This window comes from Phyllobates terribilis, unplaced genomic scaffold (assembly GCF_046119375.1).
Source record: "Phyllobates terribilis strain yellow unplaced genomic scaffold, ASM4611937v1 Scaffold_5__5_contigs__length_657084704, whole genome shotgun sequence".
NCBI lineage: Eukaryota > Metazoa > Chordata > Amphibia > Anura > Dendrobatidae > Phyllobates > Phyllobates terribilis.
In genome coordinates this window covers 299,020,665-299,090,213 of record NW_027362765.1, presented here as the reverse complement: position 1 = coordinate 299,090,213, position 69,549 = coordinate 299,020,665, and the positions used below count along the sequence as shown (strand labels likewise).

The 69,549-nt window shown below is 53.9% G+C and overlaps 1 protein-coding gene across 1 annotated transcript; it reads left to right on the top strand.

Moving 5' to 3' along the window:
• The first annotated feature begins 31,699 nt into the window (after positions 1–31,699).
• LOC141273054 (uncharacterized) lies at positions 31,700–44,087 on the top strand. The gene is made up of 6 exons (XM_073684389.1): positions 31,700–31,853; positions 36,675–37,159; positions 39,698–39,835; positions 40,691–40,852; positions 41,004–41,073; positions 42,112–44,087. Exons 2-6 carry the CDS (start codon positions 36,695–36,697, stop codon positions 43,314–43,316), a joined length of 2,040 nt encoding a protein of 679 aa, XP_073540490.1. The 5' UTR covers positions 31,700–31,853; positions 36,675–36,694; the 3' UTR covers positions 43,317–44,087.
• Positions 44,088–69,549: the final 25,462 nt, after the last annotated feature.

Genomic DNA, 69,549 nt, shown 5'->3' with positions numbered 1-69,549 from the left:
CTGTGTGTATAGTGCAGGCGGTGCGGGGCTGTGTGTATAGTGCAGGCGGTGCGGGGCTGTGTGTATAGTGCAGGCGGTGCGGGGCTGTGTGTATAGTGCAGGAGGTGCGGGGCTGTGTGTATATTGCAGGCGGTGCGGGGCTGTGTGTATAATGCAGGCGGTGCAGGGTTGTGTGTATAGTGCAGGCGCTGCGGGGCTGTGTGTGTATAGTGCAGGCGGTACGGGGCTGTGTGTATATTGCAGGCGGTACGGGGCTGTGTGTATATTGCAGGCGATGCGGGGCTGTGTGTATATTGCAGGCGGTGCAGGGCTGTGTGTATAGTGCAGGCGGTGCAGGGCTGTTTGTATAGTGCAGGTGGTGCGGGGCTGTGTGTGTATAGTGCAGGCGGTACTGGGCTGTGTGTATATTGCAGGAGGTGCGGGGCTGTGTGTATAGTGCAGGCGGTGCGGGGCTGTGTGTATATTGCAGGCGGTGCGGGGCTGTTTGTATAGTGCAGGCGGTGCGGGGCTGTGTGTATAGTGCAGGCGGTGCGGGGCTGTGTGTATAGTGCAGGCGGTGCGGGGCTGTGTGTATAGTGCAGGCGGTGCGGGGCTGTGTGTATAGTGCAGGCGGTGCAGGGTTGTGTGTATAGTGCAGGCGGTGCGGGGCTGTGTGTTTATAGTGCAGGCAGTACAGGGCTGTGTGTATATTGCAGGCGGTACGGGGCTGTGTGTATATTGCAGGCGGTGCAGGGCTGTGTGTATAGTGCAGGCGGTGCAGGGCTGTGTGTATAGTGCAGGCGGTGCAGGGCTGTGTGTATAGTGCAGGCGGTGCGGGGCTGTGTGTGTATAGTGCAGGCAGTACGGGGCTGTGTGTATATTGCAGGAGGTGCGGGGCTGTGTGTATAGTGCAGGCGGTGCGGGGCTGTGTGTATATTGCAGGCGGTGCCGGGCTGTTTGTATAGTGCAGGCGGTGCGGGGCTGTGTGTATAGTGCAGGCGGTGCGGGGCTGTGTGTATAGTGCAGGCGGTGCGGGGCTGTGTGTATAGTGCAGGCGGTGCGGGGCTGTGTGTGTGTAGTGCAGGCGGTGCGGGGCTGTGTGTGTGTAGTGCAGGCGGTGCGGGGCTGTGTGTGTATAGTGCAGGCGGTGCGGGGCTGTGTGTGTATAGTGCAGGCGGTGCGGGGCTGTGTGTGTATAGTGCAGGCGGTGCGGGGCTGTGTGTATAGTGCAGGCGGTGCAGGGCTGTGTGTGTATAGTGCAGGCGGTGCGGGGCTGTGTGTATAGTGCAGGCGGTGCGGGGCTGTGTGTATAGTGCTGGCGGTGCGGGGCTGTGTGTATAGTGCAGGCGGTGCAGGGCTGTGTGTATAGTGCAGGCGGTGCGGGGCTGTGTGTATAGTGCAGGCCTGTGTGTATATTGCCGGCGGTGCGGGGCTGTGTGTATAGTGCAGGCGGTGCGGGGCTGTGTGTACAGTGCAGGCGGTGCGGGGCTGTGTGTACAGTGCAGGCGGTGCGGGGGTGTGTGTACAGTGCAGGCGGTGCGGGGCTGTGTGTATAGTGCAGGCGGTGCGGGGCTGTGTGTGTGTAGTGCAGGCGGTGCGGGGCTGTGTGTGTATAGTGCAGGCGGTGCGGGGCTGTGTGTATAGTGCAGGCGGTGCGGGGCTGTGTGTATATTGCAGGCGGTGCGGGGCTGTTTGTATAGTGCAGGCGGTGCGGGGCTGTGTGTATAGTGCAGGCGGTGCGGGGCTGTGTGTATAGTGCAGGCGGTGCGGGGCTGTGTGTATAGTGCAGGCGGTGCGGGGCTGTGTGTATAGTGCAGGCGGTGTGGGGCTGTGTGTATAGTGCAGGCGGTGCAGGGTTGTGTGTATAGTGCAGGCGGTGCGGGGCTGTGTGTGTATAGTGCAGGCAGTACAGGGCTGTGTGTATATTGCAGGCGGTACGGGGCTGTGTGTATATTGCAGGCGATGCGGGGCTGTGTGTATATTGCAGGCGGTGCAGGGCTGTGTGTATAGTGCAGGCGGTGCAGGGCTGTGTGTATAGTGCAGGCGGTGCGGGGCTGTGTGTGTATAGTGCAGGCAGTACGGGGCTGTGTGTATATTGCAGGAGGTGCGGGGCTGTGTGTATAGTGCAGGCGGTGCGGGGCTGTGTGTATATTGCAGGCGGTGCGGGGCTGTTTGTATAGTGCAGGCGGTGCGGGGCTGTGTGTATAGTGCAGGCGGTGCGGGGCTGTGTGTATAGTGCAGGCGGTGCGGGGCTGTGTGTATAGTGCAGGCGGTGCGGGGCTGTGTGTATAGTGCTGGCGGTGCGGGGCTGTGTGTATAGTGCAGGCGGTGCGGGGCTGTGTGTATAGTGCAGGCGGTGCGGGGCTGTGTGTATAGTGCAGGCCTGTGTGTATATTGCCGGCGGTGCGGGGCTGTGTGTATAGTGCAGGTGGTGCGGGGCTGTGTGTACAGTGCAGGCGGTGCGGGGCTGTGTGTACAGTGCAGGCGGTGCGGGGCTGTGTGTACAGTGCAGGCGGTGCGGGGCTGTGTGTGTGTAGTGCAGGCGGTGCGGGGCTGTGTGTGTATAGTGCAGGCGGTGCGGGGCTGTGTGTATAGTGCAGGCGGTGCAGGGCTGTGTGTGTATAGTGCAGGCGGTGCGGGGCTGTGTGTATAGTGCAGGCGGTGCGGGGCTGTGTGTATAGTGCTGGCGGTGCGGGGCTGTGTGTATAGTGCAGGCGGTGCGGGGCTGTGTGTATAGTGCAGGCGGTGCAGGGCTGTGTGTATAGTGCAGGCCTGTGTGTATATTGCCGGCGGTGCGGGGCTGTGTGTACAGTGCAGGCGGTGCGGGGCTGTGTGTACAGTGCAGGCGGTGCGGGGCTGTGTGTACAGTGCAGGCGGTGCGGGGCTGTGTGTACAGTGCAGGCGGTGCGGGGCTGTGTGTACAGTGCAGGCGGTGCGGGGCTGTGTGTACAGTGCAGGCGGTGCGGGGCTGTGTGTATAGTGCAGGCGGTGCGGGGCTGTGTGTGTATACTGCAGGCGGTGCGGAGCTGTGTGTATAGTGCAGGCGGTGCAGGGCTGTGTGTATAGTGCAGGTGGTGCGGGGCTGTGTGTATAGTGCAGGCGGTGCGGGGCTGTGTGGGTATAGTGCAGGCGGTGCGGGGCTGTGTGTGTATAGTGCAGGCGGTGCAGGGCTGTGTGTGTATAGTGCAGGCGGTGCGGGGCTGTGTGTGTATAGTGCAGGCGGTGCGGGGCTGTGTGTATAGTGCAGGCGGTGCGGGGCTGTGTGTATAGTGCAGGCGGTGCGGGGCTGTGTGTATAGTGCAGGCGGTGCGGGGCTGTGTGTGTATAGTGCAGGCGGTGCGGGGCTGTGTGTGTATAGTGCAGGCGGTGCGGGAGTGTGTGTGTATAGTGCAGGCGGTGCGGGGCTGTGTGTGTATAGTGCAGGCGGTGCGGGGCTGTGTGTGTATAGTGCAGGCGGTGCGGGGCTGTGTGTGTATAGTGCAGGCCTGTGTGTATAGTGCAGGCGGTGCGGGGCTGTGTGTACAGTGCAGGCGGTTCGGGGCTGTGTGTACAATGCAGGCGGTGCGGGGCTGTGTGTACAGTGCAGGCGGTGCGGGGCTGTGTGTATAGTGCAGGCGGTGCGGGGCTGTGTGTGTGTAGTGCAGGCGGTGCGGGGCTGTGTGTGTATAGTGCAGGCGGTGCGGGGCTGTGTGTGTATAGTGCAGGCGGTGCGGGGCTGTGTGTGTATAGTGCAGGCGGTGCGGGGCTGTGTGTATAGTGCAGGCGGTGCAGGGCTGTGTGTGTATAGTGCAGGCGGTGCGGGGCTGTGTGTATAGTGCAGGCGGTGCGGGGCTGTGTGTATAGTGCTGGCGGTGCGGGGCTGTGTGTATAGTGCAGGCGGTGCGGGGCTGTGTGTATAGTGCAGGCGGTGCGGGGCTGTGTGTATAGTGCATTCCTGTGTGTATATTGCCGGCGGTGCGGGGCTGTGTGTATAGTGCAGGCGGTGCGGGGCTGTGTGTACAGTGCAGGCGGTGCGGGGCTGTGTGTACAGTGCAGGCGGTGCGGGGCTGTGTGTACAGTGCAGGCGGTGCGGGGCTGTTTGTATAGTGCAGGCGGTGCGGGGCTGTGTGTGTGTAGTGCAGGCGGTGCGGGGCTGTGTGTGTATAGTGCAGGCGGTGCGGGGCTGTGTGTATAGTGCAGGCGGTGCGGGGCTGTGTGTATATTGCAGGGGGTGCGGGGCTGTTTGTATAGTGCAGGCGGTGTGGGGCTGTGTGTATAGTGCAGGCGGTGCGGGGCTGTGTGTATAGTGCAGGCGGTGCGGGGCTGTGTGTATAGTGCAGGCGGTGCGGGGCTGTGTGTATAGTGCAGGCGGTGCGGGGCTGTGTGTATAGTGCAGGCGGTGCGGGGCTGTGTGTATAGTGCAGGCGGTGCAGGGTTGTGTGTATAGTGCAGGCGGTGCGGGGCTGTGTGTGTATAGTGCAGGCAGTACAGGGCTGTGTGTATATTGCAGGCGGTACGGGGCTGTGTGTATATTGCAGGCGATGCGGGGCTGTGTGTATATTGCAGGCGGTGCAGGGCTGTGTGTATAGTGCAGGCGGTGCAGGGCTGTGTGTATAGTGCAGGCGGTGCGGGGCTGTGTGTGTATAGTGCAGGCAGTACGGGGCTGTGTGTATATTGCAGGAGGTGCGGGGCTGTGTGTATAGTGCAGGCGGTGCGGGGCTGTGTGTATATTGCAGGCGGTGCGGGGCTGTTTGTATAGTGCAGGCGGTGCGGGGCTGTGTGTATAGTGCAGGCGGTGCGGGGCTGTGTGTATAGTGCAGGCGGTGCGGGGCTGTGTGTATAGTGCAGGCGGTGCGGGGCTGTGTGTATAGTGCAGGCGGTGCGGGGCTGTGTGTATAGTGCAGGCGGTGCGGGGCTGTGTGTATAGTGCAGGCGGTGCGGGGCTGTGTGTGTGTAGTGCAGGCGGTGCGGGGCTGTGTGTGTATAGTGCAGGCGGTGCGGGGCTGTGTGTGTATAGTGCAGGCGGTGCGGGGCTGTGTGTGTATAGTGCAGGCTGTGCGGGGCTGTGTGTATAGTGCAGGCGGTGCAGGGCTGTGTGTGTATAGTGCAGGCGGTGCGGGGCTGTGTGTATAGTGCAGGCGGTGCGGGGCTGTGTGTATAGTGCTGGCGGTGCGGGGCTGTGTGTATAGTGCAGGCGGTGCGGGGCTGTGTGTATAGTGCAGGCGGTGCGGGGCTGTGTGTATAGTGCAGGCCTGTGTGTATAGTGCCGGCGGTGCGGGGCTGTGTGTATAGTGCAGGTGGTGCGGGGCTGTGTGTACAGTGCAGGCGGTGCGGGGCTGTGTGTACAGTGCAGGCGGTGCGGGGCTGTGTGTACAGTGCAGGCGGTGCGGGGCTGTGTGTACAGTGCAGGCGGTGCGGGGCTGTGTGTACAGTGCAGGCGGTGCGGGGCTGTGTGTATAGTGCAGGCGGTGCGGGGCTGTGTGTGTGTAGTGCAGGCGGTGCGGGGCTGTGTGTGTATAGTGCAGGCGGTGCGGGGCTGTGTGTGTATAGTGCAGGCGGTGCGGGGCTGTGTGTATAGTGCAGGCGGTGCAGGGCTGTGTGTGTATAGTGCAGGCGGTGCGGGGCTGTGTGTATAGTGCAGGCGGTGCGGGGCTGTGTGTATAGTGCTGGCGGTGCGGGGCTGTGTGTATAGTGCAGGCGGTGCGGGGCTGTGTGTATAGTGCAGGCGGTGCGGGGCTGTGTGTATAGTGCATTCCTGTGTGTATATTGCCGGCGGTGCGGGGCTGTGTGTATAGTGCAGGCGGTGCGGGGCTGTGTGTACAGTGCAGGCGGTGCGGGGCTGTGTGTACAGTGCAGGCGGTGCGGGGCTGTGTGTACAGTGCAGGCGGTGCGGGGCTGTTTGTATAGTGCAGGCGGTGCGGGGCTGTGTGTGTGTAGTGCAGGCGGTGCGGGGCTGTGTGTGTATAGTGCAGGCGGTGCGGGGCTGTGTGTATAGTGCAGGCGGTGCGGGGCTGTGTGTATAGTGCAGGCGGTGCAGGGTTGTGTGTATAGTGCAGGCGGTGCGGGGCTGTGTGTGTATAGTGCAGGCAGTACAGGGCTGTGTGTATATTGCAGGCGGTACGGGGCTGTGTGTATATTGCAGGCGATGCGGGGCTGTGTGTATATTGCAGGCGGTGCAGGGCTGTGTGTATAGTGCAGGCGGTGCAGGGCTGTGTGTATAGTGCAGGCGGTGCGGGGCTGTGTGTGTATAGTGCAGGCAGTACGGGGCTGTGTGTATCTTGCAGGAGGTGCGGGGCTGTGTGTATAGTGCAGGCGGTGCGGGGCTGTGTGTATATTGCAGGCGGTGCGGGGCTGTTTGTATAGTGCAGGCGGTGCGGGGCTGTGTGTATAGTGCAGGCGGTGCGGGGCTGTGTGTATAGTGCAGGCGGTGCGGGGCTGTGTGTATAGTGCAGGCGGTGCGGGGCTGTGTGTATAGTGCAGGCGGTGCGGGGCTGTGTGTATAGTGCAGGCGGTGCGGGGCTGTGTGTGTGTAGTGCAGGCGGTGCGGGGCTGTGTGTGTATAGTGCAGGCGGTGCGGGGCTGTGTGTGTATAGTGCAGGCTGTGCGGGGCTGTGTGTATAGTGCAGGCGGTGCAGGGCTGTGTGTGTATAGTGCAGGCGGTGCGGGGCTGTGTGTATAGTGCTGGCGGTGCGGGGCTGTGTGTATAGTGCAGGCGGTGCGGGGCTGTGTGTATAGTGCAGGCCTGTGTGTATATTGCCGGCGGTGCGGGGCTGTGTGTATAGTGCAGGTGGTGCGGGGCTGTGTGTACAGTGCAGGCGGTGCGGGGCTGTGTGTACAGTGCAGGCGGTGCGGGGCTGTGTGTACAGTGCAGGCGGTGCGGGGCTGTGTGTACAGTGCAGGCGGTGCGGGGCTGTGTGTATAGTGCAGGCGGTGCGGCACTGTGTGTGTGTAGTGCAGGCGGTGCGGGGCTGTGTGTGTATAGTGCAGGCGGTGCGGGGCTGTGTGTATAGTGCAGGCGGTGCAGGGCTGTGTGTGTATAGTGCAGGCGGTGCGGGGCTGTGTGTATAGTGCAGGCGGTGCGGGCTGTGTGTATAGTGCTGGCGGTGCGGGGCTGTGTGTATAGTGCAGGCGGTGCGGGGCTGTGTGTATAGTGCAGGCGGTGCAGGGCTGTGTGTATAGTGCAGGCCTGTGTGTATATTGCCGGCGGTGCGGGGCTGTGTGTACAGTGCAGGCGGTGCGGGGCTGTGTGTACAGTGCAGGCGGTGCTGGGCTGTGTGTACAGTGCAGGCGGTGCTGGGCTGTGTGTACAGTGCAGGCGGTGCGGGGCTGTGTGTATAGTGCAGGCGGTGCGGGGCTGTGTGTGTATACTGCAGGCGGTGCGGAGCTGTGTGTATAGTGCAGGCGGTGCAGGGCTGTGTGTATAGTGCAGGTGGTGCGGGGCTGTGTGTATAGTGCAGGCGGTGCGGGGCTGTGTGGGTATAGTGCAGGCGGTGCGGGGCTGTGTGTGTATAGTGCAGGCGGAGCGGGGCTGTGTGTGTATAGTGCAGGCGGTGCGGGGCTGTGTGTGTATAGTGCAGGCGGTGCGGGGCTGTGTGTGTATAGTGCAGGCGGTGCGGGGCTGTGTGTGTATAGTGCAGGCGGTGCGGGGCTGTGTGTGTATAGTGCAGGCGGTGCGGGGCTGTGTGTGTATAGTGCAGGCGGTGCGGGGCTGTGTGTATAGTGCAGGCGGTGCGGGGCTGTGTGTATAGTGCAGGCGGTGCGGGGCTGTGTGTATAGTGCAGGCGGTGCGGGGCTGTGTGTGTATAGTGCAGGCGGTGCGGGGCTGTGTGTGTATAGTGCAGGCGGTGCGGGGCTGTGTGTGTATAGTGCAGGCGGTGCGGGGCTGTGTGTGTATAGTGCAGGCGGTGCGGGGCTGTGTGTGTATAGTGCAGGCGGTGCGGGGCTGTGTGTATAGTGCAGGCGGTGCCGGGCTGTGTGTATAGTGCAGGCCTGTGTGTATAGTGCAGGCGGTGCGGGGCTGTGTGTACAGTGCAGGCGGTGCGGGGCTGTGTGTACAATGCAGGCGGTGCGGGGCTGTGTGTACAGTGCAGGCGGTGCGGGGCTGTGTGTATAGTGCAGGAGGTGCGGGGCTGTGTGTATATTGCAGGCGGTGCGGGGCTGTGTGTATAATGCAGGCGGTGCGGGGTTGTGTGTATAGTGCAGGCGGTGCGGGGCTGTGTGTGTATAGTGCAGGCGGTGCGGGGCTGTGTGTATAGTGCAGGCCTGTGTGTATAGTGCAGGCGGTGCGGGGCTGTGTGTACAGTGCAGGCGGTGCGGGGCTGTGTGTACAATGCAGGCGGTGCGGGGCTGTGTGTACAGTGCAGGCGGTGCGGGGCTGTGTGTATAGTGCAGGCGGTGCGGGGCTGTGTGTGTGTAGTGCAGGTGGTGCGGGGCTGTGTGTGTATAGTGCAGGCGGTGCGGGGCTGTGTGTGTATAGTGCAGGCGGTGCGGGGCTGTGTGTATAGTGCAGGCGGTGCAGGGCTGTGTGTGTATAGTGCAGGCGGTGCGGGGCTGTGTGTATAGTGCAGGCGGTGCGGGGCTGTGTGTATAGTGCTGGCGGTGCGGGGCTGTGTGTATAGTGCAGGCGGTGCGGGGCTGTGTGTATAGTGCAGGCGGTGCGGGGCTGTGTGTATAGTGCAGGCCTGTGTGTATATTGCCGGCGGTGCGGGGCTGTGTGTATAGTGCAGGCGGTGCGGGGCTGTGTGTGTATAGTGCAGGCGGTGCGGGGCTGTGTGTGTATAGTGCAGGCGGTGCGGGGCTGTGTGTGTATAGTGCAGGCGGTGCGGGGCTGTGTGTGTATAGTGCAGGCGGTGCGGGGCTTTGTGTATAGTGCAGGCGGTGCGGGGCTGTGTGTATAGTGCAGGCCTGTGTGTATAGTGCAGGCGGTGCGGGGCTGTGTGTACAGTGCAGGCGGTGCGGGGCTGTGTGTACAATGCAGGCGGTGCGGGGCTGTGTGTACAGTGCAGGCGGTGCGGGGCTGTGTGTACAGTGCAGGCGGTGCGGGGCTGTGTGTATAGTGCAGGAGGTGCGGGGCTGTGTGTATATTGCAGGCGGTGCGGGGCTGTGTGTATAATGCAGGCGGTGCGGGGTTGTGTGTATAGTGCAGGCGGTGCGGGGCTGTGTGTGTATAGTGCAGGCGGTACGGGGCAGTGTGTATATTGCAGGCAGTACGGGGCTGTGTGTATATTGCAGGCGATGCGGGGCTGTGTGTATATTGCAGGCGGTGCAGGGCTGTGTGTATAGTGCAGGCGGTGCAGGGCTGTGTGTATAGTGCAGGCGGTGCGGGGCTGTGTGTGTATAGTGCAGGCGGTGCGGGGCTGTGTGTATATTGCAGGCGGTGCGGGGCTGTGTGTATATTGCAGGCGGTGCGGGGCTGTGTGTATAGTTCAGGCGGTGCGGGGCTGTGTGTATATTGCAGGCGGTGCGAGGCTGTTTGTATAGTGCAGGCGGTGCGGGGCTGTGTGTATAGTGCAGGCGGTGCGGGGCTGTGTGTATAGTGCAGGCGGTGCGGGGCTGTGTGTATAGTGCAGGCGGTGCGGGGCTGTGTGTATAGTGCAGGCGGTGCGGGGCTGTGTGTGTATAGTGCAGGCGGTGCGGGGCTGTGTGTGTATAGTGCAGGCGGTGTGGGGCAGTGTGTGTATAGTGCAGGCGGTGCAGGGCTGTGTGTGTATAGTGCAGGCGGTGCGGGGCAGTGTGTATAGTGCAGGCGGTGCGGGGCAGTGTGTATAGTGCAGGCGGTGCGGGGCTGTGTGTATAGTGCAGGCGGTGCGGGGCTGTGTGTATAGTGCAGTCGGTGCGGGGCTGTGTGTATAGTGCAGGCCTGTGTATATATTGCCGGTGGTGCGGGGCTGTGTGTATAGTGCAGGCGGTGCGGGGCTGTGTGTATAGTGCAGGCGGTGCGGGGCTGTGTGTATAGTGCAGGCGGTGCGGGGCTGTGTGTATAGTGCAGGCGGTGCGGGGCTGTGTGTATAGTGCAGGCGGTGCGGGGCTGTGTGTATAGTGCAGGAGGTGCGGGGCTGTGTGTATATTGCAGGCGGTGCGGGGCTGTGTGTATAATGCAGGCGGTGCAGGGTTGTGTGTATAGTGCAGGCGCTGCGGGGCTGTGTGTGTATAGTGCAGGCGGTACGGGGCTGTGTGTATATTGCAGGCGGTACGGGGCTGTGTGTATATTGCAGGCGATGCGGGGCTGTGTGTATATTGCAGGCGATGCGGGGCTGTGTGTATATTGCAGGCGGTGCAGGGCTGTGTGTATAGTGCAGGCGGTGCAGGGCTGTTTGTATAGTGCAGGCGGTGCAGGGCTGTGTGTGTATAGTGCAGGCGGTACGGGGCTGTGTGTATATTGCAGGAGGTGCGGGGCTGTGTGTATAGTGCAGGCGGTGCGGGGCTGTGTGTATAGTGCAGGCGGTGCGGGGCTGTTTGTATAGTGCAGGCGGTGCGGGGCTCTGTGTATAGTGCAGGCGGTGCGGGGCTGTGTGTATAGTGCAGGCGGTGAGGGGCTGTGTGTATAGTGCAGGCGGTGCGGGGCTGTGTGTATAGTGCAGGCGGTGCGGGGCTGTGTGTATAGTGCAGGCGGTGCAGGGTTGTGTGTATAGTGCAGGCGGTGCGGGGCTGTGTGTGTATAGTGCAGGCAGTACAGGGCTGTGTGTATATTGCAGGCGGTACGGGGCTGTGTGTATAGTGCAGGCGGTGCGGGGCTGTGTGTATAGTGCAGGCCTGTGTGTATATTGCCGGCGGTGCGGGGCTGTGTGTATAGTGCAGGCGGTGCGGGGCTGTGTGTACAGTGCAGGCGGTGCGGGGCTGTGTGTACAGTGCAGGCGGTGCGGGGCTGTGTGTACAGTGCAGGCGGTGCGGGGCTGTGTGTGTGTAGTGCAGGCGGTGCGGGGCTGTGTGTGTATAGTGCAGGCGGTGCGGGGCTGTGTGTATAGTGCAGGCGTTGCAGGGCTGTGTGTGTATAGTGCAGGCGGTGCGGGGCTGTGTGTATAGTGCAGGCGGTGCGGGGCTGTGTGTATAGTGCTGGCGGTGCGGGGCTGTGTGTATGGTGCAGGCGGTGCGGGGCTGTGTGTATAGTGCAGGCGGTGCGGGGCTGTGTGTATAGTGCAGGCCTGTGTGTATATTGCCGGCGGTGCGGGGCTGTGTGTACAGTGCAGGCGGTGCGGGGCTGTGTGTACAGTGCAGGCGGTGCGGGGCTGTGTGTAGTGCAGGCGGTGCGGGGCTGTGTGTACAGTGCAGGCGGTGCGGGGCTGTGTGTAAAGTGCAGGCGGTGCGGGGCTGTGTGTATAGTGCAGGCGGTGCGGGGCTGTGTGTGTATACTGCAGGCGGTGCGGAGCTGTGTGTATAGTGCAGGCGGTGCAGGGCTGTGTGTATAGTGCAGGTGGTGCGGGGCTGTGTGTATAGTGCAGGCGGTGCGGGGCTGTGTGGGTATAGTGCAGGCGGTGCGGGGCTGTGAGTGTATAGTGCAGGCGGAGCGGGGCTGTGTGTGTATAGTGCAGGCGGTGCGGGGCTGTGTGTGTATAGTGCAGGTGGGGCGGGGCTGTGTGTGTATAGTGCAGGCGGTGCGGGGCTGTGTGTGTATAGTGCAGGCGGTGCGGGGCTGTGTGTGTATAGTGCAGGCGGTGCGGGGCTGTGTGTGCATAGTGCAGGCGGTACGGGGCTGTGTGTATATTGCAGGAGGTGCGGGGCTGTGTGTATAGTGCAGGCGGTGCGGGTCTGTGTGTATATTGCAGGCGGTGCGGGGCTGTTTGTATAGTGCAGGCGGTGCGGGGCTGTGTGTATAGTGCAGGCGGTGCGGGGCTGTGTGTATAGTGCAGGCGGTGCGGGGCTGTGTGTATAGTGCAGGCGGTGCGGGGCTGTGTGTATAGTGCAGGCGGTGCGGGGCTGTGTGTATAGTGCAGGCGGTGCAGGGTTGTGTGTATAGTGCAGGCGGTGCGAGGCTGTGTGTGTATAGTGCAGGCAGTACAGGGCTGTGTGTATATTGCAGGCGGTACGGGGCTGTGTGTATATTGCAGGCGATGCGGGGCTGTGTGTATATTGCAGGCGGTGCAGGGCTGTGTGTATAGTGCAGGCGGTGCAGGGCTGTGTGTATAGTGCAGGCGGTGCGGGGCTGTGTGTGTATAGTGCAGGCAGTACGGGGCTGTGTGTATATTGCAGGAGGTGCGGGGCTGTGTGTATAGTGCAGGCGGTGCGGGGCTGTGTGTATATTGCAGGCGGTGCGGGGCTGTTTGTATAGTGCAGGCGGTGCGGGGCTGTGTGTATAGTGCAGGCGGTGCGGGGCTGTGTGTATAGTGCAGGCGGTGCGGGGCTGTGTGTATAGTGCAGGCGGTGCGGGGCTGTGTGTGTGTAGTGCAGGCGGTGCAGGGTTGTGTGTGTATAGTGCAGGCGGTGCGGGGCTGTGTGTATAGTGCAGGCGGTGCGGGGCTGTGTGTATAGTGCTGGCGGTGCGGGGCTGTGTGTATAGTGCAGGCGGTGCGGGGCTGTGTGTATAGTGCAGGCGGTGCAGGGCTGTGTGTATAGTGCAGGCCTGTGTGTATATTGCCGGCGGTGCGGGGCTGTGTGTACAGTGCAGGCGGTGCGGGGCTGTGTGTACAGTGCAGGCGGTGCGGGGCTGTGTGTACAGTGCAGGCGGTGCGGGGCTGTGTGTACAGTGCAGGCGGTGCGGGGCTGTGTGTGTATACTGCAGGCGGTGCGGAGCTGTGTGTATAGTGCAGGCGGTGCAGGGCTGTATGTATAGTGCAGGTGGTGCGGGGCTGTGTGGGTATAGTGCAGGCGGTGCGGGGCTGTGTGTGTATAGTGCAGGCGGAGCGGGGCTGTGTGTGTATAGTGCAGGCGGTGCGGGGCTGTGTGTGTATAGTGCAGGTGGGGCGGGGCTGTGTGTGTATAGTGCAGGCGGTGCGGGGCTGTGTGTGTATAGTGCAGGCGGTGCGGGGCTGTGTGTGTATAGTGCAGGCGGTGCGGGGCTGTGTGTGTATAGTGCAGGCGGTGCGGGGCTGTGTGTATAGTGCAGGCGGTGCGGGGCTGTGTGTATAGTGCAGGCGTTGCGGGGCTGTGTGTGTATAGTGCAGGCGTTGCGGGGCTGTGTGTGTATAGTGCAGGCGGTGCGGGGCTGTGTGTGTATAGTGCAGGCGGTGCGGGGCTGTGTGTGTATAGTGCAGGCGGTGCGGGGCTGTGTGTGTATAGTGCAGGCGGTGCGGGGCTGTGTGTGTATAGTGCAGGCGGTGCGGGGCTGTGTGTATAGTGCAGGCCTGTGTGTATAGTGCAGGCGGTGCGGGGCTGTGTGTACAGTGCAGGCGGTGCGGGGCTGTGTGTACAATGCAGGCGGTGCGGGGCTGTGTGTACAGTGCAGGCGGTGCGGGGCTGTGTGTACAGTGCAGGCGGTGCGGGGCTGTGTGTACAGTGCAGGCGGTGCGGGGCTGTGTGTACAGTGCAGGCGGTGCGGGGCTGTGTGTACAGTGCAGGCGGTGCGGGGCTGTGTGTACAGTGCAGGCGGTGCGGGGCTGTGTGTATAGTGCAGGCGGTGCGGGGCTGTGTGTGTATACTGCAGGCGGTGCGGAGCTGTGTGTATAGTGCAGGCGGTGCGGGGCTGTGTGTGTATACTGCAGGCGGTGCGGAGCTGTGTGTATAGTGCAGGCGGTGCAGGGCTGTGTGTGTATAGTGCAGGCGGTGCGGGGCTGTGTGTATAGTGCAGGCGGTGCGGGGCTGTGTGTATAGTGCTGGCGGTGCGGGGCTGTGTGTATAGTGCAGGCAGTGCGGGGCTGTGTGTATAGTGCAGGCGGTGCGGGGCTGTGTGTATAGTGCAGGCCTGTGTGTATATTGCCGGCGGTGCGGGGCTGTGTGTATAGTGCCAGCGGTGCGGGGCTGTGTGTACAGTGCAGGCGGTGCGGGGCTGTGTGTACAGTGCAGGCGGTGCGGGGCTGTGTGTATAGTGCAGGCGGTGCGGGGCTGTGTGTATAGTGCAGGCGGTGCGGGGCTGTGTGTGTGTAGTGCAGGCGGTGCGGGGCTGTGTGTGTATAGTGCAGGCGGTGCGGGGCTGTGTGTATACTGCAGGCGGTGCGGGGCTGTGTGTGTATAGTGCAGGCGGTGCGGGGCTGTGTGTATAGTGCAGGCGGTGCGGGGCTGTGTGTATAGTGCTGGCGGTGCGGGGCTGTGTGTATAGTGCAGGCGGTGCGGGGCTGTGTGTATAGTGCAGGCGGTGCGGGGCTGTGTGTATAGTGCAGGGCTGTGTGTACAGTGCAGGCGGTGCGGGGCTGTGTGTACAGTGCAGGCGGTGCGGGGCTGTGTGTACAGTGCAGGCGGTGCGGGGCTGTGTGTACAGTGCAGGCGGTGCGGGGCTGTTTGTGTATACTGCAGGCGGTGCGGAGCTGTGTGTATAGTGCAGGCGGTGCAGGGCTGTGTGTATAGTGCAGGCGGTGCGGGGCTGTGTGTATAGTGCAGGCGGTGCGGGGCTGTGTGGGTATAGTGCAGGCGGTGCGGGGCTGTGTGTGTATAGTGCAGGCGGTGCGGGGCTGTGTGTATAGTGCAGGCGGTGCGGGGCTGTGTGTATAGTGCAGGCGGTGCGGGGCTGTGTGTATAGTGCAGGCGGTGCGGGGCTGTGTGTGTATAGTGCAGGCGGTGCGGGGCTGTGTGTGTATAGTGCAGGCGGTGCGGGGCTGTGTGTGTATAGTGCAGGCGGTGCGGGGCTGTGTGTGTATAGTGCAGGCGGTGCGGGGCTGTGTGCGTATAGTGCAGGCGGTGCGGGGCTGTGTGTGTATAGTGCAGGCGGTGCGGGGCTGTGTGTATAGTGCAGGCGGTGCGGGGCTGTGTGTATAGTGCAGGCGGTGCGGGGCTGTGTGTATAGTGCAGGCGGTGCAGGGTTGTGTGTATAGTGCAGGCGGTGCGGGGATGTGTGTGTATAGTGCAGGCAGTACAGGGCTGTGTGTATATTGCAGGCGGTACGGGGCTGTGTGTATAGTGCAGGCGGTGCGGGGCTGTGTGTATAGTGCAGGCCTGTGTGTATATTGCCGGCGGTGCGGGGCTGTGTGTATAGTGCAGGCGGTGCGGGGCTGTGTGTACAGTGCAGGCGGTGCGGGGCTGTGTGTACAGTGCAGGCGGTGCGGGGCTGTGTGTACAGTGCAGGCGGTGCGGGGCTGTGTGTGTGTAGTGCAGGCGGTGCGGGGCTGTGTGTGTATAGTGCAGGCGGTGCGGGGCTGTGTGTATAGTGCAGGCGTTGCAGGGCTGTGTGTGTATAGTGCAGGCGGTGCGGGGCTGTGTGTATAGTGCAGGCGGTGCGGGGCTGTGTGTATACTGCTGGCGGTGCGGGGCTGTGTGTATGGTGCAGGCGGTGCGGGGCTGTGTGTATAGTGCAGGCGGTGCGGGGCTGTGTGTATAGTGCAGGCCTGTGTGTATATTGCCGGCGGTGCGGGGCTGTGTGTACAGTGCAGGCGGTGCGGGGCTGTGTGTACAGTGCAGGCGGTGCGGGGCTGTGTGTAGTGCAGGCGGTGCGGGGCTGTGTGTACAGTGCAGGCGGTGCGGGGCTGTGTGTAAAGTGCAGGCGGTGCGGGGCTGTGTGTATAGTGCAGGCGGTGCGGGGCTGTGTGTGTATACTGCAGGCGGTGCGGAGCTGTGTGTATAGTGCAGGCGGTGCAGGGCTCTGTGTATAGTGCAGGTGGTGCGGGGCTGTGTGTATAGTGCAGGCGGTGCGGGGCTGTGTGGGTATAGTGCAGGCGGTGCGGGGCTGTAAGTGTATAGTGCAGGCGGAGCGGGGCTGTGTGTGTGTATAGTGCAGGTGGGGCGGGGCTGTGTGTGTATAGTGCAGGCGGTGCGGGGCTGTGTGTGTATAGTGCAGGCGGTGCGGGGCTGTGTGTGTATAGTGCAGGCGGTGCGGGGCTGTGTGTGTATAGTGCAGGCGGTACGGGGCTGTGTGTATATTGCAGGAGGTGCGGGGCTGTGTGTATAGTGCAGGCGGTGCGGGGCTGTGTGTATATTGCAGGCGGTGCGGGGCTGTTTGTATAGTGCAGGCGGTGCGGGGCTGTGTGTATAGTGCAGGCGGTGCGGGGCTGTGTGTATAGTGCAGGCGGTGCGGGGCTGTGTGTATAGTGCAGGCGGTGCGGGGCTGTGTGTATAGTGCAGGCGGTGCGGGGCTGTGTGTATAGTGCAGGCGGTGCGGGGTTGTGTGTATAGTGCAGGCGGTGCGGGGCTGTGTGTGTATAGTGCAGGCAGTACAGGGCTGTGTGTATATTGCAGGCGGTACGGGGCTGTGTGTATATTGCAGGCGATGCGGGGCTGTGTGTATATTGCAGGCGGTGCAGGGCTGTGTGTATAGTGCAGGCGGTGCAGGGCTGTGTGTATAGTGCAGGCGGTGCGGGGCTGTGTGTGTATAGTGCAGGCAGTACGGGGCTGTGTGTATATTGCAGGAGGTGCGGGGCTGTGTGTATAGTGCAGGCGGTGCGGGGCTGTGTGTATATTGCAGGCGGTGCGGGGCTGTTTGTATAGTGCAGGCGGTGCGGGGCTGTGTGTATAGTGCAGGCGGTGCGGGGCTGTGTGTATAGTGCAGGCGGTGCGGGGCTGTGTGTATAGTGCAGGCGGTGCGGGGCTGTGTGTGTGTAGTGCAGGCGGTGCAGGGTTGTGTGTGTGTAGTGCAGGCGGTGCAGGGTTGTGTGTGTATAGTGCAGGCGGTGCGGGGCTGTGTGTATAGTGCTGGCGGTGCGGGGCTGTGTGTATAGTGCAGGCGGTGCGGGGCTGTGTGTATAGTGCAGGCGGTGCAGGGCTGTGTGTATAGTGCAGGCCTGTGTGTATATTGCCGGCGGTGCGGGGCTGTGTGTACAGTGCTGGCGGTGCGGGGCTGTGTGTACAGTGCAGGCGGTGCGGGGCTGTGTACAGTGCAGGCGGTGCGGGGCTGTGTGTACAGTGCAGGCGGTGCGGGGCTGTGTGTATAGTGCAGGCGGTGCGGGGCTGTGTGTGTATACTGCAGGCGGTGCGGAGCTGTGTGTATAGTGCAGGCGGTGCAGGGCTGTGTGTATAGTGCAGGCGGTGCGGGACTGTGTGTATAGTGCAGGCGGTGCGGGGCTGTGTGGGTATAGTGCAGGCGGTGCGGGGCTGTGTGTGTATAGTGCAGGCGGAGCGGGGCTGTGTGTGTATAGTGCAGGCGGTGCGGGGCTGTGTGTGTATAGTGCAGGTGGGGCGGGGCTGTGTGTGTATAGTGCAGGCGGTGCGGGGCTGTGTGTGTATAGTGCAGGCGGTGCGGGGCTGTGTGTGTATAGTGCAGGCGGTGCGGGGCTGTGTGTGTATAGTGCAGGCGGTGCGGGGCTGTGTGTATAGTGCAGGCGGTGCGGGGCTGTGTGTATAGTGCAGGCGGTGCGGGGCTGTGTGTGTATAGTGCAGGCGTTGCGGGGCTGTGTGTGTATAGTGCAGGCGGTGCGGGGCTGTGTGTGTATAGTGCAGGCGGTGCGGGGCTGTGTGTGTATAGTGCAGGCGGTGCGGGGCTGTGTGTGTATAGTGCAGGCGGTGCGGGGCTGTGTGTGTATAGTGCAGGCGGTGCGGGGCTGTGTGTGTATAGTGCAGGCGGTGCGGGGCTGTGTGTGTATAGTGCAGGCGGTGCGGGGCTGTGTGTGTATAGTGCAGGCGGTGCGGGGCTGTGTGTGTATAGTGCAGGCGGTGCGGGGCTGTGTGTGTATAGTGCAGGCGGTGCGGGGCTGTGTGTATAGTGCAGGCCTGTGTGTATAGTGCAGGCGGTGCGGGGCTGTGTGTACAGTGCAGGCGGTGCGGGGCTGTGTGTACAATGCAGGCGGTGCGGGGCTGTGTGTACAGTGCAGGGGGTGCGGGGCTGTGTGTACAGTGCAGGCGGTGCGGGGCTGTGTGTACAGTGCAGGCGGTGCGGGGCTGTGTGTACAGTGCAGGCGGTGCGGGGCTGTGTGTACAGTGCAGGCGGTGCGGGGCTGTGTGTATAGTGCAGGCGGTGCGGGGCTGTGTGTGTATACTGCAGGCGGTGCGGAGCTGTGTGTATAGTGCAGGCGGTGCAGGGCTGTGTGTGTATAGTGCAGGCGGTGCGGGGCTGTGTGTATAGTGCAGGCGGTGCGGGGCTGTGTGTATAGTGCTGGCGGTGCGGGGCTGTGTGTATAGTGCAGGCAGTGCGGGGCTGTGTGTATAGTGCAGGCGGTGCGGGGCTGTGTGTATAGTGCAGGCCTGTGTGTATATTGCCGGCGGTGCGGGGCTGTGTGTATAGTGCCAGCGGTGCGGGGCTGTGTGTACAGTGCAGGCGGTGCGGGGCTGTGTGTACAGTGCAGGCGGTGCGGGGCTGTGTGTATAGTGCAGGCGGTGCGGGGCTGTGTGTATAGTGCAGGCGGTGCGGGGCTGTGTGTGTGTAGTGCAGGCGGTGCGGGGCTGTGTGTGTATAGTGCAGGCGGTGCGGGGCTGTGTGTATAGTGCAGGCGGTGCGGGGCTGTGTGTGTATAGTGCAGGCGGTGCGGGGCTGTGTGTATAGTGCAGGCGGTGCGGGGCTGTGTGTATAGTGCTGGCGGTGCGGGGCTGTGTGTATAGTGCAGGCGGTGCGGGGCTGTGTGTATAGTGCAGGCGGTGCGGGGCTGTGTGTATAGTGCAGGGCTGTGTGTACAGTGCAGGCGGTGCGGGGCTGTGTGTACAGTGCAGGCGGTGCGGGGCTGTGTGTACAGTGCAGGCGGTGCGGGGCTGTGTGTACAGTGCAGGCGGTGCGGGGCTGTGTGTGTATACTGCAGGCGGTGCGGAGCTGTGTGTATAGTGCAGGCGGTGCAGGGCTGTGTGTATAGTGCAGGCGGTGCGGGGCTGTGTGTATAGTGCAGGCGGTGCGGGGCTGTGTGGGTATAGTGCAGGCGGTGCGGGGCTGTGTGTGTATAGTGCAGGCGGTGCGGGGCTGTGTGTATAGTGCAGGCGGTGCGGGGCTGTGTGTATAGTGCAGGCGGTGCGGGGCTGTGTGTATAGTGCAGGCGGTGCGGGGCTGTGTGTGTATAGTGCAGGCGGTGCGGGGCTGTGTGTGTATAGTGCAGGCGGTGCGGGGCTGTGTGTGTATAGTGCAGGCGGTGCGGGGCTGTGTGCGTATAGTGCAGGCGGTGCGGGGCTGTGTGCGTATAGTGCAGGCGGTGCGGGGCTGTGTGCGTATAGTGCAGGCGGTGCGGGGCTGTGTGTGTATAGTGCAGGCGGTGCGGGGCTGTGTGTATAGTGCAGGCGGTGCGGGGCTGTGTGTATAGTGCAGGCGGTGCGGGGCTGTGTGTATAGTGCAGGCGGTGCGGGGCTGTGTGTATAGTGCAGGCGGTAGAGGGCTGTGTGTATTGTGCAGGCGGTAGAGGACTGTGTGTATAGTGCAGGCAGTGCAGGGCTGTGTGTGTATAGTGCAGGCGGTACGGGGCTGTGTGTATAGTGCAGGCGGTGCGGGGCTGTGTGTCTATACTGCAGGCGGTGCGGGGCTGTGTGTATAGTGCAGGCGGTGTAGGGCTGTGTGTATAGTGCAGGCGGTGTAGGGCTGTGTGTATAGTGCAGGCGGTGCAGGGCTGTGTGTATAGTGCAGGCGGTACAGGACTGTGTGGGTATAGTGCAGGCTGTACACGGCTGTGTGGGTATAGTGCAGGCTGTACAGGGCTGTGTGTATAGTGCAGGCGGTGCAGGGCTGTGTGTATAATGCAGGCGGTGCAGGGCTGTGTGTGTAGTGCAGGCGGTGCAGGGCTGTGTGTATAGTGCAGGCGGTGCAGGGCTGTGTGTATAGTGCAGGCGGTGCGGGGCTGTGTGTATAGTGCAGGCGGTGCGGGGCTGTGTGTATAGTGCAGGCGGTGCGGGGCTGTGTGTATAGTGCAGGCGGTGCGGGGCTGTGTGTATAGTGCAGGCGGTGCGGGGCTGTGTGTATAGTGCAGGCGGTGCGGGGCTGTGTGTATAGTGCAGGCGGTGCGGGGCTGTGTGTATATTGCCGGCGGTGCGGGGCTGTGTGTGTATACTGCAGGCGGTGCGGGGCTGTGTGTGTATAGTGCAGGCAGTACAGGGCTGTGTGTATATTGCAGGCGGTGCGGGGCTGTGTGTATAGTGCAGGCGGTGCGGGGCTGTGTGTATAGTGCAGGCGGTGAGGGGCTGTGTGTATAGTGCAGGCGGTGCAGGGCTGTGTGTATACTGCAGGCGGTGCGGGGCTGTGTGTATAGTGCAGGCGGTGCGGGGCTGTGTGTATAATGTAGGCGGTGCAGGGCTGTGTGTATAGTGCAGGGCTGTGTGTACAGTGCAGGCGGTGCGGGGCTGTGTGTATATTGCAGGCGGTGCGGGGCTGTGTGTGTATAGTGCAGGCGGTGCGGGGCTGTGTGTGTATAGTGCAGGCGGTGCAGGGCTGTGTGTATATTGCAGGCGGTGCCGGGTTGTGTGTGTATATTGCAGGCGGTGCGGGGCTGTGTGTGTATAGTGCAGGCAGTACAGGGCTGTGTGTATAGTGCAGGCGGTGCGGGCCTGTGTGTATAGTGCAGGCGGTGCGGGGCTGTGTGTTTAGTGCAGGCAGTACGGGGCTGTGTGTATAGTGCAGGCAGCGCAGAGCTGTGTGTGTTTAGTGCAGGTGGTACAGGACTGTGTGTATAGTGCAGGCTGTACAGGGCTGTGTGTATAGTGCAGGCGGTGCAGGGCTGTTTGTGTATATTGCAGGAGGTGCAGGGCTGTGTGTGTATAGTGCAGGCGGTGCGGGGCTGTGTGTGTATAGTGCAGGCAGTACAGGGCTGTGTGTATATTGCAGGCGGTGCCGGGCTGTGTGTATATTGCAGGCGGTGCCGGGCTGTGTGTATATTGCAGGCGGTGCGGGGCTGTGTGTGTATAGTGCAGGCAGTACAGGGCTGTGTGTATATTGCAGGCGGTGCCGGGCTGTGTGTATATTGCAGGCGGTGCGGGGCTTTGTGTGTATAGTGCAGGCGGTGCGGGGCTGTGTGTATATTGCAGGCGGTGCGGGGCTGTGTGTGTATATTGCAGGCGGTGCGGGGCTGTGTGTGTATATTGCAGGCGGTGCGGAGCTGTGTGTGTATATTGCAGGCGGTGCGGGGCTGTGTGTGTATATTGCAGGCGGTGCGGGGCTGTGTGTTTATAGTGCAGGCGGTGCGGGGCTGTGTGTTTATAGTGCAGGCGGTGCGGGGCTGTGTGTATAGTGCAGGCGGTGCGGGGCTTTGTGTATAGTGCAGGCGGTGCGGGGCTGTGTGTATAGTGCAAGCGGTGCGGGGCTGTGTGTATATTGCAGGCGGTGCGGGGCTGTGTGTATACTGCAGGCGGTGCGGGGCTGTGTGTGTATATTGAAGGCGGTGCGGGGCTGTGTGTGTATAGTGCAGGCGGTGAGGGGCTGTGTGTATACTGCAGGCGGTGCGGGGCTGTGTGTATACTGCAGGCGGTGCGGGGCTGTGTGTATACTGCAGGCGGTGCGGGGCTGTGTGTGTATATTGCAGGCGGTGCGGGGCTGTGTGTATAGTGCAGGCAGTGAAGGGCTGTGTGTATACTGCAGGCGGTGCGGGGCTGTGTGTGTATAGAGCAGGCGGTGCGGGGCTGTGTGTATAGTGCAGGCAGTGCGGGGCTGTGTGTGTATATTGCAGGCAGTGCGGGGCTGTGTGTGTATAGTGCAGGCGGTGCGGGGCTGTGTGTATAGTGCAGGCGGTGCGGGGCTGTGTGTATAGTGCAGGCGGTGCGGGGCTGTGTGTGTATATTGCAGGCGGTGCGGGGCTGTGTGTGTATACTGCAGGCGGTGCGGGGCTGTGTGTATAGAGCAGGGCTGTGTGTGTATATTGCAGGCGGTGCGGGGCTGTGTGTGTATAGTGCAGGCGGTGCGGGACTGTGTGTGTATACTGCAGGCGGTGCGGGGCTGTGTGTATAGAGCAGGGCTGTGTGTGTATATTGCAGGCGGTGCAGGGCTGTGTGTATAATGCAGGCGGTGCGGGGCTGTGTGTATAGTGCAGGCGGTGCGGGGCTGTGTGTGTATAGTGCAGGCAGTACAGGGCGGTGTGCATAGTGCAGGCGGTGCGGGGCTGTGTGTGTATAGTGCAGGCGGTGCGGGGCTGTGTGTGTATAGTGCAGGCGGTGCGGGGCTGTGTGTATAGTGCAGGCGGTGCGGGGCTGTGTGTATAGTGCAGGCGGTGCGGGGCTGTGTGTATAGTGCAGGCGGTGCGGGGCTGTGTGTATAGTGCAGGCGGTGCAGGGCTGTGTGTATAGTGCAGGCGGTGCAGGGCTCTGTGTATAGTGCAGGCGGTGCAGGGCTGTGTGTATATTGCAGGCGGTGCCGGGTTGTGTGTGTATATTGCAGGCGGTGCGGGGCTGTGTGTGTATAGTGCAGGCAGTACACGGCTGTGTGTATATTGCAGGCGGTGCGGGGCTGTGTGTGTATAGTGCAGGCAGTACACGGCTGTGTGTATATTGCAGGCAGTACAGGGCTGTGTGTATAGTGCAGGCGGTGCAGGGCTGTGTGTATAGTGCAGGCGGTGCAGGGCTGTGTGTATAGTGCAGGCGGTGCGGGGCTGTGTGTATAGTGCAGGCGGTGCGCGGCTGTGTGTGTATACTGCAGGCGGTGCGGGGCTGTGTGTGTATAGTGCAGGCGGTGCAGGGCTGTGTGTATATTGCAGGCGGTGCCGGGTTGTGTGTGTATATTGCAGGCGGTGCGGGGCTGTGTGTGTATAGTGCAGGCAGTACAGGGCTGTGTGTATATTGCAGGCAGTACAGGGCTGTGTGTATAGTGCAGGCGGTGCGGGGCTGTGTGTATAGTGCAGGCGGTGCGGGGCTGTGTGTATAGTGCAGGCAGTACGGGGCTGTGTGTATAGTGCAGGCAGCGCAGAGCTGTGTGTGTTTAGTGCAGGTGGTACAGGACTGTGTGTATAGTGCAGGCTGTACAGGGCTGTGTGTATAGTGCAGGCGGTGCAGGGCTGTTTGTGTATATTGCAGGAGGTGCAGGGCTGTGTGTGTATAGTGCAGGCGGTGCGGGGCTGTGTGTGTATAGTGCAGGCAGTACAGGGCTGTGTGTATATTGCAGGCGGTGCCGGGCTGTGTGTATATTGCAGGCGGTGCCGGGCTGTGTGTATATTGCAGGCGGTGCGGGGCTGTGTGTGTATAGTGCAGGCAGTACAGGGCTGTGTGTATATTGCAGGCGGTGCCGGGCTGTGTGTATATTGCAGGCGGTGCGGGGCTTTGTGTGTATAGTGCAGGCGGTGCGGGGCTGTGTGTGTATATTGCAGGCGGTGCGGGGCTGTGTGTGTATATTGCAGGCGGTGCGGGGCTGTGTGTGTATATTGCAGGCGGTGCGGGGCTGTGTGTGTATATTGCAGGCGGTGCGGGGCTGTGTGTGTATAGTGCAGGCAGTACACGGCTGTGTGTATATTGCAGGCAGTACAGGGCTGTGTGTATAGTGCAGGCGGTGCAGGGCTGTGTGTATATTGCAGGCGGTGCGGGGCTGTGTGTTTATAGTGCAGGCGGTGCGGGGCTGTGTGTTTATAGTGCAGGAGGTGCGGGGCTGTGTGTATAGTGCAGGCGGTGCGGGGCTTTGTGTATAGTGCAGGCGGTGCGGGGCTGTGTGTATAGTGCAAGCGGTGCGGGGCTGTGTGTATACTGCAGGCGGTGCGGGGCTGTGTGTATACTGCAGGCGGTGCGGGGCTGTGTGTGTATATTGCAGGCGGTGCGGGGCTGTGTGTGTATAGTGCAGGCGGTGCGGGGCTGTGTGTATACTGCAGGCGGTGCGGGGCTGTGTGTATACTGCAGGCGGTGCGGGGCTGTGTGTATACTGCAGGCGGTGCGGGGCTGTGTGTGTATATTGCAGGCGGTGCGGGGCTGTGTGTATAGTGCAGGCAGTGAAGGGCTGTGTGTATACTGCAGGCGGTGCGGGGCTGTGTGTGTATAGAGCAGGCGGTGCGGGGCTGTGTGTATAGTGCAGGCAGTGCGGGGCTGTGTGTGTATATTGCAGGCAGTGCGGGGCTGTGTGTGTATAGTGCAGGCGGTGCGGGGCTGTGTGTATAGTGCAGGCGGTGCGGGGCTGTGTGTATAGTGCAGGCGGTGCGGGGCTGTGTGTATAGTGCAGGCGGTGCGGGGCTGTGTGTATAGTGCAGGCGGTGCGGGGCTGTGTGTGTATATTGCAGGCGGTGCGGGGCTGTGTGTGTATACTGCAGGCGGTGCGGGGCTGTGTGTATAGAGCAGGGCTGTGTGTGTATAGTGCAGGCGGTGCGGGGCTGTGTGTGTATAGTGCAGGCGGTGCGGGACTGTGTGTGTATACTGCAGGCGGTGCGGGGCTGTGTGTATAGAGCAGGGCTGTGTGTGTATATTGCAGGCGGTGCAGGGCTGTGTGTATAATGCAGGCGGTGCGGGGCTGTGTGTATAGTGCAGGCGGTGCGGTGCTGTGTGTGTATAGTGCAGGCAGTACAGGGCGGTGTGCATAGTGCAGGCGGTGCGGGGCTGTGTGTATAGTGCAGGCGGTGCGGGGCTGTGTGTATAGTGCAGGCGGCGCGGGGCTGTGTGTATAGTGCAGGCGGTGCGGGGCTGTGTGTATAGTGCAGGCGGTGCGGGGCTGTGTGTATAGTGCAGGCGGTGCGGGGCTGTGTGTGTATAGTGCAGGCGGTGCGGGGCTGTGTGTGTATAGTGCAGGCGGTGCGGGGCTGTGTGTATAGTGCAGGCGGTGCAGGGCTGTGTGTATACTGCAGGCGGTGCGGGGCTGTGTGTATACTGCAGGCGGTGCGGGGCTGTGTGTATACTGCAGGCGGTGCGGGGCTGTGTGTATACTGCAGGCGGTGCGGGGCTGTGTGTGTATATTGCAGGCGGTGCGGGGCTGTGTGTATAGTGCAGGCGGTGAAGGGCTGTGTGTATACTGCAGGCAGTGCGGGGCTGTGTGTGTATAGAGCAGGCGGTGCGGGGCTGTGTGTATAGTGCAGGCAGTGCGGGGCTGTGTGTGTATATTGCAGGCAGTGCGGGGCTGTGTGTGTATAGTGCAGGCGGTGCGGGGCTGTGTGTATAGTGCAGGCGGTGCGGGGCTGTGTGTATAGTGCAGGCGGTGCGGGGCTGTGTGTGTATATTGCAGGCGGTGCGGGGCTGTGTGTATACTGCAGGCGGTGCGGGGCTGTGTGTATAGAGCAGGGCTGTGTGTGTATATTGCAGGCGGTGCGGGGCTGTGTGTGTATAGTGCAGGCGGTGTGGGACTGTGTGTGTATACTGCAGGCGGTGCGGGGCTGTGTGTATAGAGCAGGGCTGTGTGTGTATATTGCAGGCGGTGCAGGGCTGTGTGTATAATGCAGGCGGTGCGGGGCTGTGTGTATAGTGCAGGCGGTGCGGGGCTGTGTGTGTATAGTGCAGGCAGTACAGTGCGGTGTGCATACTGCAGGCGGTGCGGGGCTGTGTGTATAGTGCAGGCGGTGCGGGGCTGTGTGTATAGTGCAGGCGGTGCGGGGCTGTGTGTATAGTGTAGGCGGTGCGGGGCTGTGTGTATATTGCAGGCGGTGCGGGGCTGTGTGTGTATAGTGCAGGCGGTGCGGGGCTGTGTGTGTATAGTGCAGGCGGTGCGGGGCTGTGTGTATAGTGCAGGCGGTGCGGGGCTGTGTGTATAGTGCAGGAGGTGCGGGGCTGTGTGTATAGTGCAGGCGGCGCGGGGCTGTGTGTATAGTGCAGGCGGTGCAGGGCTGTGTGTATAGTGCAGGCGGTGCAGGGCTGTGTGTATAGTGCAGGCGGTGCGGGGCTGTGTGTATAGTGCAGGCGGTGCGGGGCTGTGTGTATAGTGCAGGCGGTGCGGGGCTGTGTGTATAGTGCAGGCGGTGCGGGGCTGTGTGTATAGTGCAGGCGGTGCGGGGCTGTGTGTGTATATTGCAGGCGGTGCGGGGCTGTGTGTGTATACTGCAGGCGGTGCGGGGCTGTGTGTATAGAGCAGGGCTGTGTGTGTATATTGCAGGCGGTGCGGGGCTGTGTGTGTATAGTGCAGGCGGTGCGGGACTGTGTGTGTATAGTGCAGGCGGTGCGGGACTGTGTGTGTATACTGCAGGCGGTGCGGGGCTGTGTGTATAGAGCAGGGCTGTGTGTGTATATTGCAGGCGGTGCAGGGCTGTGTGTATAATGCAGGCGGTGCGGGGCTGTGTGTATAGTGCAGGCGGTGCGGGGCTGTGTGTGTATAGTGCAGGCAGTACAGTGCGGTGTGCATACTGCAGGCGGTGCGGGGCTGTGTGTATAGTGCAGGCGGTGCGGGGCTGTGTGTATAGTGCAGGCGGTGCGGGGCTGTGTGTATAGTGCAGGCGGTGCGGGGCTGTGTGTATAGTGCAGGCGGTGCGGGGCTGTGTGTATAGTGCAGGCGGTGCGGGGCTGTGTGTGTATAGTGCAGGCGGTGCGGGGCTGTGTGTGTATAGTGCAGGCGGTGCGGGGCTGTGTGTATAGTGCAGGCGGTGCGGGGCTGTGTGTATAGTGCAGGAGGTGCGGGGCTGTGTGTATAGTGCAGGCGGTGCGGGGCTGTGTGTATAGTGCAGGCGGTGCAGGGCTGTGTGTATAGTGCAGGCGGTGCAGGGCTGTGTGTATAGTGCAGGCGGTGCAGGGCTGTGTGTATAGTGCAGGCGGTGCGGGGCTGTGTGTATAGTGCAGGCGGTGCGGGGCTGTGTGTATAGTGCAGGCGGTGCGGGGCTGTGTGTATAGTGCAGGAGGTGCGGGGCTGTGTGTATATTGCAGGCGGTGCGGGGCTGTGTGTATAATGCAGGCGGTGCGGGGCTGTGTGTATAGTGCAGGCCTGTGTATATATTGCCGGCGGTGCGGGGCTGTGTGTATATTGCCGGCGGTGCGGGGCTGTGTGTATAGTGCAGGCGGTGCGGGGCTGTGTGTATAGTGCAGGCGGTGCGGGGCTGTGTGTATAGTGCAGGCGGTGCGGGGCTGTGTGTATAGTGCAGGCGGTGCGGGGCTGTGTGTATAGTGCAGGCGGTGCGGGGCTGTGTGTATAGTGCAGGCGGTGCGGGGCTGTGTGTATAGTGCAGGAGGTGCGGGGCTGTGTGTATAGTGCAGGAGGTGCGGGGCTGTGTGTATATTGCAGGCGGTGCGGGGCTGTGTGTATAATGCAGGCGGTGCGGGGTTGTGTGTATAGTGCAGGCGGTGCGGGGCTGTGTGTGTATAGTGCAGGCGGTACAGGGCTGTGTGTATATTGCAGGCGGTACGGGGCTGTGTGTATATTGCAGGCGATGCGGGGCTGTGTGTATAGTGCAGGCGGTGCGGGGCTGTGTGTATAGTGCAGGCGGTGCGGGGCTGTGTGTATAGTGCAGGCGGTGCGGGGCTGTGTGTGTATAGTGCAGGAGGTGCGGGGCTGTGTGTATAGTGCAGGCGGTGCGGGGCTCTGTGTATAGTGCAGGCGGTGCGGGGCTGTGTGTATATTGCAGGCGGTGCGGGGCTGTTTGTATAGTGCAGGCGGTGCGGGGCTGTGTGTATAGTGCAGGCGGTGCGGGGCTGTGTGTATAGTGCAGGCGGTGCGGGGCTGTGTGTATAGTGCAGGCGGTGCAGGGTTGTGTGTATAGTGCAGGCGGTGAGGGGCTGTGTGTGTATAGTGCAGGCAGTACGGGGCTGTGTGTATATTGCAGGCGGTACGGGGCTGTGTGTATATTGCAGGCGATGCGGGGCTGTGTGTATATTGCAGGCGGTGCAGGGCTGTGTGTATAGTGCAGGCGGTGCGGGGCTGTGTGTATAGTGCAGGCGGTGCGGGGCTGTGTGTGTATAGTGCAGGCAGTACAGGGCTGTGTGTATATTGCAGGAGGTGCGGGGCTGTGTGTATAGTGCAGGCGGTGCGGGGCTGTGTGTATATTGCAGGCGGTGCGGGGCTGTTTGTATAGTGCAGGCGGTGCGGGGCTGTGTGTATAGTGCAGGCGGTGCGGGGCTGTGTGTATAGTGCAGGCGGTGCGGGGCTGTGTGTAGTGCAGGCGGTGCGGGACTGTGTGTAGTGCAGGCGGTGCGGGGCTGTGTGTGTGTAGTGCAGGCGGTGCGGGGCTGTGTGTGTATAGTGCAGGCGGTGCGGGGCTGTGTGTATAGTGCAGGCGGTGCGGGGCTGTGTGTGTATAGTGCAGGCAGTGCGGGGCTGTGTGTATAGTGCTGGCGGTGCGGGGCTGTGTGTATAGTGCTGGCGGTGCGGGGCTGTGTGTATAGTGCAGGCGGTGCGGGGCTGTGTGTATAGTGCAGGCGGTGCGGGGCTGTGTGTATAGTGCAGGCGGTGCGGGGCTGTGTGTATAGTGCAGGCCTGTGTGTATATTGCCGGCGGTGCGGGGCTGTGTGTACAGTGCAGGCGGTGCGGGGCTGTGTGTACAGTGCAGGCGGTGCGGGGCTGTGTGTACAGTGCAGGCGGTGCGGGGCTGTGTGTATAGTGCAGGCGGTGCGGGGCTGTGTGTGTATACTGCAGGCGGTGCGGAGCTGTGTGTATAGTGCAGGCGGTGCAGGGCTGTGTGTATAGTGCAGGCGGTGCGGGGCTGTGTGTGTATAGTGCAGGCGGTGCGGGGCTGTGTGTGTATAGTGCAGGCGGTGCGGGGCTGTGTGGGTATAGTGCAGGCGGTGCGGGGCTGTGTGGGTATAGTGCAGGCGGTGCGGGGCTGTGTGTGTATAGTGCAGGCGGTGCGGGGCTGTGTGTATAGTGCAGGCGGTGCGGGGCTGTGTGCATAGTGCAGGCGGTGCGGGGCTGTGTGTATAGTGCAGGCGGTGCGGGGCTGTGTGTATAGTGCAGGCGGTGCGGGGCTGTGTGTGTATAGTGCAGGCGGTGCGGGGCTGTGTGTGTATAGTGCAGGCGGTGCGGGGCTGTGTGTGTATAGTGCAGGCGGTGCGGGGCTGTGTGTATAGTGCAGGCGGTGCGGGGCTGTGTGTATAGTGCAGGCGGTGCGGGGCTGTGTGTATAATGCAGGCGGTGCGGGACTGTGTGTATAGTGCAGGCGGTGCGGGGCTGTGTGTATAGTGCAGGCCTGTGTGTATAGTGCAGGCGGTGCGGGGCTGTGTGTACAGTGCAGGCGGTGCGGGGCTGTGTGTACAGTGCAGGCGGTGCGGGGCTGTGTGTACAGTGCAGGCGGTGCGGGGCTGTGTGTACAGTGCAGGCGGTGCGGGGCTGTGTGTACAGTGCAGGCGGTGCGGGGCTGTGTGTATAGTGCAGGCGGTGCGGGGCTGTGTGTGTATACTGCAGGCGGTGCGGAGCTGTGTGTATAGTGCAGGCGGTGCGGGGCTGTGTGTGTATAGTGCAGGCGGTGCGGGGCTGTGTGTGTATAGTGCAGGCGGTGCGGGGCTGTGTGTATAGTGCAGGCGGTGCGGGGCTGTGTGTATAGTGCAGGCGGTGCGGGGCTGTGTGTATAGTGCAGGCGGTGCGGGGCTGTGTGTATAGTGCAGGCGGTGCGGGGCTGTGTGTATAGTGCCGGCGGTGCGGGGCTGTGTGTATAGTGCCGGCGGTGCGGGGCTGTGTGTATAGTGCCGGCTGTGCGGGGCTGTGTGTATAGTGCCGGCGGTGCGGGGCTGTGTGTGTATAATGCCGGCGGTGCGGGGCTGTGTGTATAGTGCAGGCGGTGCGGGGCCGTGTGTGTATAGTGCAGGCGGTGCGGGGCCGTGTGTGTATAGTGCAGGCGGTGCGGGGCTGTTTGTGTATAGTGCAGGCGGTGCGGGGCTGTGTGTGTATAGTGCAGGCGGTGCGGGGCTGTGTGTGTATAGTGCAGGCGGTGCGGGGCTGTGTGTGTATAGTGCAGGCGGTGCGGGGCTGTGTGTGTATAGTGCAGGCGGTGCGGGGCTGTGTGTGTATAGTGCAGGCGGTGCGGGGCTGTGTGTGTATAGTGCAGGCGGTGCGGGGCTGTGTGTGTATAGTGCAGGCGGTGCGGGGCTGTGTGTGTATAGTGCAGGCGGTGCGGGGCTGTGTGTGTATAGTGCAGGCGGTGCGGGGCTGTGTGTATAGTGCAGGCGGTGCGGGGCTGTGTGTGTATAGTGCAGGCGGTGCGGGGCTGTGTGTGTATAGTGCAGGCGGTGCGGGGTTGTGTGTGTATAGTGCAGGCGGTGCGGGGCTGTGTGTGTATAGTGCAGGCGGTGCGGGGCTGTGTGTGTATAGTGCAGGCGGTGCGGGGCTGTGTGTGTATAGTGCAGGCGGTGCGGGGCTGTGTGTGTATAGTGCAGGCGGTGCGGGGCTGTGTGTGTATAGTGCAGGCGGTGCGGGGCTGTGTGTGTATAATGCAGGCGGTGCGGGGCTGTGTGTGTATAGTGCAGGCGGTGCGGGGCTGTGTGTGTATAGTGCAGGCGGTGCGGGGCTGTGTGTGTATAGTGCAGGCGGTGCGTGGCTGTGTGTATAGTGCAGGCGGTGCGGGGCTGTGTGTATAGTGCAGGCGGTGCAGGGCTGTGTGTATCGTGCAGGCGGTAGAGGGCTGTGTGTATAGTGCAGGCGGTAGAGGACTGTGTGTATAGTGCAGGCAGTGCAGGGCTGTGTGTGTATAGTGCAGGCGGTGCGGGGCTGTGTGTGTATATTGCAGGCGGTGCGGGGCTGTGTGTATAGTGCAGGCGGTGCGGGGCTGTGTGTATAGTGCAGGCGGTGAGGGGCTGTGTGTGTATAGTGCAGGCGGTGCAGGGCTGTGTGTGTATAGTGCAGGCGGTGCGGGGCTGTGTGTATAGTGCAGGGGGTGAGGGGCTGTGTGTATAGTGCAGGCGGTGCGGGGCTGTGTGTATAGTGCAGGCGGTGCGGGGCTGTGTGTATAGTGCAGGCGGTGCGGGGCTGTGTGTATAGTGCAGGCGGTGAGGGGCTGTGTGTATAGTGCAGGCGGTGAGGGGCTGTGTGTATAGTGCAGGCGGTGCGGGGCTGTGTGTGTATAGTGCAGGCGGTGAGGGGCTGTGTGTATAGTGCAGGCGGTGCGGGGCTGTGTGTATAGTGCAGGCGGTGCGGGGCTGTGTGTATAGTGCAGGGGGTGCGGGCCTGTGTGTGTGTATAGTGCAGGCAGTACAGGGCTGTGTGTATATTGCAGGCGGTGCGGGGCTGTGTGTATAGTGCAGGCGGTGCGGGGCTGTGTGTATAGTGCAGGCAGTACAGGGCTGTGTGTATATTGCAGGCGGTGCGGGGCTGTGTGTATATTGCAGGCGGTGCGGGGCTGTGTGTGTATAGTGCAGGCGGTGAGGGGCTGTGTGTATAGTGCAGGCGGTGCGGGGCTGTGTGTATAGTGCAGGCGGTGCGGGGCTGTGTGTATAGTGCAGGGGGTGCGGGGCTGTGTGTGTGTATAGTGCAGGCAGTACAGGGCTGTGTGTATATTGCAGGCGGTGCGGGGCTGTGTGTATAGTGCAGGCGGTGCGGGGCTGTGTGTATATTGCCGGCGGTGCGGGGCTGTGTGTATAGTGCAGGCGGTGCGGGGCTGTGTGTATAGTGCAGGCGGTGCGGGGCTGTGTGTGTATAGTGCAGGCGGTGCGGGGCTGTGTGTATATTGCCGGCGGTGCGGGGCTGTGTGTATAGTGCAGGCGGTGCGGGGCTGTGTGTATAGTGCAGGCGGTGCGGGGCTGTGTGTATATTGCCGGCGGTGCGGGGCTGTGTGTATAGTGCAGGCGGTGCGGGGCTGTGTGTATATTGCCGGCGGTGCGGGGCTGTGTGTATAGTGCAGGCGGTGCGGGGCTGTGTGTATAGTGCAGGCAGTACAGGGCTGTGTGTATATTGCAGGCGGTGCAGGGCTGTGGGGCTGTTGAACATGTCCGACAGCAGGGCAGACTCTGTCTCCTCCCTCTCATGTGACTGGTTTCGTAGTCATGACATCATCAAAGGTCCTTCGCTCAGAAAATGTCACCACTCGTAACGGGTCCCGAGCACACCCCGCCCACTGTACAGTCTCATGGGCCAACAGCTGGTCACATGGTGCGCTGATGTTATGGTCATGTGACTTTGGCATCATCAAGGTCCTATCACAGGATACTAAACAGTCCTAACGGAAAACGATTGCAGGGCTCCATAGTAACGGGTAAGAGAGCGGAGCTGACCCTGAGTAGTGCACACTTGCAGGGGGCAGGCAGAGGGGAGGAAACACCCATGCTCTGCTCGGTTCAGATGAGTGAGGAGCGGACTTTAAAAATAAAAAGGCCGCACATTTAAAGGGCAGGTGTATGGGGTGTAGTGTAGGTATATAGAGTGCAGTGGAGGATGTAGGTATATGGGGTGCAGTGGAGGATGTAGGTGTATGGGGTGCAGTGGAGGATGCAGGTGTATGGGGTGCAGTGGAGAATGTAGGTGGGTGGGGTGTAGTGTTGGTGTATGGGGTGCAGTGGAGAATGTAGGTGGGTGGGGTGTAGTGTAGGTGTATGGGGTGTACTGGAGGATGTAGGTGTAGGGTGCAGTATAGGTATATGGGGTATAGTGCAGGATGTAGGTATATGGGGTGTAGTGGAGGATGTACGTGTATGGGATGCAGTATAGGTATATGGGGTGTAGTGGAATATGTAGGTGTATGGGATGCAGTGGAGAATGTAGGTATATGGGGTGTAGTGGAGGATGTAGGTGTATGGGGTGTAGTGTAGGTATATGGGGTGTAGTGGAGGATGTAGGTGGGTGGGGTGTAGTGTTGGTGTATGGGGTGCAGTGGAGAATGTAGGTGGGTGGGGTGTAGTGTAGGTGTATGGGGTGTACTGGAGGATGTAGGTGTAGGGTGCAGTATAGGTATATGGGGTATAGTGCAGGATGTAGGTATATGGGGTGTAGTGGAGGATGTACGTGTATGGGATGCAGTATAGGTATATGGGGTGTAGTGGAATATGTAGGTGTATGGGATGCAGTGGAGAATGTAGGTATATGGGGTGTAGTGGAGGATGTAGGTGTATGGGGTGTAGTGTAGGTATATGGGGTGTAGTGGAGGATGTAGGTGGGTGGGGTGTAGTGTTGGTGTATGGGGTGCAGTGGAGAATGTAGGTGGGTGGGGTGTAGTGTAGGTGTATGGGGTGTACTGGAGGATGTAGGTGTAGGGTGCAGTATAGGTATATGGGGTATAGTGCAGGATGTAGGTATATGGGGTGTAGTGGAGGATGTACGTGTATGGGATGCAGTATAGGTATATGGGGTGTAGTGGAATATGTAGGTGTATGGGATGCAGTGGAGAATGTAGGTATATGGGGTGTAGTGGAGGATGTAGGTGTATGGGGTGTAGTGGAGGATGTAGGTGTATGGGGTGTAGTGTAGGTATATGGGGTGTAGTGGAGGATGTAGGTGGGTGGGGTGTAGTGTTGGTGTATGGGGTGCAGTGGAGAATGTAGGTGGGTGGGGTGTAGTGTTGGTGTATGGGGTGCAGTGGAGAATGTAGGTGTATGGGGTGTACTGGAGGATGTAGGTGTATGGGGTGTAGTGTAGGTATATGGGGTGTAGTGGAGGATGTAGGTGGGTGGGGTGTAGTGTTGGTGTATGGGGTGCAGTGGAGAATGTAGGTGGGTGGGGTGTAGTGTTGGTGTATGGGGTGCAGTGGAGGATGTAGGTGGGTGGGGTGTAGTGTAGGTGTATGGGGTGTACTGGAGGATGTAGGTGTATGGGGTGTAGTGTAGGTATATGGAGTGAAGTGGAGGATGTAGGTGTAGGGTGCAGTATAGGTATATGGGGTATAGTGCAGGATGTAGGTATATGGGGTGTAGTGGAGAATGTAGGTGTATGGGGTGTAGTGTAGGTATATGGAGTGAAGTGGAGGATGTAGGTGTAGGGTGCAGTATAGGTATATGGGGTATAGTGCAGGATGTAGGTATATGGGGTGTAGTGGAGGATGTAGGTGTATGGGATGCAGTATAGGTATATGGGGTGTAGTGGAATACGTAGGTGTATGGGATGCAGTGGAGAATGTAGGTGTATGGGGTGTAGTGGAGGATGTAGGTGTATGGGGTGTAGTGGAGGATGTAGGTATATGGGGTGTAGTGGAGGATGTAGGTGTATGGGGTGCTGTATAGGTATATGGGGTATAGTGCAGGATGTAGGTGTATGTGGTGTAGTGGAGGATGTAGGTGTATCGGGTGCAGTGTAGGATGTAGGTGTATGGGGTGCAGTTTAGGATGTAGGTATATGGGGTGCAGCGGAGGATGTAGGTGTATGGAGTGCAATGGAGGATGTAGGTGTATGGGGTGCAGTGGGGGTACATGGGGTGCAGTGGAGGATGTAGGTGTATGGGGTACAGTGGAGGATGTAGGTGTATGGGGTGCAGCGGCGGATGTACAGTACAGACCAAAAGTTTGGACACACCTCATTTAAAGATTTTTCTGTATTTTCATGATTTTGAAAATTGTACATTCACACTGAAGGCATCAAAACTATGAATTAACACATGTGGAATTATATATTTAACAAAAAAGTGTGAAACAACTGAAAATATGTCTTATATTCTAGGTTCTTCAAAGTAGCCACCTTTTGCTTTGATGACTGCTTTGCACACTCTTGGAATTCTCTTGATGAGCTTCAAGAGGTAGTCACCGGAAATGGTTTTCACTTCACAGGTGTGCCCTGTCAGGTTTAATAAGTGGGATTTCTTGCCTTATAAATGGGGTTGGGACCATCAGTTGTGTTGTGCAGAAGTCTGGTACATACACAGCTGATAGTCCTACTGAATAAACTGTTAGAATTTGTATTATGGCAAGAAAAAAGCAGCTAAGTAAAGAAAAACGAGTGGCCATCATTACTTTAAGAAATGAAGGTCAGTCAGTGCGAAAAATTGGGCAAACTTTGAAAGTGTCCCCAAGTGCAGTTGCAAAAACCATCAAGCGCTACAAAGAAACTGGCTCACATGAGGACCGCCCCAGGAAAGGAAGACCAAGAGTCACCTCTGCTTCTGAGGATAAGTTTATCCGAGTCACCAGCCTCAGAAATCGCAGGTTAACAGCAGCTCAGATTAGAGACCAGGTCAATGCCACACAGAGTTCTAGCAGCAGACACATCTCTTCAACAACTGTTAAGAGGAGACTTTGTGCAGCAGGCCTTCATGGTAAAATAGCTGCTAGGAAACCACTGCTAAGGACAGGCAACAAGCAGAAGAGACTTGTTTGGGCTAAAGAACACAAGGAATGGACATTAGACCAGTGGAAATCTGTGCTTTGGTCTGATGAGTCCAAATTTGAGATCTTTGGTTCCAACCACCGTGTGTTTGTGCGACGCAGAAAAGGTGAACGGATGGACTCTACATGCCTGGTTCCCACCGTGAAGCATGGAGGAGGAGGTGTGATGGTGTGGGGGTGCTTTGCTGGTGGTACTGTTGGGGATTTATTCAAAATTGAAGGCATACTGAACCAGCATGGCTACCACAGCATCTTGCAGCGGCATGCTATTCCATCCGGTTTGCGTTTAGTTGGACCATCATTTATTTTTCAACAGGAAAATGACCCCAAACACACCTCCAGGCTGTGTAAGGGCTATTTGACCAAGAAGGAGAGTGATGGGGTTACCTGGCCTCCACAGTCACCAGACCTGAACCCAATCGAGATGGTTTGGGGTGAGCTGGACCGCAGAGTGAAGGCAAAAGGGTCAGCAAGTGCTAAGCATCTCTGAGAACTCCTTCAAGATTGTTGGAAGACCATTTCCGGTGACTACCTCTTGAAGCTCATCAAGAGAATGCCAAGAGTGTTCAAAGCAGTTATCAAAGTAAAAGGTGGCTACTTTGAAGAAGCTAGAATATAAGACATATTTTCAGTTGTTTCACACTTTTTTGTTAAGTATATAATTCCACATGTGTTAATTCATAGTTTTGATGCCTTCAGTGTGAATGTACAATTTTCATAGTTATGAAAATACAGAAAAATCTTTAAATGAGAAGGTGTGTCCAAACTTTTGGTCTGTACTGTAGGTATATGGGGTGTAGTGCAGGTATATAGGGTGCAGCGGTGTATGGGGTGCAGTGGAGGATGTAAGTATATAGGGTGTAGTGCAGGTATATAGGGTGCAGTGTAGGATGTAGATGTATGGGGTGCAGCGGAGGTTGTAGGTATATGGGGTGCAGTGTAGGGTGTATGATGTAGGTGTATAGGGTGCAATGTAGGTGTATGGGGTGCGGTGTAGTGTAGGTATATGGGGTGCAGCGGAGGATGTAGGTGTATGGATTGCAGTGGAGAAAGCAGGTGTATGGGGTGCAGCGGAGGATGTAGGTGGATGATGTAGGTATATGGGGTGTAGTGGAGGATGTAAGTGTATCGGGTGCAGTGGAGGATGTAGGTGTATGGGGTGCAGTGGAGGATGTAGGTGTATGGGGTGCAGTGGAGGATGTAGGTGTATGGGGTGCAGCGGAGGATGTAGGTGTATGGGGTGCAGCGGAGGATGTAGGTGTATGGGGTGCAGCGGAGGATGTAGGTGTATGGGGTGCAGCGGAGGTTGTAGGTGTATGGGGTGCAGTGTAGGGTGTATGATGTAGGTGTATAGGGTGCAGTGTAGGATGTAGGTGTATGGGGTGCGATGTAGTGTAGGTATATGGGGTGCAGCGGAGGATGTAGGTGTATGGAGTGCAGTGGAGAAAGCAGGTGTATGGGTGCAGCGGAGGATGTAGGTGGATGATGTAGGTATATGGGGTGTACTGGAGGATGTAAGTGTATGGGGTGCAGTGGAGGATGTAGGTGTATGGGGTGCAGTGGAGGATGTAGGTGTATGGGGTGCAGCGGAGGATGTAGGTGTATGGGGTGCAGCGGAGGATGTAGGTGTATGGGGTGCAGCGGAGGATGTAGTGCTTGTTCCCGACGATTCCCAGTGTGGGGTGTAATGGTGACATACAGCTGTGGATGTAGAACCAGTCCATCATAATTGGGGTTCCCAGTAACCTGCATCTCATTGTTCCCTTCAGCTTTCTGCAGAAGTGAGAAGATGCCAAGATGCTTTGTTGAGCGATGCCACAATTATGGGGGAAAGAGACTGAACATTATTCTCCACTCCTTTCCCAACAACCTGGACAAGATCAAAACATGGCTGCGGTGCATTGAGCAAAGCGGGCATGTGATCAGGGACATAGAAGTGCTGGCCGAGAGAATATTCGAGGGGAAGACCAACAACCGCTTCCGGGTGTGCTCTGAGCATTTCACCGAGCAGTCTTACCAGCCCAGTGGATTGAGGAAGACTTTGAGGAAGGATGCGGTACCTACAATTTTCCGTGATGTCCCACCACAGAAATGCCCATGGCAAAAGGTTAAACCAGCACTCAAGAGCTCACACTTGAACGCGTCCGGAGAACTGCACCGCAGAACGTTCACATCGCAGCAGTCTCATCAACAGAGTGTTTTTCGTCCACTTCCCATCAACCCTTCTATACTGGATCATCAGCGATGTGGCTGGGTAGGTTGCGGTCCTTGTGGGTCCCAGAAAGGTGCCTTCTGGCACCTCATTCTGCTTCTCAGACAAGAGTTCGCTGTGCTCAGCCCTTAGAGCTGCATTTTTGGAGGCCATTTGATGGATGCCATTGTACCCATTATTTCTGCATTATTGCGGCTTCTATAAGAATAATGGCTAATGAACTTCTAATGATTTCTTTCTCTTTAAAGGGGTTGTCCACTACGTTGGTTAACCATTGTTAAAGGGAATCTGTCATGTTCCCAAATGCTATCAACCTTCACATATAGTGTTAATCTACAGGTTAATAGTGTTACAAAGCTGTAGGATGAAATGAACTTTACTTCTCTTGGGAGCCTCCAGCTTTCAGTCATACGGCTGTGCCCGTAGTGGCTGCAGTCATCGCTCACAGCATGGCGAGCAGCTTCTCTAAGTACGCTCTGGCACTTTGACAGCTTGCTTTACACAGTTGCGCTGATGCGTTGGCGGTCGCTCAAAGTGTCGGAACGTGCTTATAGCTGCTGGTTGCTGTGTACTGAGCAGTGACTTAAGCCGCCCCTCTATGGCTGAAAGCTGGCAGCTCTCAGAAGAAATAAAGTTCTTTTTTTCCTGGTAGCCGCACTTTCAGTAAGGCGGCCGAACAGCTTTGTAACGCGATTAATCCTGCAGATTATCCCTACCTGAGTTGGTAATAGTATTTGGGGACATGACAGGTTCCCTTTAAATGAAATAGTCCCTCTTGTAAAATAAAAACGCCATATACTCCCCTCCTGCAATGGCGCTGTTCCAGCGAAGTTGAAGCTCCCATGACCATGTTATGCCACATGATCCTTGCAGCCAGTCAGAGGCTGCATTTGGGTGTTGCGCTCTCTCTTCCTTTTGGACCAACTTCTGATAAACAGAAGTAATAAGAGTGCAGCAGTCAATAGAAGCCAGTGATTGGCTGCAGGGCTCACAAGACATATTAATCTCACAGGAGACCTGGTGCTGATACGGGAGATGAGTATATGGTGTTTCATTTTACAAGGAGTCTACTTCATTTAAAAAGGGGTTCTCCAAGTAGTAGTCAATCCCTTTAAGCCTGCATTCAACAAGCAGGAGTTGCATTCACACATCTGTGTGGTACATTTTAGGGCTGTCTGTTTTTCTCTTGGACAGAACACATACAAGTAGTTTAATTGAGCGACACACATCAGTTTTAAAAACGGGTGCGTGAGAGTCAGATCACGCCCTATTCTCATTCCTTTTGCAGATCAGACTCCATCATTAAAGTCTATGGGGATCCGTATAAAACAGATGACACGCTGAAGACAGACTTCGCATTTCAGAATTTCTTCCATTTTTAACTGATCGATTGCTAAGAGTCGATGCATAAAAATTCTAACAGTCTGCCTCCTTCAGTGAAAAAAATGGATGCAACTAGCATGAGGAAAAAATCAGGCTGTTTCTTTTGAATGGTAACACTTACGAATCTATAAATGTAGCTCAAGTGGTTGGTTTGTTTTTTTTGGAGAGGGGAATATTAAAGGAAACCTGTCACATGAAAAATTACTATTAACATGCAGAGTTAATCTGCAGGTTAGTAGCGTTCTGAATCTGGAGCCCCACTGCTGGGAGGAAATTAATTTTATTCCTCCCTGCAGTGTTTGGGTTTCCCCCTTTCAGAAAATCACAATCCCCTGGTGAAGTTATCTAAAAAAGAAAAAAACAACCCACGCTTTATTCACCGTTCCCCGGTCCAACAGTCAGTCTCCGCTTCTGCTCCCAGTCTCTGATATAGGCTGCAGTGCTGACATCACATTGATGCTACGGCAGTCAATCACTGAGATCAGCAACTCTGAGAGGCTTTCCATCTACATGGTCAGAGTTTTATCATAGCAAAGTGCACATGACGACCGGGATTTTCAAAAAGGTATCAACCTCTTAAGTACATTGAAAAAAAACCATCATGTAAAATTTAACTACTTTTTAACAAAAATATTTTTCAATAATTGGGAAATGTTAATGAATTATTTATATCGCTTGAGTACCATGCCTACAGTTAAAGGGGTTGTCCGGTCTTAAACTACAAGCCTGCAGAATCCTCACATCGCTCGCACTACGCGGATGTGAGGATTCTCCGGTGCTGGCGCCATGTGAACGGTGGTGATGTGACAGCAAGTCTTGTTCCCGGCCACATTCCAACAAGACTTGCATTGAGTGAGGCCACACCTATCTAGTCGAAATGTGGCAGTGATTATACATAGAGCATACTTTCTGTCACATGACCACCGTTCCCAGCACCGGAGAATCCTCACAGCGTGGCACTGCGCGTGATGTGAGGATTCACAATTCTGTAGTCACATAGACTAACTTGTACATTGGGATGACGTGATAAGGAGCAATTTGTGGGACAACCCCATAAGTTTATAGATTATTTGTACTTGTTCACGGTACATTTTCAAATATTTCTACTTTCTAACTGCAATATGCCATTATTTTGTTTAGAAAATGTAGTAGAACATATAGCCATGTTGACCCCTCTCGCCATTCATTGTCTTGTAGGCTAACATGGAGACTACCATTAAAACTACTGAGTATTTCCAACATAAAAACAAGGAAACCAAAGAAAGATACAGAATGGACTTACCGCATGTGATCCTAAAGCTCACCCTGGAGATCATCTGCCTGCTAACTGGAGAGGTGAGGGCTAGTCCTGCTCTCTTACAAGTCATCAGCATATTTAAAGGGAATCTGTCACGAAGATCAACCCTCCTAAGCCGTTTAAATGGGCATGTAGGTCACAGGAAGCGGCATAATATGATACCTTGTTATCTATGATCCGATGTCTTATTCCAGTTAAATCCATATTTTTCATAATATGTTAATGAGGTGTTCAGGACTACAGTCCGGACACTGATCTCCCTGAGAATCTGCCTCCAGAGCTCATTATAAATTAAAGGGGGAGCTAACAATACTGCAGAACTGAACTTTGTGTCATTACAAACACATTTGTTTTCTCATAGTGCTTCAGCTTCCATCTCACAGGCAGCCAGTGTGGGGGGAGGGGGGTGGCAGTAACAGCATAGCTGATTGCACTTTGAGAAGAGTGCTGCAGATGTGTTTGTAACGAGACAAGGTTCAACTCTGCTGTTCTGTGTTAATTGTGTTAATTATAATCACAGCTCTGTGGTGAGGTCAGTGAGTATTGGTCATTGCTTGGTTAATACTGGTAATGCCCTATTCATTTACAATAGACCCTGGAAGCAGCTTCTCAGGGAGATCTGTGTCCATCCCATAGATCTTAACAGCTCATTTATATATTAAGAAAAATGTGGATTTCTCTGGAATAAGACATCTGATCACAGATATCAAAATGTCATTTTATTAACCTTGTTATGACCTACATGCCCATATAGATGTCTTAGGAAAGTTGATCCAACTGACAGATTCCTTTTAAATTGTGTTTGATGGTATTAAAAACCTATACGATGTTCCGGAGGTTGTATGAAGGATGCCAGATTCTCTGCATTGTGATATTTAGCTTTTTTCTTGAAGGATTATATTGTTGTGAAGAAAACCTCTAGTCATAGTAAAGGATGGAGCAGAATCCAGGACTCCATCATAAAGCCTCCACCTGATTTCCTAATACCCGTGAAGAAAAATGAGCAGAAGATCCTGGACCTCACCAACAAGATCATTCAGCTGCTGACTGGAGAGGTGAGCGCTGCTGGGAATATTTTACGAAGTATTCCATTTAATTCGGCATCAAGAGTAGGGATTTCCTGCACTCTGCAGACTAAGTGCCATATGAACATTACAGATTTTCTCATTAGGACTTTCCATTTGTGTTCACCATTTTTGTTTGCAGAAGTGCGACTATTTGGAAGATCCTCATAACGAAATCATGATAGAGAGCCACCAGGCCCTCTCATCTCTTGGTAAGATACTTTTTTTAAAGTTTTTTTTTTGTAGAGAAATGTATTTTGAAAATGCTTAACCCCTTAGTGACCGGACCAGTTTTTTAAAATCTGACCAGCGTCACTTTATGCAGTAATAACTCTGGAATGCTTCAACATATCCCATTGATTTTAAGACTGTTTTTTTTTTGTGACACATGATACTTTATAATAATGGTAAATTTAGGTTGATGCTCTTTTTTTTTATAAAAATATCAGAAATTTGACAAAAAATTAAAAAATCTGCGATTTTCAAACTTTGAATGACTATCCCTTTAATCCAGATAGTCATCCCCACACAAAAACATTAATAAATAACATTTCCCTCATATCTGCTTTACCTCAGCACCACTTGTAAAGTGTTGTTTTATTTTGTCAGCATTTTAGAAGGTTTAAAAATGTAGCAGTAATTTTTCATTTTTTCAAAGAAATTTACAAAACTTATTTTTATAGGGACCTGTTCAGTTTTGAAGTGACTTTGAGGGTTCTATATATTGGAAACCACTCAAAAGTGATACCATTTTAAAAACCGCAACGTATTTAAAATTGCTTTCAGGTAGTTCATTAGTTCCTTGAGGTGCTTTTCAGGAAGTAATGCAAAGTGTCATGACAAAAATAAAAAAGTTTATTTTTTCCATCTAAATTTTGATAACTTCTGAACAGGCCACTGTAGCCAGCAGACTCTAAGGCCGTTGTTTGGTCATGAATTGCCATGACAAACATCAGGACCACACGATAAAGTTCTCAGGGTGCCGATGAGGTTAAAGAGGGAGCCCCTGCACTCTGTTAACCATCTAGATTCTGTAGTCATTATTCATAGCAGCATCTAAGGGGTTAAATGGCCGTGGTTGGTTCCAACACTAATTATGGCTGATGCAGCAGGGTATCAGCTATAGTGTACAGGTGACAGCTACAGCATTGTCACCTGTTGGGAAATGCTAATCTCTTATTTCGCAGGTCAGTAAAAAGATGTATTATATAAACTATATAATACCTCATTCAATTTTGTCTTCTTTTCAGGTAATATGGTTAATGGCCTGAGTAATCAGACATCTACCCATATCATAGAGGAATCATCATTATGTGAAGAAAAGGAGGACGTTCATACTCCCACAGATTATAGACAACAGCACCTGTTCAGTAATATTAAGGCTGAATCAATCTCATGTGATAGAAGGAACATCACAGACTCCAATACTTACAAACCCATAGCTGAAATTTATCACTACCCATCTACTCCTATCAAGGAGGAACCTTTTTCATCTGATGAGGGAAGCTTTACTGACCCTGAGATCTATGCAACCACCGATCACGCACCACAACATGCCTCTCATCATATTAAGGAGGAAAGAGGCTTAAGTGAGAGCGCAGACTGTGCTGACCTTGACACTTCTACACCCATAACTCATACACAAAAATATTCATCTCCTATTAAGGAGGAAACTGTCACAGATCAGGGAGGAAACCTAAAACACGTGTACATATCCTCAGATCATATACATTCTCCTAGTATGGAGGAGGCAGTCTCGTGTGATGGAGGAAGCATCACAAACCCCACAGATCTTGCACAACAGCATCCATCTGATGTTATAGATGGACCAGAGTTTTGTGACGAAGGAAGGGCCATCAGTACTGACAAGTATCCAGAAGCACAGCCGACATCAACTCGTACAGAGTGTGAAAACGAAGATGTGCAAAATAACTATTCATTGTTTGACAAAGGCAACTTAGACACGGACATATATGCTCTTATAAAACATGCTCAGGCAAAATATACTTTTACTCGTATTGAAGATGGTTCGAGTTCAGAGGAAGAGAACCCAAAAGACCATACACATACGTCAGCAGATCATTCTCAACGTCCGCCTAATGATGCTGGGGAAACCGTCCCACAGACTTTCCAGTGTCCCGACTGTTCTGAATGCTTTACTCGCAAATCAGGGCTTATCAATCACCGGCGAAATCACAGGCAAGAGAAACTGACTTGTTCCAAGTGTGGTAAAGTCTTCTCCAAAAGATCCAGCCTACAAAACCACCTCACCCTGCACACTGGAGAGAAACCTTATGCTTGTCCCGTATGTGGAAAGTGCTTTGCTCGAAAAAGTAATCTGATCTCGCACGAAACTATTCACTCTGGAAAGGCATCCTTTATATGTCCAGAGTGTGGGAGGTATTTTGTCTGTAAAGTCCATCTTACAAAACATCAGATTATCCATGAGAAATAGTCCTCCTTCCCAGGTGTTTATATCATATATCTCAAGTTCTTCCATGGTAGAAATCATTTTGGTAACATTTAGCGACCCGAGATAAACGGCAGCATGACTCTTTTCCAATGATGGACTCACACTAGATTTGTATACATTTCTCCATTTTAGTTTTTCTTACTTTTTCACCATCAAGGGCTTTTTTTCCCTGTTATGTATATGAAACATTTTAATGCGAAAATTAAACTTGTCACTCTAATAACGCAGGCCTAGAAGAGATGGGGAATTTTCTTGCCATGTAAGTAACATTCTTTCCCTCTTCTTACTTTGTTGTTCTATTTTTTCAGATTGAAAAGATTCATGTCTTTATTAAAGACCATTAATAATCTTATATTTACATATGTCTTGGTGCTTTGTATGTCTAGCATGAAATCTGTAGACTGGATTGTTCTCACTGGACTGAGAAGGTGTACCATAACTAAGACTTACTGAATGCATGTGCAACCTCTAAGAAGGAGCAAAATAACGTATTAACATCTCTTCATCCAAAGACTAAGGGATCTCATATTAGTTGTAAGCACAAATGTTTTAGTCCTTTCATTTTTTGAGTGTTCGGGAACAAAATAATAACGCATAAAGCACTGGGTCTTACAGTATTAACCCTAAAAACAAACACTATGTTTTGACGTTGTGTGTTGTATGTTGACGTCCTGTATAGATCACAAGCTGTTGACTGTATGAAGCCATAATTTTTGAAGTTCAGCACTCTTACTAATTCATCTATATAAATAAAGCGTCTTGTTCTGAGTGGAGTGTGGTATTTTACGACTTATTTTTTTACTCTGGCCTAGTTATGGTATTAAGAAGAGAAAAGAGAAGACCTGGCTACGTTCCCTGATAAAGTATTTTCTAACAAAAGTATTTAATTTGTTAGTGAAGTCATTTTTGGGTACATATAACTTATTGACAAACTTGTATTAACTCTTTAACCCCTTAGTGACTGAGCCAATTATGTCCTTAATGACCAAGCCAAAGTTTACAATTCTGACCACTGTCACTTTATGGGGTAATAACGCTTCAACGGATCCCACTGATTCTGAGAATGTTTTTTCGTGATATATTGTACTTCATGGTAGTGGTAAAATTTCTCCGATATCACTTGCGTTTGTGAAATTTGGCAAAAATGTAGCAATTTTCAAACTTTGAATTCTTATGCCCTTAAATCAGAGAGATGTCACTCAAAATAGTTAATAAATAACATTTCCCACATGTCTACTTTACATCACCACAATTTAAAAAAAAAATTTTTTTTTGTCAGGAAGCTATAATGGTTAAAAGTTGACCAGTGATTTCTCATTTTTCCAACAAAATTTACAAAACCATTTTTAGGGACATCACATTTGAAGTGACTTTGAGGGGTGTAAATGACAAAAAAATACCCAAAAGTGACACAATTCTAAACTGCACCCCTCAAGGTGCTCAAAACAACATTCAAAAAGTTTATTAACCCTTCAGGTGCTTCACAATTTTTGCAATGTGGGAAAAAAAATATATGAACATTTTAACTTTTTTTTCACAAAAATTTTACTTTAGACTCCAATTTTTTTTACTTTTGCAAGGGTAACAGGAAAAAATGGACACCAAAATTTGTTGTGCAATTTCTCCTGAACATGCCGATACACCATATGTGGGGGAAAACCACTCTTTGAACGCACAGCAGAGCTCAGAAGAGAAGGAGCTCCTTTTGACGTTTTGAATGTAAAATTTGCTGCATTAGCGGCCACCATGTCGCTTTTTCGAGAGCCCCTGATGTGCCTAAACAGTGAAAACCGCCCACAAGTGACACCATTTTGGAAACTAGACCTTTCAGGGAACTGATCTAGATGTGTGGTGAGCACCTAGAACCCATAGGTGCTTTGCAGAAGTTTATAACATTGAGAAGTAGAAATAAAAAAACAAACACATTTTTCACACTCAAATGTTCTTTTAGCCCCAAATTTTGCATTTTCCCAAGGGTAACAGGATAATTTCACCACACAATTTGTTGTGCTATTTCTCCTGAGTACGTGAAAACTGGTGTTTGGGCGCACGGCAGGGCTCGGAAGGAAAGAAGCACCATTTGACTTTTTGAATGCAAACTTTGCTGGACCACTTAGCGGACACCAGGCCGCGCTTGGAGAGACCCTGATGTGTCTAAACAGTGGAAATCCCCCACAAGTGACACCAATTTGAAAACTAAGACCCCCTCTGGGAACTTATCTAGATGTGTGGTGAACACCTTGAACCCCCGGGTGCTTCACAGATGAGCTGAGAAAATGAACAAACATATATTTTCCCCACAAATGTTTTATTCCCAAATTTGTTTCATTTTCACAAGGAAAGCAGGAGAAATTGGATCCTAAAATTTGTTGTTCAATTTCTCCTGAGTACACGGATAACCCACATGTGGTTAAAAACTACTTTTGAGGCACCATGCAAAGCTCAGAAGGGAAGAAGCGCCATAATGAAGTTCAGATTTTGCTGGAATGGTTTGTGGGGACTTGTCACATTGGCAGAGCCCCTGCGGTTCCAGAACAACAGAATCCCCACATATGTGACATCATTCTACAAACTACATCCCCCAATGAATTCAATGTTTCCTATTGTCTGTATATAGAGAGGAAGGGAGGGGGGATGATACAGGGTATTTGAAATGACGCAACTTGGCTCATCGTCCATTCACAGACAGCAACCTTTGAATGAGCCAATCTGGGTCATCTTGGAAATATGAGCCTATGGCCAGTACTATAAAAAGCTGGATGACACACAGAGAAAGGGTTCACATGTCAGGGCGGTCTAGGGTGTAAAACACACAAACAAATATAAAGCCAGGGGTTCAATGGAAGACACAACAGCTTCTAGGAACACCTTCTCCAGAGCAGTCAGGTTCCATGGAGGATGTGGAGACAGATGAATAGGCAGGAGCAGAATTAGGATTCCCATTTAGGAGGGAACAGGGGAGAGTTAGGTTAGTGATTTGAGGTGGTACGCTTGTCTAAACAGATGTGTTTTTAACCTCTTCTCAACCTTGGACGTACCCAGTACGTCATGGTCGGTAGGTATGCACATCATGGTCGGTAGGTATGCACCAACATTGGACGTACTTGGTTACGTCATAGCTAAAATGCGACACCATGACCGCAGTCACGGTAATCGCATTCAGGTGCCTGTTCCATCTTGAAGCAGGGCACATGGAGTCGTTCCGGGAGGTGGTAACAATTCCACCCCCCAACTACGATCACTGTGACTGGATGTTCAGTTCTGAACTGCTAATCACAGTGTTTCAGGCAATCATGCAAGTATAATAATAAAAAAATATAAGAGCACCGATCATAGCCTGGAGCCTAGCAATCACGGCGTCACCAGGGCCAGTTCTGATTGGTGCGATTCGACGATGATGTCGATCGCACCAATCAGAGCGCACAGATGCGATCTGACCCCACAGTGACTGCTCTATACTTACTCATTCCAGTTGCGGACGTGTATAGGGCAGCCACTGACGTTCTCTGTGCTGTGCCTTTATAGTGCCATGGATTTTTTCAAGCTTGTGTCATCACTTCTGGTGGTGGTGGTGCTGCTGCTGCTGAAGAAAGAAGAGTTGCTGATCCCTCCCTGACCCTTGCCTGATCCGTACCTAATCCACCTCAGTCCCCCACTCCCCCCTCTACCACCCTCCGCAACCACCTCTTCTGCTGCTAAGCACTGAGCAGTACTCAATCGCTCGTTTTTTTACAGGTTTTTTTCCTGTGCTTCTTGCAGCTGCCGAGCGCTTGATCAGTGACTCAAATCATTGATCCGCGCTCGTGCTCGCTGTTTTCCAGGACTTTTTTTTGTCACTGTCTATCCCCCCCTCCTTGCACCACTCCGTGTGTACGTCCTACAGCCACCTAGTGCTGATCAGTAACTCAAATAACTGATCCGCACTTGTGCTCGCTGTTTTCCATTATTTTTTTTTTCTGACTATTTTTTCTCCCTCACTTTGCACCACATTCGTGTGTGTGTCCTACAGCTGCAGTGCCGCTGATCAGATGCACACGACTTATTGACACTCGTGCTCGCTTTTGGCAAGGACTTTTTTTTTCCCTGTCTATTTTTTTTTTGATCCCCATTTTGCACCACATCCATACGTGCGTCCTACAGCCGTCAAGTGCTGGTCAATGACTAACATCACTGACTGGCCAATGGTTGTTTTTTTTTTGGGTGTGAAAAAAGAATTGAGTAAAAAATAATTTAGAGTAGTTGATCAGATTAGATTAGCGACAGTAAAAATATACTGTAGTATTTGTCGTCATCTACTACAGTATTTTTTACTGAATTGAGTTAGTGTTTGTGTCAGTACGGAAAAAAAAAAAAAAAAATCACACCCGAGTGTTCATCCTACAGCCGTTGAGCGCTGATCACTGATGCACATAAGTTATCAACCTCCGGTTGTTGTTTTTTTTTGTTTTCTTTTGTGTGAAAAAAAGAATTAAAAAAATCTAGATTAGTTGATAGGATTACATTAGGGACAGTAAAAATATACCGTAGTAATCGTCTATTACAGCATTTTTTACTGAATTGAGTTAGGGTTAGTGTCAGATAGCGCGGAAAAAAAAGATACAAATGGATGTGTATGTCCTACAGCCGTCGAGCGCTGATCACTGACACACATCAGTGATCAAACTTCCAGTTATTGTTTTTTTTTTTACTCTTCAAAATATATATATATATATATATATATATATATATATATATATATTTTACACCAAACACTCACACACACCTGAATAGACTTTGCTACACACAAACACTCCATACGTGAAAAAAATGTTGTCGCCCTGCTCGTTCCAAACCCGGTATTCAGCAGAGGAGGCATAAGCTTTCCTTGCTTCCGACACTGACAGTGAGGGAGAGGATCCCACCTTCCATAATTTTTCCAGCTCCTCCTCTTCCTCAAATGATACTCTACTGCCACTCAGACGCCCAAGGACAAAAAATGAACCAGCGCCCACCGTTACTGACCCCTATGGACCTCACATCCCAAAAATGATGAGCAACTAATTCCTGATTTTGTTGCGCAATCAGGAATCTAATTTGACACCACGGCCTCACAGAAATAGACTTTTTCAAAGGCTACAACCCCACTATCGGAATTTGGTCAGTATTTTTTCTCAGTATTTGTAAGCCAAAACAGGGAGTGGGTCAAAAATATAGAATTGGTGCACTAGTTTCTATTATACCTTTTCTCTGATTGTTCCTCACCTGGTTTTGGCTTACAAATACTGAGGAAAAATACTGACCAAATTCTGAACAAATACTGATAGTGGGGCCGAAGCCAAAGTATTTTTCTCTGAGGATTTTGTAAACCTCATGGGGGCCGAAACAATTTTTAGCCAAAAACACTACTTCATTTTGTAACTGAACCCCTATAGATACAGAAGAAATGAAGATGTTTTGGGGCTGGTCCTTCACATGGGGTTAGTGAAGAAGCCAGAGTGTCACACAAGGTGAGGGAAGGAACAACGACTGGAAGAGGGGGAAGGGAGCCCAACAATTAGGCAAAGAGGAAATGGAGACCCCTGGCAGATCTAATATCACCGTGCCTTCTCTATCGTCCCTATATTGGCTCTGCACCAATCGCTGAGCAGGAACCTAAGCCCTGAATGTCCCTAGAGTTAGGCCCTGGATAGGGAAGGGATGGGGTGAGCACTACTCAGGCCCTACTACAAACTAAAGACAAGGTAAACAAACAAAGGAGATACACGTAGCATGAGCAGACACCAGAGAGATAACGCCAACTGTCCTCCAAGGGCCCCAAAGACGAGACTAGCCGACGACCAGTACTCCTTCTGCACAGTGGTACATAGAACTATCACAGGCGAATTTATGGAGAAACTGAGAGTTTTTAACTACCAAGCAACTGTGTGTCAATCAGCAGCAGAAGGTGGAGGTAGCTGCTGGGTCCAAAAGGAAGGAGGGTATAACTATACTACCGAGATGAGAGGATCAAGAAGGCGTGTGCAATGCCAAGCACAGTGACCTTCTACAGCTGAATCCGGAGCGACTGTCTGTCACACCTGACACCCGTGTCACAGAGCTTAGGCAATATTGGTGTGTCGACGTTTTGTATAACACTCCAGTGTTCCGCATGGCTATGACCCGTAAACGATTTGAGGCCATCCACAAATTTTTGCATTACAATGATAATACACGGTGTCCTCCCCGAGATGACCCCAACTTTGACCGTCTTTTCAAAGTTCGTCTGCTCATTTAGCACTTCAGCAACAAGTTTACTGAGGTGTTTATCAAAAATAAAGAAGGATTACAGTCCCAAAAGAATCATATAATATAACATAACGCCATCAAGGACATAAATCAAACAGATAAACAAGACCAATATAGCTAAAAAGAACTGCTCAAAGCTACAAATAATTCATAATAGAATTTTTATTATGGACACCAAAAGGACAATTAAAATCACACAATAAGAGAAAGACATGAACTAGACAGAATTAAAAAGAGGGGCAAAACAGCACACGCAGCATGGTAATATCAGAAAATATATAAATGAAGCACATTCATAAGATATATAATATATAAAGTGCAATGCACAATAGCCTAAAGTGATGAAGTGCAAAATATAAATAAATTCATTGAAATGCTTCACATAAAGGAAAAACACTGCCCCATGTCAATATATGAAGTACAGTGCACAGAAAAGGTAAAAACCTAAAGTGATATAGTGCAATAAATAGCAGGTTATTTATGAAGCTCCACAATAAGGCCAGGATGACCAACCCAAATTCATGCTGTGCGCGTCGTCCGCAAAATCCTCACACTCCAACGCGCATTTCACACGTTGCTTCCTTGGTATATAGCAGGGGTGTACATATATATACACATTATAGGGGTACACAGCAGGGTGTTTATATATTACACAGGTATATAGCAGGGGTGTACATACACATACAATATAGGGGTACACAGCAGGGTGTGTATATATTACACAGGTATATAGCAGGGGTGTACATACACATACAATATAGGGGTACACAGCAGGGTGTGTATATATTACACAGGTATATAGCAGGGGTGTACATATATATACACATTATAGGGGTACACAGCCGGGTGTGTATATATTACACAGGTATATAGCAGGGGTGTACATACACATACAATATAGGGGTACACAGCAGGGTGTGTATATATTACACAGGTATATAGCAGGGGTGTACATATATATACACATTATAGGGGTACACAGCCGGGTGTGTATATATTACACAGGTATATAGCAGGGGTGTACATACACATACAATATAGGGGTACACAGCAGGGTGTGTATATATTACACAGGTATATAGCAGGGGTGTACATATACAGTACAGAACAAAAGTTTGGACACACCTTCTCATTTAAAGATTTTTCGGTATTTTCATGACTTTGAAAATTGTACATTCACACAGAAGGCATCAAAACTATGAATTAACACATGTGGAATTATATTCTTAACAAAAAAGTGTGAAACAACTGAAAATATGTCTTATATTCTAGGTTCTTCAAAGTAGCCACCTTTTGCTTTGATGACTGCTTTGCACACTCTTGGCATTCTCTTGATGAGTTTCAAGAGGTAGTCACCGGAAATGGTTTTCACTTCACAGGTGTGCCCTGTCAGGTTTAATAAGTGGGATTTCTTGCCTTATAAATGGGGTTGGGACCATCAGTTGTGTTGTGCAGAAGTCAGGTGGATACACAGCTGATAGTCCTACTGAATAGACTGTTAGAATTTGTATTATGGAAAGAAAAAAGCAGCTAAGTAAATAAAAACGAATGGCCATTATTACTTTAAGAAATGAAGGTCAGTCAGTGCGAAAAATTGGGCAAACTTTGAAAGTGTCCCCAAGTGCAGTTGCAAAAACCATCAAGCGCTACAAAGAAACTGGCTCACATAAGGACCGCCCCAGGAAAGGAAGACCAAGAGTCACCTCTGCTTCTGAGGATAAGTTTATCCGAGTCACCAGCCTCAGAAATCGCAGGTTAACAGCAGCTCAGACTAGAGACCAGGTCAATGCCACACAGAGTTCTAGCAGCAGACACATCTCTTCAACAACTGTTAAGAGGAGACATTGTGCAGCAGGCCTTCATGGTAAAATAGCTGCTAGGAAACCACTGCTAAGGACAGGCAACAAGCAGAAGAGACTTGTTTGGGCTAAAGAACACAAGAAATGGACATTAGACCAGTGGAAATCTGTGCTTTGGTCTGATGATGTCACGCTGTCTCAGCGTACAGGGGGGTCAGGGGCCTGAGCTGACCCTAGACGGGGGCCCTGACTAATCCCTCAACCTGGAGGTACTGTTAATGGTACAGAGGTCCAGGCCGCCAGCGTAACCCTAAACTCCTGAATATCCCTGAACCTAAGTAATCTAGTCCTGAGAAGGACCCTGATCACAACAATGGGGAACAGGATAGAAAATGCCCAAAACACAGTACTAGACAAACGAGACAGTACAAGGGGAAAACCAAAAACCACCTTGCATACAAAAACTAACACCACAATTACAGATGGAACAACAACAGGTTAGGAGATAAATGATAAAGGGAGGAAGGGAACAAACCACACCGCATACTCCTCGCTCCGAACTCCACCAAACAACGATCCACTCTGAAGGTCTGCAAGAAATGCTTTCACCGACAACTTCCCTATCAGACCAGCAGGTATTTGAAGGAATCCCAATACTGCAGCATTAACTGCAGCTGGGCGAAGCTGAGCCTCGTCAAGCACAGAGAGAGAGAATTAACTCCCTCACAACCAAAAAACACAAAGCACCAAAAACTCAGCTGCGAGAAGTAAGGCTGTGTAGTCGCGACGATCTTCGTGGCGACACACCCATGACAGATGAGTCCAAATTTGAGATCTTTGGTTCCAACCACCGTGTCTTTGTGCGACGCAGAAAAGGTGAACGGATGGACTCTACATGACTGGTTCCTACCGTGAAGCATGGAGGAGGAGGTGTGATGGTGTGGGGGTGCTTTGCTCTTGACACTGTTGGGCATTTATTCAAAATTGAAGGCATACTGAACCAGCATGGCTACCACAGCATCTTACAGCGGCATGCTATTCCATCCGGTTTGCGTTTAGTTGGACCATCATTTATTTTTCAACAGGACATTGACCCCAAACACACCTCCAGGCTGTGTAAGGGCTATTTGACCAAGAAGGAGAGTGATGGGGTGCTACGCCAGATGACCTGGCCTCCACAGTCACCAGACCTGAACCCAATCGAGATGGTTTGGGGTGAGCTGGACTGCAGAGTGAAGGCAAAAGGGCCAACAAGTGCTAAGCATCTCTGGGAACTCCTTCAAGATTGTTAGAAGACCATTTCCGGTGACTACCTCTTGAAGCTCATCAAGAGAATGCCAAGAGTGTGCAAAGCAGTCATCAAAGCAAAAGGTGGCTACTTTGAATAACCTAGAATATAATACATATTTTCAGTTGTTTCACACTTTTTTGTTAAGTATATAATTCCACATGTGTTAATTCATAGTTTTGATGCCTTCAGTGTGAATGTACAATTTTCATAGTCATGAAAATACAGAAAAATCTTTAAATGAGAAGGTGTGTCCAAACTTTTGATCTGTACTGTATATATATATATATATATATATATATATATATACATACACACAAATTATAGGGGTACACAGCAGGGTGTATATATATTACACAGGTATATAGCAGGGGTGTACGTACATATACAATATAGGGGTACACAGCAGGGTAGGTATATATTACACAGGTATATAGCAGGGGTGTACATACATATACAATATAGGGGTACACAGCAGGTTGTGTATATATTACACAGGTATATAGCAGGGGTGTACGTATATATTCATTTTAGGGTATACAGCAGGTTGTGTATATATTACACAGGTATATAGCAGGGGTGTACATACATATACAATATAGGGGTACACAGCAGGGTGTATATATTACACAGGTATAGAGCAGGGGGTGTACATATATTATTATATATATTACACAGGTATATAGCAGGGGTGTACAGTCATGGCCAAAAGTATTGAGAATGAGACAAATAGTAATTTTTCCAAAGTTTACTGCTTCATTTTTTGTAATGGCAATTTGCATATACTCCTGAATGTCAAAGAGTGATCAGCTTAACAGCAATTACTGTACTTGCAAAGTCAATATTTGCCCAGAAAATGAACTTTAACCCCCAAAACACATTTCAACATCATTGCAGTCCTGCCTTAAAAGGAGCAGCTAACATCGTTTTAGTGATTGATCCATTAACACAGGTGTGGGTGTTGATGAGGACAGGGCTGGCGATCAATCAGTCATGATTAAGTAAGAATGACATCACTGGACACTTTAAAAGGAGGCTGGTTCTTGGTATCATTGTTTCTCTTCAGTTAACCATGGTTATCTCTAAAGAAACACGTGCAGCCATCATTGCACTGCACAAAAATGGCCTAACAGGGAAGAGTATCGCAGCTACAAAGATTGCACCTCAGTCAACAATCTATCGCATCATCAAGAACTTCAAGGAGAGAGCTTCCATTGTTGTCAAAAAGGCACCAGGGCGCCCAAGAAAGACCAGCAAGCGCCAGGACCGTATCTTAAAACTGTTTCAGCTGCGGGATCGGACTACCAGCAGTGCCGAGCTTGCTCAGGAATGGCAGCAGGCTGGTGTGAGTGCTTCTGCACGCACTGTGAGGCGGAGACTCTTTGAGCAAGGGCTGGTTTCAAGGAGGGCAGCAAAGAAGCCACTTCTCTCCAGAAAAAACATCAGGGACCGACTGATATTCTGCAAAAGGTACAGGGAGTGGACTGCTGAGGACTGGGGCAAAGTCATTTTCTCTGATGAATCCCCTTTTCGATTGTTTGGGACATCTGGAAAACAGCTTATTCGGAGAAGAAGAGGTGAGCGCTACCACCAATCTTGTCTCATGCCAACTGTAAATCATCCTGAAACCTTTCATGTGTGGGGTTGCTTCTCAGCCAAGGGAATCGGCTCACTCACAGTCTTGCCTAAAAACACAGCCATGAATAAAGAATGGTACCAGAATGTCCTCCAAGAGCAACTTCTCCCAACCGTCCAAGAGCAGTTTGGTGCCCAAAAATGCCTTTTCCAGCATGATGGAGCACCTTGCCATAAAGCAAAGGTGAGACCAAAACATAGAGATTTTGGGTCCATGGCCTGGAAACTCCCCAGATCTTAATCTCATTGAGAACTTGTGGTCAATCATCAAGAGACGGGTGGACAAACAAAAACCAACAAATTCTGGCAAAATGCAAGCATTGATTAAGCAAGAATGGACTGCCATCAGTCAGGATTTGGTCCAAAAGTTGATTGAGAGCATGCCAGGGAGAATTACAGAGGTCTTGAAGAAGAAGGGGCAACACTGCAAATATTGACTTGCTGCATTAACTCATTCTAACTGTCAATATAACCTATTGGTACTCATAATATGATTGCAATTATATTTCTGTATGTGATATAAACATCAGACAAACACTAATAAAAACCAGAGGCCAGCAGATCATGTGAAAATATAATTTTGGTGTCATTCTCAAAACTTTTGGCCATGACTGTACGTATATATTCATTTTAGGGTATACAGCAGGTTGTGTATATATTACACAGGTATATAGCAGGGGTGTACGCACATATACAATATAGGGGTACACAGCAGGTTGTGTATATATTACACAGGTATATAGCAGGGGTGTACATACATATATAATATAGGGGTACACAGCAGGGTAGGTATATATTACAGAGGTATATAGCAGGCGTGTACATACATATACAATATAGGGGTACACAGCAGGGTGTGTATATATTACGCAGGTATAGAGCAGGGGGTGTACATATATTATTACATATATTACACAGGTATATAGCAGGGGTGTACGTATATATTCATTTTTGGGTACACAGCAGGTTGTGTATATATTACACAGGTATATAGCAGGGGTGTACGTACATATACAATATAGGGGTACATAGCAGGTTGTGTATATATTACACAAGTATATAGCAGGGGTGTACGTACATATACAATATAGGGGTACACAGCAGGTTGTGTATATATTACACAGGTATATAGCAGGGGTGTACATACATATACAATATAGGGGTACACAGCAGGGTAGGTATATAGTACACAGGTATATAGCAGGGGTGTACATACATATACAATATAGGGGTACACAGCAGGGTGTGTATATATTACACAGGTATATAGCAGGCGTGTACATACATATACAATATAGGGGTACACAGCAGGGTAGGTATATATAGCAGGGGGATAGCAGGTATATAGCAGGGGGAGTACATATATATATTAGAAAGCAGGGAGTGTATATATACATTATAGAGTATACAGCAGGGTGTGTATATATTACACAGGTATAGAGCAGGGGGTGTACATATTGTAACGGGTCTGGGAGGTGGAACCTCTGAGCAACTATACAAGGGGGCAGTCCTTGTAAGGAAGCGGGTGGCTCCCAGGGAAGGCGGGCAGGTAGTCACGGCTAGTGACGGGGACAGTCTCTGGGTAGAAGGGCAGGAGGTCACGGCAAGTGACAGGGACAGTCTCTTGACAGGCGGGTGGTCACGGCAAGTGACGGCAGAGCCTCCAGGTAGGCTAGCAGGCAGGTAGCAGGTGGACGCTCCCAGGTGAGCGGGCAAGAGTCTCTGGACAGGCAGGTGGTCACAGCACGTGACGGCGGAGCCTCCAGGTAGGCTAGCAGGCAGGTAGCAGGTGGACGCTCCCAGGTGAGCGGGCAAGAGTCTCTGGACAGGCAGGTGGTCACAGCACGTGACGGCGGAGCCTCCAGGTAGGCTAGCAGGCAGGTAGCAGGTGGACGCTCCCAGGTGAGCGGGCAAGAGTCTCTGGACAGGCAGGTGGTCACAGCACGTGACGGCGGAGCCTCCAGGTAGGCTAGCAGGCAGGTAGCAGGTGAGCGCTCCCAGGTGAGCGGGCAAGAGTCTCTGGACAGGCAGGTGGTCACAGCACGTGACGGCTGAGCCTCCAGGTAGGCTAGCAGACAGGTAGTAGGTGAGCGCTCCCATAGACAGACTGACAGGTGTCGGAAGGCAGACCGTCGGACCGCAGGCTTGCAAGCAGGTAAGCGGATATCAGGCAGGTATCAAGCAGGAATCTGGCAGGTGACTGGCAGGTAACAGGCAGGAATCTGGCAGGTGACTGGCAGGTAACAAGCAGGAATCTGGCAGGTGACTGGCAAGTAACTGGTAACGGGACCTGAGGGCTGAAGCAGAGTGAAGGCTTTGCAACAACATTGCTCGGGCACCTCCATTTTGGAGGAGGTGCCTTATATATGGGAGGTCCTCCGGCAATTGGCCGGGGACTCCTTAGGACGGCGCGCGCGGTCCCTTTAAGAGAGGGGGAGCGCGCGCGCGCCCTAAGCACACTGCCAGGGAAGGAGCGCGTGCCGGAAGCAGCGGGGAGAGAAGCGCTGGAGGACGCCGCGCCAGGAGCGGGGAGGTGAGAGGGACGGCGTCTCTGCCTAGTACGGGGCAGAGACGCCGATGCTACAGTACCCCCCCTTTAGGCCCCCTCTTTTTTTGGCCAGAAAGAAATTTTTCAAGGAGAAGCGGGGCGTTGATGTTCTCCCTGGGTTCCCAAGTTCTCTCCTCAGGACCAAACCCCCTCCAGTCTACTAGAAAAAAGTTTTTTCCTCTTACCCTCTTGGAGGCCAGAATACTCTCTACCTCAAAGACGTCATCAGCGGAAACCGGAGCAGGAGGGGCACCTGGATTATTGGAAAAAGAGTTAAAGACAACGGGTTTGAGGAGAGATACGTGGAAAGAGTTGGGAATCCGTAGGGTGGCCGGGAGTTTTAATTTGTAGGCCACAGGGTTAATTTGCCTAAGGACTTCGAAGGGCCCGATGAATCGAGGGCCCAACTTGAAGGAGGGTACTTTGAGCCGCACATGTTTGGACGAGAGCCAAACCTTGTCTCCCGGACGGAATTGAGGCGGATCCAGACGTCTCTTATCAGCATATCTCTTCATCCGCTCAGAGGACAGAAGAAGAGCGGACTTGGTACTCTCCCAAATAGTAGAAAATTCGCTGACAAGAGACTCCGCAGCAGGGTTGTCCACAGAAACGGAGACAGGAAGTGGAATCCGGGGATGTTGGCCACCGACTATAAAGAACGGGGATTTGGAAGAGGATTCACTCTCATGGTTATTGTAAGAGAACTCGGCCCATGGTAAGAGATCCACCCAGTCCGAATGGTGTGCATTAACGAAGTGCCGGAGGTAACTGGTCAGGATCTGATTGATCCTCTCCACTTGACCATTGGACTGTGGGTGGTAAGCGGAGGAGAAGTCCAGGGTGATGTCTAGCAGCTTACATGTGGCTCTCCAGAAGCGTGAGGTGAACTGAACCCCACAATCCGACACGATGTGGAGGGGCAGGCCATGGAGACGGAAGATGTGGCGGATAAAGTCTTTAGCCAGCTCGGGTGCAGATGGGAGGCCAGGCAGGGGAACGAAGTGGGCCATCTTAGAAAAGCGGTCAGCGACAACCCAAATGACTGTACAACCGGCAGAAATAGGAAGATCGGTGATAAAGTCCATAGCAATGTGCTGCCAAGGAGCAGCAGGTACGGGAAGGGGCAGGAGATGGACGGCTGGTAGATGTCTGGGAACTTTGTTACGGGCACAGGATGAGCAGGCCGCAACAAAGTCTACCACGTCCTTACGCAGGGTAGGCCACCAGTAATGCCGGGTAATGAGTTGGAAGGTCTTCTTTTGGCCAGCATGACCAGCTAGTTTAGAAGAATGTCCCCAGCGAAGAACCCTCTCCCGATCTGGTACAGCTACAAACGTCTTACCGGGTGGGAGACGAGTCAGATCCAAGGGGGCCACATTCATCACCTTGGAGGTGTCGATGATGTGCGTAGGCTCCTTCTCTTGATCGGAGGACAGGAAGGACCGGGACAAAGCATCAGCTTTGACGTTCTTGTCCGCCGGACGGAAATGAAGAATGAAGTCGAACCGGGCAAAAAACAACGACCACCGGGCCTGGCGAGGATTGAGTCTCTGGGCATTTTGGAGATATGCCAGGTTTTTGTGATCCGTGTAGATAATTACCGGGTAGAGAGCCCCTTCAAGCAGATAGCGCCACTCCCCCAGTGCCAATTTGATGGCTAGCAATTCACGGTCTCCTATGGAGTAGTTGCGCTCAGACGAGGAGAAGATTTTGGAGAAGAAGTCGCAGGTTACCATTCTCCCGGTAGAAGATTTTTGGGTGAGTACCGCTCCGGAGGAGGAGGAGGAGGCGTCAACCTCCAGGTAGAATTGTTTATTACAGTCCGGACGGTGCAGGACGGGAGCAGAGGCGAAGGCTTTCTTTAAGGAAAGGAAGGCCTCCTCGGCTTCAGGCAACCATGTCCTGGGATTAGCCCCCTTACGGGTAAGTGCAGATATGGGAGCAGTCCGAGACGAGAAGTGTGGGATGAAAAGACGATAGTAATTAGCGAAGCCCAGGAATCGCTGTATCGCCTTCAAACCTTCAGGACGAGGCCATTTTAGAACGGAAGAGAGCTTCTCGGGATCCATTTGCAGACCTGTCTGGGAGATGACATAGCCCAAGAACGGTAGGGAGGTCTGGTCGAAGAGGCACTTCTCGTATTTGGCATAGAGGTGGTTCTGCCGAAGCCTAAGCAGAACCTGACGAACATCCCTTCGGTGTGTGGGGAGATCCGGAGAGAAGACCAAGATATCGTCCAGGTATACCACTACGCAGGAGTACAGGAGGTCACGGAAGATGTCGTTGACTAGTTCTTGAAAGACAGCGGGAGCATTACAGAGACCGAAGGGCATCACAAGGTACTCATAGTGACCGTCCCGGGTATTGAATGCCGTCTTCCACTCGTCTCCTCGACGGATACGGACCAGGTTATATGCTCCTCGTAAATCCAGCTTGGAGAAGATCCTGGCGCCCTTGAGACGGTCAAACAATTCGGAGATGAGCGGCAGGGGGTATTTGTTTTTTACTGTGATGAGATTGAGTCCTCTGTAGTCAATACAGGGACGTAGCGAGCCGTCTTTCTTTTTGACAAAGAAGAAACCGGCTCCAGCCGGGGAGGTAGATTTTCGGATAAATCCCCTAGCCAGATTCTCTTCAATGTACTCAGACATGGCCCGGGTCTCGGCAGCAGACAACGGGTAGATACGCCCACGGGGAGGAGTGGTGCCAGGTACCAGGTCGATCTGGCAGTCATATGGCCTATGGGGTGGCAACGTCTCTGCTTCCTTCTTACCGAAGACGTCCGCATAGGGCCAGTAAGGAGCCGGGAGACCAGGTAAATTAGCTGGAGTAGGCGAAGGGCGAGCTGGGCGGACCGGAACCAGGCAGGTCCTATGGCAGTCTGGACCCCATCGGAGTACTTCACCGGATCACCAGTTTAATACGGGTTCGTGTGTCTGGAGCCAAGGTAGACCTAGCAACAGGGAGTGAGAAAGTCCGGACAGCACATGGAATGAGATTTCCTCAGAGTGCAGCATTCCCACCTGCAGGGTTATGGGTTCAGTGACGAGCAGGATGGTCTCCGAGAGAAGTCTTCCATCCACGGAGGCGACTGACAATGGTTCAGCCAGGGACTTGTTGGGAATACGGTATCTCTCTACCAGAGACTGGGAGATGAGGTTTCCAGCAGCTCCAGAATCCAGGTGGGCGAGTTCAAAGTGACGGTTTTCTCCCCAAGCAATAGAGACCGGTAAAGTCAGAGACGGAGAGGGCTTACTTTTGTCTAGGACGACCTCTCCGAGCGGTCCTAGACACTGGCGTTTCCCGACTTTTCCGGGCAGGAACGGATGAAGTGCTCCATACTGTCACAATAGAAACAGCTTCCCTCGGCTCGGCGAGATTCTTGGCGAGATCTGACCATCTTGGTCTGGTCGATCTGCATAGGTTCAGGCGAGAGCGCCCGCGGAGTGACTGGTTGAGAGGCAGGTCTCAGGGAAGTAGGGGCAAATGAAGAAAAGTCTTTCTCCCAGGCAGTCTCTTTGGCACGTTCTTGGAACCGGATGCCAATCCGGGTATCTAGTGACACCAGGTCATCCAGAGTGGTAGGAATGTCCCGACCAGCTAACTCGTCCTTAATCCGACCGGAAAGACCCTCCCAGAAGACGGACACCAGAGCCTCATTTTCCCAGGCAAGCTCAGAAGCGAGGGTGCGGAACCGTATGGCATATTGGCCCACTGTGAGACTCCCTTGGCGGAGACGTAGCAGAGAGGAGGCAGAAGAGGTTTTCCGTCCAGGTTCATCGAAGACTTTCCGGAAAGCAGCGAGGAAAGACGGCAGGTCGGACACCAGGGGATCCCCTCTCTCCCACAGGGGATTTAGCCATGCCAGTGCCTCCCCAGTGAGATGGGACATGATGAAGGCCACCTTGGCCCGGTCGGAGATGAACTGGTATGCCAATAGCTCAAAGTGCAGGGTGCACTGGTTTATGAAACCCCGAGCTAAAGTAGGTTCGCCGGCAAAGCGTGGAGGTGCCAGAAGTCGAGGTCCATAGTGGGGTACCATGAAGGGACTGGATTGCGGTACCGCAGGAATGGGCACGGCTGGACCAGAGGTAGACAAAGACGAGTCACACAATGCGCCTAGACGAGAGTTAACGGACCGTAGATAGGACAGTACCACCTCCTGCTGAGTTTTCTGACGTAAGACTTCCTGGTGCAGATTGGAGATCTGGGGACCACCGGGTTCCATGGCCCAAGCAAACTGTAACGGGTCTGAGAGGTGGAACCTCTGAGCAACTATACAAGGGGGCAGTCCTTGTAAGGAAGCGGGTGGCTCCCAGGGAAGGCGGGCAGGTAGTCACGGCTAGTGACGGGGACAGTCTCTGGGTAGAAGGGCAGGAGGTCACGGCAAGTGACAGGGACAGTCTCTTGACAGGCGGGTGGTCACGGCAAGTGACGGCAGAGCCTCCAGGTAGGCTAGCAGGCAGGTAGCAGGTGGACGCTCCCAGGTGAGCGGGCAAGAGTCTCTGGACAGGCAGGTGGTCACAGCACGTGACGGTGGAGCCTCCAGGTAGGCTAGCAGGCAGGTAGCAGGTGGACGCTCCCAGGTGAGCGGGCAAGAGTCTCTGGACAGGCAGGTGGTCACAGCACGTGACGGCAGAGCCTCCAGGTAGGCTAGCAGGCAGGTAGCAGGTGAGCGCTCCCAGGTGAGCGGGCAAGAGTCTCTGGACAGGCAGGTGGTCACAGCACGTGACGGCGGAGCCTCCAGGTAGGCTAGCAGACAGGTAGTAGGTGAGCGCTCCCAGGTGAGCGGGCAGGCTGGTCCATAGACAGACTGACAGGTGTCGGAAGGCAGACCGTCGTACCGCAGGCTTGCAAGCACGTAAGCGGATATCAGGCAGGTATCAAGCAGGAATCTGGCAGGTGACTGGCAGGTAACAGGCAGGAATCTGGCAGGTGACTGGCAGGTAACAAGCAGGAATCTGGCAGGTGACTGGCAGGTAACTGGTAACGGGACCTGAGGGCTGAAGCAGAGAGAAGGCTTTGCAACAACATTGCTCGGGCACCTCCATTTTGGAGGAGGTGCCTTATATATGGGAGGTCCTCCGGCAATTGGCCGGGGACTCCTTAGGACGGCGCGCGCAGTCCCTTTAAGAGAGGGGGAGCGCGCGCGCGCGCGCCCTAAGCACACTGCCGGGGAAGGAGCGCGTGCCGGAAGCAGCGGGGAGAGAAGCGCTGGAGGACGCCGCGCCAGGAGCGGGGAGGTGAGAGGGACGGCGTCTCTGCCTAGTACGGGGCAGAGACGCCGATGCTACACATATATTATTATATATATTACACAGGTATATAGCTGGGGTGTACGCACATATACAATATAGGGGTACACAGCAGGGTAGGTATATATTACACAGGTATATAGCAGGGGTGTACATACATATACAATATAGGGGTACACATCAGGGTGTGCATATATTACACAGGTATATAGCAGGCGTGTACATACTGGACAGGAGTTGATGGATGGGGCCTTGCACAACACGCAGTATGATGTCACGTGATTGTGATGTCACAATAGACTCCAGAGACTGGAACTCAGAGATAAGGTGACATGACATCACCGCAAGTCAGAAGAACGAGATCAAGTGACCAGGACAACAGCTGACGTTACAGAAGGGTGTGAGAAAGCAAGGTAAGTCTACACCAGCTTCTCTGGGGCAGGTGGTTCTCATGACAGAGACTTGTGAAGTATTGGCCAATTAGTGATGGGAAGTCCGGCCATTTTTGGTGAGATGGATCATTTGGATTCAAAACGGATCCCTATATATTATATACTCACCTGTGAACATGAATTTATTGTAAAATCAACAGAATCCGATGTGGATTAAACCCCGCCCACCTACAGCCAGCCAATAGCAGCATTATTCAGGGAGGATTTCTGGCCCTCAGTTTCATCAGTCGCCGACAACGGCCATTTTAGTCCCCATGAGACTGCAAGCAGCTCTTACTGGGTCACCGGCACCCATCACTATGGCCAAGCCCTTTAAGTATGAGAAAAATATGAATATATTGACTGTAATATGGATAGATGTGACCTGACAATGTAGTAGTGTGCCTGATACCAGACTTATCGGACACGGCCCAGGTCTGTGCTCTCAGTATAACGATTTCGTCCATTATTGGAGATCCCTGTGCAGTGTCCAGGTGACAAAGTGAGAACTTAAAGACATCCTGATATTCTGCTCCAGGTGCCGAAAAGATCTTCTCAGAAGCTGAAGTTTTCTCTGCAAGATTAAATGATTCCTGGAGTGGAAACAGATCCAGAAAAAAAAGAGATGGAAATAGAAATAAGTGCAGAACCAATGGTTCCAGTACAATGGCATGTAAAAGCTTGGGCAAAACTACTGTTATTGTGAACAGTTAAGCAAGTTGAGATGAAATGATCTTTAAGAAGGCTAAAGTTACAGAAGACACATTTCCTTTGTATTTTAGGAAAAAATACATATATTGTCATCTTTTACATTTTAAAAATTACAAAAAGGAAAATGGGCCAATGCAAAAGTTTGGCACCCTGCATGGTTAGTACCTAATAGCACCCCCTTTTGCAGGTATCACAGCTTGTAAATGCTTTTTGTAGCCAGGAAAGATTATTGTTTGAGGAATTTTCACCCATTCTTCCTTGGAAAATTCTTCCAGTTCTGTGAGATTCCTGGGTCGTCTTGCATGCACTGCTATTTTGAGGTCTAGCCCTAGATTTTCAATGATGTTCAGATCAGTGGACTGTGAGGGCCATTGTAAAATCTTCAGCTTGCGCCTTTTGACGTAGTCTATTGTGGATTTTGATGTGTGTTTAGGATCATTATCCATTTGTAGAAGTCATCCTCTTTTCAATTTCAGCTTTTTTACAGATGGTGTTATGCTTGCATCAAGAATTTGTTGAAATTTCATTTAATCCATTCTTCACTCTACCCATGAAATGTTCCCAGAGCCATTGGCTGCAACACAACCGCAAAGCATGATTGATCTACCCATGCCTAAAATACGAAGGAATGTGTCATCTTTAACTTTAAGAGAAAATATAGCTGCACTCTGAAATGCTAAAAATAATACATTTAGAAAATTGGAACTTCATTAGTGCCATAGAAAATAGGTAAACGCTACATTATGTACATATGGAATATTGGAAAAATGGAACTGCAATATTGCTATAGAAAAATTAAAGTATAAGGAAGGTACATAGCGCATAAATTGGCCAATAAATGTGAGCCCAACAACCATCGTCAAGGTTTACCCCATTGTTGGGTCCCTGAACCTGATAAGACACCTCTCCTGGGCTAAAAAAAGCCTACAATTTATAGGGCAGGAAGGAACCAGCTAATTAAAACAACCTTAGGCTGATGGGAGTAAGAGTGCACATGTCATAGGAGTTTGCTACAAACAGAAAAACTGACCAGCACATCCAAACTAGTGTGTACAGGTTCTACCCCATTGTTGGATCCCTGAAACTGATAAGACACATTTCCTAGGCTAAAAAGTCTTAGCTGGAACCTGTACACACTAGTTTGGATGTGCTGGTCAGTTTTTCTGTTTGTACCAAACTCCTATGACATGTGCACTCCTACCCCCATCCGCATAAGGTGGTTTTAATTTGCTGGTTCATTCCTGCCCTATAAATTGTAGGCTTTTTTTAGCCCAGGAGAGGTATCTTATCAGGTTCAGGGACCCAACAATCTTCAACTTGCGTAACTGTTCACAATAACAATATGTTTGACAAGGGGTGCCCAAACTGTTAAATGTCACTGTGTCTGTGTTGGCATACAACTCCTGTGTGTGTTAGTGTGTGGCCTCCTACCCCTGTGTGTTGGTGTGTGGCCTCCAACCCCACTGTGTTGGTGTGTGGCCTCCAGTTCCACAGTGTTGGTCTGTGGCACTGGTCTCCAGTCCCTGTGTGGTGATGTGTGGCCTCCAGCACATTTTGGTGTGTGGCCTCCAGCCCCTGTGAGTTGGTGTGTGTCCTCCAGCCCCTTTGTGTTGGAGTGTGGCCTCAGGCCCAGCCCCTTGGGCATTGGTGTCTAGCCTCCAGCCCAGCTCCTTTGTGTTGGTGTGTGGCCCCTAACACAGTCCCTGTGGGTTGGTGTGTGGCCCCCAGCTCAGCCCTTGGGTGTTGGTGTATGTGGCTCCATTCCCTGTGTGATGGTGTGTGGCATCCAGCCCCTGTGTGATGGTGTGTGGTCTCCAACTCCTGTGTATAGGAGTGTGGCCTCCAGCCCAGCCCATAGGCATTGGTGTGTGGCTTCCAGCCCAGCCCGTGTGTTGGTGTGTCACCTCCAACCCAACCCTTGGGAGTTGGTGTGTGGCCTACAGCCCAGCCACCGGATGTTGGTGTGTGGCCTCCAGCCCCTGTGTGTTGGTTTGAGGCCTCCAACCCCTGTGTGTTGGTGTGTGGCCTACAACCTCTGTCTGTTGGTGTGTGGCCTCCAGCCAAGCCGCTGTGAGTTGGTGTGTGTCCCCAGCCCCTGTGTGTTGGTGTGAGGCCTCCAGGCTAGCACCTGTGTGTTATTTTGAGGCCTCCAGCCCAGCCCCTGTGTGTTGGTGTGTGGCCTCCAGCCCAGCCCTTGTGTGTTGGTGTGTGGCTTCCAGCCCAGCCCCTGTGTGTTGGTGTGTGGCCTCCAGCCCAGTCAGTGAGATGGTGTGTGTCCTCCATCCCCTGTGTGTTGGTGTGAGGCCTCCATCCCCTGTGTGTTGGTGTGTGGAATACAACCTCTGTGTGTTGGTGTGTGGCCTACAGCCAAGCCGCTATGAGTTGGTGTGTGTCCCCAGCCCCTGTGTGTTGGTGTGTGGCCTCCAGACTAGCACTTGTGTGTTGGTTTGAGGCCTCCAGCTCAGCCTCTGTGTGTTAGTGGGTGGCCTCCAGCCCAGCCTCTGTTTGTTGGTGAGTGGCATCCAGCCCCTGTGTGTTGGAGTGTGGCCTCCAGCCCAGCCCATGGGCATTGGTGTGTGGCCTCCAGCCCAGCCCATGGGTATTGGTGTGTGGCCTCCAGCCCAGCCCATGGGCATTGGTGTGTGGCTTCCAGCCCAGCCTCTGTGTGTTGGTGTGTCACTTCCAAACCAACCCCTGTGAGTTGGTGTGTGTCCTCCAGCCTCTGTGTGTTGGAATGTGGCCTCCAGCCCAGCCCCAGGACGTTGGTGTATGGCCTCCAGCCAAGTTCTTTTGTGTTGGTGTGTGGCCTTCAGGCTAGAACCTGTGTGTTGGTTTGAGGCCTCCAGCCCAGCCTCTGTGTGCTAGTGGGTGGTCTCCAGCCAAGCCTCTGTTTGTTGGTGTGTGGCATCCAGCCCCTGTGTCTTGGTGTATGGCCTCAAGCCCAGCTTCTGTGAGATAGTGTGTGTCCTCCAGCCCCTATGTGTTGGAGTGTAGCCTCCAGCCCAGCCTCTGTGAGATGGTGTGTGTCCTCCAGCCTTTGTGTGTTGGAGTGTGGCCTCCAGCCTAGCCCCTGTGTGCTGGTGTGTAGCTTCCAGCCCCTGTATGTTGGTGTGCAGGCTCTAGCCTAGACCTTCTGTGTTGGTGCATGGCCAACAACCTCTGTGTGTTAGTGTCTGGCCTCCAGCCTAGCCCTTGTGTGTTGGTGTGTGGCCTCCAGCCCCTGTGTGTTGGTGTGTGGCCTCCAGCCCAGCCCCTATGAGTTGGTGTCTGTCCTCCAGCCCCTGTGTGTTGGTGTGTGGTTTCCACACTTGAACCTGTGTGTTGGTTTGAGGTCTCCAGCCCAGCGTCTGTGTGTTGGTGTGTGACCTCCATCCCCTGTGTGTTGGTGTGTGGCCTGCAGCCTTTGTGAGTTGGTGTGTGGCCTCCAGCCTAGCACCTATGTGTTGGTGTGTGACCTCCAGCTTCTGTGTGTTGGTGCGTAGCCTCCAGCCCCTGTGTGTTGGTACGTGGCCTACAATCTCTGTATTTTGGTGTGTGGACTCCAGCCCAGCCATTGTGTGTTGGTGTGTGGCCTCAGCCCCTGTGTTTTGGTGTGTGGCCTCCAGCCCCTGTGTGTTGGTGTGTGGCCTAGCCCCTGTGTGGTGGTGTGTGGCCTCCTGTCCAGCCCCTATGAGTTGGTGTGTGTCTTCCAGCCCCTGTGTGGATTCCAGACTAGGACCTGTGTGTTGGTTTGAGGCCTCCAGCCAAGCCTCTGTGTGTTGGTGTGTGACCTCCATCCCCTGTGTGTTGGTGTGTGGCCTGCAGCCTCTGTGAGTTGTTGTGTGGCCTGCAGCCTAGAACCTATGTGTTGGTGTGTGGCCTCCAGCTTCTGTGTGTTGGTGCATGGCCTCCAGCCCAACCCTTGTGTGTTGTTGTGTGGCCTTCAGCCCCTGTGTGTTGGTGTGTGGCCTGCAACCTGTGTGTGTTGGTGTGTGATCTTCATTCCAGCCTTTGTGTGTTGGTGTGTGGCCTCTTGTCTCTTTGTATTGGTATGTGGCCTACAACAACCTCTGTGAGTTGGTGTGTGGCCTACAGCCCAGCCCCTGTGAGTTGGTGTATGTCCTTCATCACCTGTGTGTTGGTGTGTGGCCTCCAGCCCCTATGTGTTGGTGTGTGGCCTCCATCCCCTGTGTCTTGGTGTGTGGCCTCCAGCCCCTATGTGTTGGTGTGTGGCCTCCAGCCTCTGTGTGTTGGTATGTGGCCTCCATCCCCTGTGTGTTGGTGTGTGGCCTCCAGAATAGCACCTATGTGTTGGTGCGTAGCCTCCAGCTCCTGTGTGTTGGTACGTGGCCTCCGGCCCCTCTGTTTTGATGTGGCCTACAATCTCTGTGTGTTGGTGTGTGGCCTCCAGCCCTTGTGTGCTGGTGTGTAGCCTCCAGTCAAGCCCCTGTGAGTTGATATGTGTCCTCCAACCCCTGTGTGTTGGTGGGTGACCTGCAGGCCAGCACTTGTGTGTTGGTTTGGGGTCTCCAGCCCAGCCTCTCTATGTTGATGTGGGGCTTCCAGCTCCTGTGTGTTTGTGTGTGGCCTCCAGCCCAGCCCTGTGAGTTGGTGTGTGGCCTCCAGCCCTTGTGTGTTGGTGTGTGGCCTCCAGCCTAGCCCTTTTGTGTTGGTGTGTGGCCTCCAGGCCCTGTGTGTTGGTGTGTGGCTTCCAGACTAGCACCTGTGTGTTGGTTTGAGATTTCCAGCCCAGCCTGTGTGTGTTGATGTGTGGCCTCCATCCCCTGTGTGTTGATGTGTGGCCTGCAGCCTAGAAACTATATGTTGGTGCGTAGCCTCCAGCCCCTGCGCATTGGTGCGTGGCCTCCAGCCCAACCCTTGTGTGTTGGTGTGTGGCCTCCTGCCCAGTTCCTGTGAGTTGATGTGTGTCCTCCATCCCCTGTGTATTGATGTGTGGCCTCCAACCCATGTGTGTTGTTGTGTAGACTCTTGTCTCTTTGTGTTGGTATGTGGCCTACAACAATTTCGTGAGTTGGTGTGTGACCTCCAGTCCCTGTGTCTTGGTGTGTGGCCTCCAGTCCAGCTTCTGTGAGTTGATGTGTGTCCTCCATCCCCTGTGTATTGGTGTGTGGCCTCCAACCCCTGTGTGTTGGTGTGTAGCCTCCAGTCTAGCACCTGTGTGTTGGTTTGAAATCTCCAGCCCAGCCTCTGTGTGTTGAAGTGTGGCCTCAAGCCCAGCCTCTGGGCGTTGGAGTGTGTCCTCTATCCCCTGTGTGAGGGTGTGTGGCTTCCAGTCCATCCCCTTTGAGGGGTGTGTGTCCTCCATCCCCTGTGTGTTGGTGTGTGGCCTCCAGCCCCTATGTTTTGGTGTGTGGCCTCAAGCCCAGTGTGTTGGTGTGTGGCCTCAAGCCCAGCCCCTATGAGTTGGTGTGTGGCCTCCAGCCCCGTGTGTTGGTGTGTGGCTTCCAGACTAATACCTGTGTGTTGGTTAGAGATCTCCAGCCTAGCCTCTGTGTGTTGGTGTGTGGCCCCATCCCCTGTTTGTTGGTGTGTGGCCTCCAGCCTAGCACCTATGTGTTGGTGTGTGGCCTCCAGCTTCTGTGTGTTGGTACATGGCCCCCAGCCCCTGAGTTTTGGTGCGTGGCCTCCAGCCCAACACCTGTGTGTTGGTGTGTGGCCTCCAGCCCCTGTGTGTTGGTATGTGCCGTCCAGCCCCTGTGTGTTGGTGTGCAGCCTCCAGCCTAGCCCTTCTGTGTTGGTGTGTGGCCTGCAACCTCTGTGAGTTGGTGTGTGGCCTCCATCTTCTGTGTGTTTGTGTGTGGCCTCCAGCCTAGCCCTTGTGTGTTGGTGTGTGGCCTCCAGCCCCTAGGTATTGGTGTGCGGCCTTCAACCCCTGTGTTTTGGTGTGTGGCCTCCAGCCCAACACCTGTGTGTTGGTGTGTGGCATCCAGCCCCTGTGTGTTGGTATGTGGCTTTCAGCCCCTGTGTGTTGGTGTACAGCATCCAGCCTAGCCCTTCTGTGTTGGTGTTTGGCCTGCAACCTCTGTGAGTTGGTGTGTGGCCTGCAGCCTCTGTGTGTTGGTGCATAGCCTCCAGCCCCTGTGTGTTAGTACGTGGCCTCCAGCCCCTGTGTTTTGGTGTGTGGACTCCAGCCCAGCTATTGTGTGATGATGTGTGGCCTCCAGCCCCTGTGTGTTGGTGTGTGGCCTCCAGCCCCTATGTGTTGGTGTGTGGCCTCCAGCCCCTGTGTGTTGGTGTGTAGCCTCCAGCTCCTGTGTGTTGGTATGTGGTCTCCAGCCCCTCTG

Bases quoted from the DNA above. Each gene is read 5' to 3' on its own strand.
- LOC141273054 (XM_073684389.1), top strand. From the start codon at position 36,695: ATGCCAAGATGCTTTGTTGAGCGATGCCACAATTATGGGGGAAAGAGA. The intron at 37,160-39,697 runs GTAGGTTGCGGT...ATTGTCTTGTAG, and splicing joins ATCATCAGCGATGTGGCTGG to GCTAACATGGAGACTACCAT. The intron at 40,853-41,003 runs GTGAGCGCTGCT...TTTTGTTTGCAG, and splicing joins TTCAGCTGCTGACTGGAGAG to AAGTGCGACTATTTGGAAGA.